This window comes from Triticum dicoccoides, chromosome 2B (assembly GCF_002162155.2).
Source record: "Triticum dicoccoides isolate Atlit2015 ecotype Zavitan chromosome 2B, WEW_v2.0, whole genome shotgun sequence".
Taxonomy (NCBI): Eukaryota; Viridiplantae; Streptophyta; class Magnoliopsida; order Poales; family Poaceae; genus Triticum; species Triticum dicoccoides.
The window spans coordinates 494,086,893-494,156,261 of NC_041383.1; the positions used below are offsets into that span (position 1 = coordinate 494,086,893).

At 51.5% G+C, this 69,369-nt stretch overlaps 4 protein-coding genes and 1 long non-coding RNA gene across 6 annotated transcripts; 3 read left to right on the forward strand and 2 right to left on the reverse strand.

Annotated features, from left to right (window-relative positions):
* Positions 1-18,622: 18,622 nt before the first annotated feature.
* Positions 18,623-19,488, reverse strand: LOC119364432. Its single transcript, XR_005174930.1, has 2 exons — positions 19,128-19,488; positions 18,623-19,025 (listed from the first exon to the last, which is right to left on the reverse strand). It is a non-coding gene; the product is annotated as an uncharacterized LOC119364432 (long non-coding RNA).
* A 669-nt stretch (positions 19,489-20,157) lies between these two features.
* On the forward strand, positions 20,158-25,098 carry LOC119364430 (mitochondrial phosphate carrier protein 3, mitochondrial-like). The gene is made up of 6 exons (XM_037629903.1): positions 20,158-20,617; positions 21,144-21,505; positions 21,595-21,638; positions 24,103-24,317; positions 24,413-24,537; positions 24,696-25,098. The coding sequence occupies exons 1-6, from the start codon at positions 20,312-20,314 to the stop codon at positions 24,751-24,753; spliced, it is 1,110 nt and encodes a 369-aa protein (XP_037485800.1). The 5' UTR covers positions 20,158-20,311; the 3' UTR covers positions 24,754-25,098.
* A 946-nt stretch (positions 25,099-26,044) lies between these two features.
* Positions 26,045-32,452, forward strand: LOC119364429 (zeaxanthin epoxidase, chloroplastic-like). Of its 2 annotated transcripts, XM_037629902.1 has the most exons (17): positions 26,046-26,316; positions 26,410-26,756; positions 28,809-28,971; positions 29,078-29,152; positions 29,251-29,351; positions 29,437-29,552; positions 29,708-29,919; positions 30,100-30,191; positions 30,364-30,478; positions 30,685-30,788; positions 31,007-31,052; positions 31,143-31,207; positions 31,314-31,403; positions 31,496-31,550; positions 31,683-31,771; positions 31,864-31,951; positions 32,080-32,452. In XM_037629902.1, exons 1-17 carry the CDS (start codon positions 26,185-26,187, stop codon positions 32,158-32,160), a joined length of 1,971 nt encoding a protein of 656 aa, XP_037485799.1. In that variant the 5' UTR covers positions 26,046-26,184; the 3' UTR covers positions 32,161-32,452. The 2 variants fall into 2 exon arrangements, with proteins under 2 accessions (XP_037485798.1, XP_037485799.1); XM_037629901.1 differs by having other exon boundaries at positions 26,045-26,756.
* A 799-nt stretch (positions 32,453-33,251) lies between these two features.
* Positions 33,252-35,633, forward strand: LOC119364434 (mitochondrial uncoupling protein 3-like). Its single transcript, XM_037629905.1, has 2 exons — positions 33,252-33,752; positions 34,828-35,633. The coding sequence occupies exons 1-2, from the start codon at positions 33,378-33,380 to the stop codon at positions 35,362-35,364; spliced, it is 912 nt and encodes a 303-aa protein (XP_037485802.1). The 5' UTR covers positions 33,252-33,377; the 3' UTR covers positions 35,365-35,633.
* Positions 35,634-36,464: 831 nt separating this feature from the next.
* Positions 36,465-41,180, reverse strand: LOC119364433 (probable protein phosphatase 2C 40). Its single transcript, XM_037629904.1, has 9 exons — positions 40,711-41,180; positions 40,434-40,605; positions 40,075-40,225; positions 39,914-39,977; positions 39,266-39,373; positions 38,594-38,719; positions 38,237-38,484; positions 37,126-37,328; positions 36,465-37,048 (listed from the first exon to the last, which is right to left on the reverse strand). The coding sequence occupies exons 1-9, from the start codon at positions 40,930-40,932 to the stop codon at positions 37,014-37,016; spliced, it is 1,329 nt and encodes a 442-aa protein (XP_037485801.1). The 5' UTR covers positions 40,933-41,180; the 3' UTR covers positions 36,465-37,013.
* Positions 41,181-69,369: the final 28,189 nt, after the last annotated feature.

The window sequence follows — 69,369 nt, forward strand, 5'->3', positions numbered from 1 at the left end:
CCATTATGGGCTCTGGCATAGTTGACTAAGTTGTGCGAACTCTTACGGGTAGACTAGTAGATGTAGGGGAAAGTAGGTGTACCGGTCTACCCACATGTAAGGTGCTAGTGCTTCCGAAAGACTATGTCTCAGTCATCCGTTTCTCAAACATCATGTAGTGCAAGGAATCAAACGGAGGCGATTGAGTCTTGTGGGGAAAAGTGCGCAAACCTTTGCAGAGTGTATAAACTAATCATGGTTAGTCGTGTCCCCGGTTATGGACGTTTTGAGTATCTAGTACCTGGATATCATGTGAATCTCATCATCTTACTCTAATTTAGTATTGTTGGGTTTAATGAGTACTTTTAATTGGGATTGAGAATGCTGTCAACCATTCTCAATGTTTAACAACCACCATGATAGTTAAATAAATTTATTCCTTTGCAGTAGGGAAAAATTGGCTTTATGCAAAACTGTAACCATAGAGCTTTTCCACCGGCCAAATATGCATGTAGTATAGCTTAATCCATTGTTATCCTCTATGTGTTACATTGCCAGCATATTCCATGTGCTGACCCATTTTCAGGCTGCAACGTTTCATGATGCAGACTTTTCAGACGACGAGTAAGGTGCTTTTAGGTCATGGTTCTATACTCAGTGATGCCGTTGGAGTTGATGGACTTGCTTATCTCCCAAGTCTTCCATTGTTATCGATTTTAGATGGCCTTAAGCCATATTTATTTCAATAAGTTCTCTTTTGAGACATTCGATGTAATAAGTGTGTGATTGCTACTCTGTTATAAATCCTCCAAGTACTGTGTGGTATCAGCATTACTGATCCAGGGATGACACTGAGCACAGAGATCAGACTGTTTGAGGTCTGGTCGCTACAAGGTGGTATCAGAGCACAGGCTGACTGTAGGACACGACCACTAAGCTTAAGCCTTAGATCACTACTCTTTCTTCCCTTTCTGACTCCTCATCTTTTCTATTCTTTAGGATGGCGGATGCAAGGATCAAGTTCGCACAACCAGATGAGAATTCACCTTTTGGATGTCACTTGAAGGAAGCCACTAGATACCTGAACATAGGAGTACCAAGCTTCACTAGGACTTTCAACGCCACTTTACCCGAAGAGGAGCGTTGGAGGATTCAAGTCTACATTCCAGGAAGGACATTTGCACCAGTCACGGAACCAATAGAATTTACCTTTGATGCACCAACATGGAGCCTAGGAAAGAGCATGGCAGCTCACATCGCCATGGGACGAATTGGAGAAGTTTACTACAACGATCTCAAGAATACTATCTACCAGATTTGTGGGCGCCGAGATGAGCATTGGGAGATGATCACTACCAGGAGGGACAGATCAATCGCAGCTTATATTCAGGAGTTAAACCAACACATCCGATGCCAGGAAAATCAGATGTGCACAGATATGGACGATCTGCAGAAGGCTATGACCAAGATCAAGGAGCTAGAAGAAGAACTCAAGGCTACACGTAAAGACTATATGGAAGAAATCGTCGCTCTAGTAAGACAGAACGGCGACCCTAAGGAGAAGATTGGAGTATTCATGGGAGGATCAGCACCCAGAGGAGAAGAGGATGAACCTACTTGCCTAGATAATTATATCATCATCGACGACACCGACTCGGATCCCGACGACAGCAATGATGACTATGTTGATGAAGCTGGAGCAGATATCATGGAATCTGCATCGGAGCAGTTTTAAGAGTTTGTTCTGAATATTGTCTATGTAATGCCAGGCCTTGTGTTTGATTGCAAAGTTGAGCTTGGAATGTTGTGGCATGCGGCATCACGAGCTGTTCACCGTGCCTCCTGAGAATAATGCTTCGTATTGTTTTGCATGTCGATCTAATGCCAGTGATTTGCTTGTTAAGAAGATCATCCTCTTCTGTTGTTTCTGTGCGTAAGAAGTTCATCGTCTGATGTTTCATTCATAGCCTATACGACATGTCGGGTAGGTTAGACGTGAAACCATATGATCTTTCGAGCAACTCATGATATTAGGCTATGATTGGATCGTCGTTTTCCAACCAAAACCGCTTGTAAAACTGACGCTTGTAAATTAAAGCAGATGGTCTCGGGCGAAGGCGCTTGGTTGGTCGATTTCAACTAGTAAAATATCGGAAGTACTTCACACACGATAAAAAGGCTGAACGATACTCGGACGATTGCTAATCTAGCCATTAGCTGTTGTTTCAGCCTTGCCCCTGGATGGCATGATACGCACGTTGTGCATGTATCATCTGGTAATGTCGTCCATATAGGGATGCTCGTAAAATATACACTGGTCTCTCAAATTACACGCGTAACCCACCGATTTTACTTACAGTCCTCGGGCCTTCCGATGATGAGTAAATTACACTTGTATGTTAATACAGGTTTGAATAAACCAGAGCTCCCAAGCGCGGCCTTACCGTTTCATGTCGTCTCAGTTTCTCGAAGGTGCTCATAGGTGTCCGATGATCCTGGCTTCCTGAATGAGCAGCGGGCGCTGTATCAGACCTCCGTAGGGCCCGCGAGGCCCTCTCCGTTGTCCTTTGAGTTGTTGCGCTCGCCATGGCGCCGAGCATTGTTAACATGGTCAACGAACATGAGGATTCAGGAGATGACTTTTTTTTGACTGGATGACACTAGGGACCCACTAGGGCCATAGCCGTACGTACACAAGTGCCTCCTTATTATGTACAACTATATTTTTTTGCTTTCTCCTGGTTTCCTGACATCACGGTCCCACACCATTGTCAACCTATGTAGTCAATATAAACGAGAGAATTGCACAAGGTGCGGCCGACAGCTGGGACCAAGCAGCTCGAGCAGTATTTGTGTTTTTGAGGCGTGAGCACTGCAGGGTTTTTCTTGGCGATGATTTCGTTGTTTTCAGAGGAGAGCAGGGTATTAACTGGGCGGGTTGTGGTCCGTCTAGCCCAGGCCAGATATCCAACCCAGATACTACTTTTTTCAAGATGAAAATGGCTAGCCCAGCTATACGTCTTTTTGAGGAATACCCACGCAAGGTCAACTTGTTATTCTCCGCCCCGCTGTGCTGCAAATCTTTCCTAGGAGGGATGCATTAGGCTTAACAGGAAAATGGGCTTTAAAAATAATAAATGGGATGTAATTATAAAAACTGGGCAGTAACTATAAAAAAATGCACCAAACACGAAATTAGTTTATAAAATATTATTTATGGATTTTGAAAATCTTAAATTTTCATTGTTGTGCGCGCAATGTTTCGTTGGATTTTTACGTAATACAAATTTATATTTAATCTGAATAGAAATTTCGGGATAAAAATATTTCGGATCCCATCAAAATGTGGGAAATTTTATTGAATTCTGTCTACAACAGTTGGTTGAAATTATTAATCGTTGTCCTAGCTAGAAAATGGGATGTATTTTTAACAAACTGTAAATGGGCTGTTGTAAATTCCATTAGAATTCAAAAAAGGGTTGTACATTCTTACAAGACGCAAATGGACTATAAGTTCTCTGCCACACACTTGTGGGCCTACTAAGTGACGCGTCCCCTAGAAAAAATAAGTTGACGCGTATGCAAGGCTTTGTCACTTATTATAGTCAACACACGGTTCTAGCAGCAGTGGCCGTTGGATGTCTATACAACGGATGTCGTGCTTCTTCTTCAATCTCGGATATTCTTAGCTTTGGCCGCCCAAAAAATGATTCCTCCCCCTGACATCTGGGGCACACCGTTTCGGAGGCTGACCTGTGGGCCTACTAAGTTGGAGCGTACCAAGGGCTTTGTCAACTTAGTCAATATAAACGATTCTAGCTTCAGTGACCGTATGATGTCCATCCAACGGCCATAGTGCTTCTTCAACCTCTGGTCTTCTTGGTCCAGCCGCCCAAAGCAGCGCCGGTCGTGCCGCCTGCTCCTGCCTCCCGTGGTCGGCTGTGCTACCACGGAGGCCTCACCGCCCCCATACTACTCCCACCGCTGGCCAGGCCATCCCTCCACTAACCCACACCCCCTGTTATTCTGCGGCGACGGCAGCCTCACACCGTAGCCGAACTAGTGAACCCTCGTATTCCTCTCCACGCGGGCTTCCACTGCTGCGTCTTCCCCGGCTCCGCGTCGTCCCCTTCCTAGGCGTCGTCGTCGTCCACCGCCTTGGTGCTCTCGGCGCGGCGTGGTCAACGTGGTTAACGACCGACTTCCATCGGAAGAGTACTATACGTGGAGAGGCTGACAGCTGGGTCCATGGCGGCCACAAGGAAGTGCCTCCTTATTACGTGCAAAATAATTATTCCTCCACCTGACAGCAAGGACCCACCGGACGGGCCACCTTATTTCGCGAAAAAAATGTTTCCCCCCTAACTGTTGGTACGGACCGGACGAGCCACCGTATTTCACGAAAAAAACGTCCCCCCCCCCCGCGCTGTTAGCTCAGACCCACCGGAAGTGCCTCTTTATTACACACAAAAAAATGAATACTTCCCCTGCTAGCTGGGACTCACCTTGGTGGGAAGCTGACTTGTGGGCCTACTAAGTTGACAGGGACGGAGGGCTTTGTTAACTTAGTCAATATGAACGATTCTAGCTCCAGTGACCGTACGATGTCCATCCAACGGCCGTAGTGCTTCTTCAACCTCTGGTCTTCTTGCTCCAGCCGCCCAAAGCAGCGCCGGTCGTGCCGCCTGCTCCTGCCTCCCGTGGCCGGTTGTGCTGCCGCGGAGGCCTCACCGCCTCCATACTACTCCCACCGCTGGCTAGGCCATCCCTCCACTCCACTCACCCACACCCCCTGTTATTCTGCAGCGACGGCAGCACAGCTGAACTAGTGAACCCTCGTACTCCTCTCCGCGTGAGCATCCACTGCCGCGTCTTCCCCAGCTCCGTTCGTCCCCTTCCTAGGCCTCGCCGTCATCCACCGCCGTGGTGCTCTCGGCGCGGCGTGGTCAATGTGGTCAACGACCGAATTCCATCGGAAGAATACTGTATGTGAAGAGGCTGACAGCTGGGTCCACGGCAGCCGCAATGAAGTGCCTCCATATTATGCGAAAAATAATTATTCCTCCACCTGACAGCAGGGACCCACCGGACGGGCCACAGTATTTCGCGAAAAAACGTTTGCCCCTGACTGTTTGGACCCACCCAACGGGCCACCGTATTTCGCGAAAAAAACGTTCCCCCTGTTGTCAACTCGGACCCACTGGAAGTGCCTCCTTATTACACACAAAAAAATGAATACCCCCTGCTAGCTGGGACCCACCTTGGTGGGAGGCTGACTTGTGGGCCTACTAAGTTGACGGGGACGAAGGGCTTTGTCAACTTAGTCAATATAAACGATTCTAGCTCCAGTGACCGTACGATGTCCATCCAACGGCCGTAGTGCTTCTTCAACCTCTGGTCTTCTTGCTCCAGCCGCCCAAAGTAGCGCCGGTCGTGCCGCATGCTCCTGCTTCCCGTGGCCGGATGTGGTGCCGCAGAGGCCTCACCGCCCCCTACTATCCCCACCGCTGGCCAGGCCCTACGGCGATGGTAGCCTCACACCGCAGCCGAACCAGTGAACCATCGTACTCCTCTCCGCGCGGGCTTCCACTGTCGCGTCTTCCCCGGCTCCCCGTCGTCCCCTTCCTAGGCCTCGTCGTCGTCCACCGCCCTAGTGCTCTTGGCGCGGCGTGGTCAACGTGGTCAAGGAACGACTTCCATCGAACGTGGACTGTATGTGGAGAGGCTGACAGTTGGGTCCACGGCCGCAGGAAGGATGTGCCTCCTTATTACGCGGAAAATAATTATTCCTCCACCTGACAGCGGGGACCCACCGGACGGGCCACAATATTTCCCGAAAAAAACATTTCCCACCTGACTGCTGGGACCCACCAACTGCACCTTCGCACGCAAGGAAGTGCGTCCGGGCAAAAAAAAACGATTCGCCCCCCTGACTGCTGGGACCCACCAGCTACATCTTCGTACACAAGGAAGTGCGTCCGGGAAAAAAAAACGATTCGCCCCCCTGACTGCTAGGACCCACCAGCTACATCCTCGCACGCAAGGAAGTGCGTCCGGGCAAAAAAACGATTCACCCCCCTGACTGCTGGGACCCACCAGCTACATCTTCGCAGGCAAGGAAGTGCCTGACAGTCAGGACCCACCTAGTCGAAGCGTATGTACCGTTGTCATTCTGGTCGCGAACGTGTACGTACATAGTAGTCAATGTAGAGGCGCGCACGTGTCGTAGTAGAGGCGCGCACGTAGCATGTACATGTACATACAACGGCGAGCGTGCAAGAAAGAAAATACGGCCACGTACGTACATACGGGCAGGGTCTCGAACGCCTACTCGCGCATACGTACATGGCTGGGTCGGAACGGAGAAACAGCGTCGTCGTCGTGTTCATGGGGAGGCAACGGAATGCGTCGTGTTCATGGGGAGGCAACGGAATGCGTCGTGTTCATGGGGAGGCAACGAAATGCGTCGTGTTCATTGGGAGGCAACAGAATGCGTCGTGTTCATGGGGAGGCAACGGAATGTGTCGTGTTCATCGGGAGGCAACAGAATGTGTCGTGTTCATGGGGAGGCAACAGAATGCGTCGTGTTCATCGGGAGGCAACGGAACGCGTGGGAGCCAACCGGCTTGGACGGAACAAGCGATGGAAACGAGGCCTGGCGTACCGCACAACAGAGGAAACAGCCTTGTGTTCGACCGGCCACGTTCGAAATGGGGTCCTGATGATTGGGAGGGGCCTGGCGTACCGCAAAACAGAGGAAACAGACCTCCTACGGTCGAAACAGGGGTCCTGTTGATCAGGAGGGGTGTGGCGTACCGCAAAACGGACGAAGCGGACTTGTGTTGGAGCGCTACAGTCGAAACGGGGGTCCTGTTCATCGGGAGGGGTGTGGCGTACCGCAAAACGGGACTCCACGGGATACTGTTCATCTCCACTGTCGACCTCCTCCAGCCTCCACGGGCTACCGTCGATCTCCTCCAGCCTCCACGGGCTACCATCGACCTCCTCCAGCCTCCACGGGCTCCTGTTCATCCAGCCTCCACCGCGCTCTACTCCACTGGCTACTGTTCAACCACCCCTCCACCGTCTACTGTTCATCCAGCCCTCCACACCACGGGATCCTGTTCCACCACCCCTCCACGGCCACCCCTCCATCGTCTACTGTTCATCCAGCCCTCCACACCACGGGGTCCTATTCAACCACCCCTCCACGGCCACCCCTCCACCGTCTACTGTTCATCCAGCCCTCCACACCACGAGTTCCTGTTCATCCAGAGGCAACGCCACCGCTCACTGTTCATCCACCCCCCCCGCAACGCTCACTGTTCATCCAATCGATCGGCTTCAGTTAGTAGCAGTAGCAAAGGAATCGCTCCATCGGGTTCAGTTAACAGCCATCGATCGATCGCTCGGGTTCAGTAACGCGTAGCCTGCAGTGAAATCGCTCGGGTTCAGTTAGAGCCCAACGCCTCGCTCGGGTTCGGTTAGAGCCAACGCCTCGCACACACGCGCGTACCTGTACGAGAGAAACGCGCATCGCTCCGCCCCCGACCTCCCACCATAACCGGAAACTCCCCAAAATTTTCCTCCCCCTCGCTTCTACCACGGTTTTTTCCGTCATGGACAGCCCAAAGAATGTCATGCAGCTGCATCTCCGGCCCGCCCAGGACGAAAAGCCCATTTTCTGTCATGATTTTTTGTCATAGAAGTAGGAGCCCACCACATCTATGATGATACCGGGTTTTGTCACAATTATCGTCATAGAAGTGTCATATGTATGATAGAAAAAATTTCATTCGGCCCAAAATGTCACGGATGTGTCTTTTTTTGTAGTGTAGGCGATCTCCTTGCCCTTACAAACTCCTTGGTTCAACTCCAGAATCTTGTCGGAGGCTCCCAAGTGACACCTAGCCAATCTAGGAGACACCACTCTCCAAGAAGTAACAAATGGTGCGTTGATGATGAACTCCTTGCTCTTGTGCTTCAAATGATAGTCTCCCCAACACTCAACTCTCTCTCACAGGATTTGAGTTTGGTGGAAAGAAGATTTGAGTGGAAAGCAACTTGGGGAAGGCTAGAGATCAAGATTTATATGGTAGGAATGGAATATCTTGGCCTCAACACATGAGTAGGTGGTTCTCTCTTAGAAATGGTAAGTTGGAAGTGTAGGTTTGTTCTAATGGCTCTCTCCACAAATGAAGAGGAGGTGGAGGGGTATATATAGCCTCCACACAAAATCTAACCATTACACACAATTTACCAATCTCGGTGGGACCGAATTGAGAAACTTGGTCTGACCGATTTAGTAAACCTAGTGACCGTTAGGGTTTTCGGTGGGACCGACATGCAACTCGGTAGGACCGATATGGTTAGGGTTAGGGCATAACGTAATCTCGGTGAGACCGATTACACAAACTCGGTGAGACCGACTTTGGTAATAAGCTAACCAGAGAGTTGGTCAGGTAAACTCGGTGGGACCGTTTCGCTCATTTCGGTGAGACCGAAATGTTACAAAAAGGAAACAGAGAGTTTACATTGCAATCTCGGTGGGACGGATAGCTCACTTCGGTTAGACCGAAACGTTACGAAGGGAAACAGAGAGATTACAATCCCATCTCGGTGAGACCGAGATCCCTATCGGTGAGACCGATTTGCCTAGGGTTTGTGGCAGTGGCTATGACATCTAAACTCGGTGGCGCCGGATAGAAAGAATCGGTGGGGCCGAGTTTGACTTTTGGTTTAGGTCATATATGGATATGAGAAAGTAGTTGAGGGTTTTTGGAGCATATCACTAAGCATTGTGGAGCAAGAAACTCATTAAGCAACACCTCATCCCTCCTTGATAGTATTGGCTTTTCCTATAGACTCAATGTGATCTTGGATCACTAAAATATAAAATGTAGAGTCTTGAGCTTTTGAGCTTGAGCCAATCCTATTTTCCTTAGTATTTTGAGGGATCCACTTTCCTCATCCATGCCATGCCATTCATTGAGCTTTCCTGAAATATTTGTCTTGAAATAGTATTAGCCCAATGAGCTATATATTGTTAGGAACTACCAAAACCACCTAGGGATAGTTGTACTTTCACTAACCTTTACACACATTATACCAAACTCGGTGGGACCGAATCAGAAAACTCAGTGGGACCGATTTAGTACATATGTGACTGTTAGGCAATTTTGGTGGGACCGACATGTCATCTCGGTGGGACCGATATCATTAGGGTTAGGGCATAACGTAATCTCGGTTGGACCGATTACTCAAACTCTGTTGGACCGACTTTGGTAATAAGCTAACAGAGAGTTGGTTAGGCAAAGTCAGCGGGAACGATTCGCTCGTCTCGGTTGGACCGAAGCGTTACAAAAAGGAAACAGAGTGTCGGTGTTTTGGGAATGGGGGTCCCCTGACTTGCCTGCCTACGGCCTGCGGCGTGGCTCAAGCAGAGGCCCGGTACGGCCCGTCCTCATCAACCTAAGCTCAAGACCCTCGCGAGGGGCCAAGCCTCGCGGGGCGGACAATGCAAGACTTCCTCGGGGGCGGACGACGCAAGACTTCCTCAGGGGCGGCCTCACCAGGCTGGCTCACGAGGAGGCGAAGAGGTCAAGGCAGGGGTACCTCGCGAGGTACTCATGACGCAAGCCATGACGATCGAGACCAGGCGGGCGCCAGCCTGCGCAGTGTCCTCATTTCCTCTTTGGTGCAAAGGGGGCAAGCGCAGGCGCGGAGTACCAAGGCATCAAGCAAAGGTTACCATATCGGTGCAACGAGACCAAGACCAGCAGAGCGGCAGGATGGAGGTCACGGTGGATCCCAAGATGGCGTCATGGCCAGTGCCTTTGGCAGTCGAAGACCAACTTTAGTCAGGATAACTTGTACCCGCTGTTCCCCTTCAAAATGGCCATTGTTGGCTCCCTTCCCGCTCAATATTTGGGAAGAGGACCAGGGCCTCTATAAGTAGAGATAGCCACCACCACAGTAGAGGGGATCGGATCGAGAGCTCATCTCATCGAGAGACGATCGAATCCACCCAAGTAGAACACCACACAAGCTCAAGAACACCCCTCGCGAGGTTGTTCTTCCTCTGTACTGTTCATCATCAGCCCCTGAGGCAATCCACTACACCACAAACTAGAGTAGGGTGTTACACCACAACGGTGGCCCGAACTAGTATAAACCTTGTGTCCCTTGTGTTGTTCATCGTGCAGCTTAGATTCACAGTGAGGCGTTGGGACGTGGATCGGTAGGGGGAAGATCTTCGCGCGCGCCCCAGAGTTCAAACCTTAAGGGTTTTGTCGGAACCTGATATCCGACATTTGGCGCGCCAGGTAGGGGTGCGCCGGAATCTTTCGTCTGCTGTTCCGCATTCCATCGTTCGTCGTATCCATGGCTGACGCTCGCCGAGCTCGCGTCGAGCATCGGGCTGCTCTCGCCGCCCGCATCGCCTAGACGGCTCTCTCCCCGTCGTTCTCTGCCGCCTGCTGCCAACGCTGCCACCGGCCCAGCGGGGAACGAGCAGCAAGCGTCGTTGCTGCATCCCTCGGTGCGGCGGGAAGGCCGCACCGCCACTCCGTAGCTAACTCCAGCTGGTTCATCGTCTCACGCTCATCGTGCTCCCACGGACGCGCAGGCCGCGTTGCTCCTGGCACGTGAGCTCCTGCACTACTGCCCCGTCGACGACCTCTACGAGGAGTGGCTCACTCGCATCACCGAGCTTGTCAGCGTCGCAGGGGGCTCTCCTGCGCCATCCCTCTCGCTGCCTCGCCCTCCGTCCTGCATGGGTGATGCAGCTCAGGAGGTGCCTCCGCCACCTCCTCCCCAAGAAGGTGCCCTGGCTCCAAGGCGCGCGGCCCCTGGACGGGACCCGCCGCGTCCAGCGCCCGCGCGACAAGAAAGGAGCTGCCAAGAGATCCCTTGTCCCCAAGAAGGTGCTCGCGTGCTGCCCGCTCCAGCACGTCAGGACCGCATCCCTGCGCCAGCACGTCAAGACCCCGCGCTGCCCCTGGCGGCGGCGTGCGGGAATTCCCAAGAGCAAGCCCCGCGTCTGCAAAGGGCTCCGGTGGCCACCGCAGGCTACCGCGCCTTCACCACCGAGCTACGCAGTGTCGCCTGGCCAGGCAAGTTCAAGCCGGATCTGCTTCCTCGCTATGACGGCACTGCCGACCCCACGGAGTTCCTGCAGCTCTACGAGCTGGGCATCGAAGCGGCCAACGGAGACAAAAAGGTCATGGCGAATTGGTTTCCCATGGCGCTCAAAGATGGTGCCCGCACCTGGCTCTTGAACCTGCCTCCCGGCACGATCTCCTCTTGGGACGAGATGCACACCCGCTTCATCGCCAACCTCCAGGGCACTCGCGACCATCCTCTAGTCGTGGGTGACCTGTGCCGCATCAAGCAGCAACCTGGAGAGACCTTGCAGAAGTACATCCAGCGCTTCAACAACGCTCGCCTCAAGATTCCCAAGGTGACTGAGGAGGCCGTCATCTCAGGGTTCTCTGACGGCGTCCGCGACGTCAAGATGAAGGAGGAGCTAGCTATCCACGAGGATCTGTGCACATCTCTGGAGTTGTTCAACCTAGCGACCAAGTGCGCAAGGGCTGAGGAGGGGCGTCTCTACCTTCTTGAGCTTCCAGCTGCTGACCCAAAAGAGAAGGAAGCCAAGGCCAAGGACGTGAAGCACAAAGGAGCAGCTGTGCTCGCAGCAGAACCAGACATGAAGCACGGCAGGGACCAGCCGGAGTCGTCCAAGGGCAACCGATATTGTGCCTACGACGACCTCCACACCCACAACACCAACGAATGCCAAGAGCTCAGGGCCATTCGAGAAGGACGCTTCGGTCGATGCCCCGAGCGCAACAACCGGGGCTACGTCCGAGGAGGAGGAAGAAGTGTAGGATGATGGGACGACCGAGGCCCTCGCTAGGAGTGGCGTGACCGACCTCGCGAGGATCGCTAGCAGGACCAGCCTCGCGAGGGGGCTTGGAGGGATCAGCCTCGTGAGGACCGCCCGCAGGGCAACGCATGCCTTCCTCCTCTGCCACCGCCACCAAGAAGGAATGGCGACCATCACCAGGACGAGGGGGCTAGGGGCTTCCAGGAGCCACGTGCTATCGCTTGCATCATGGGCGGTGCCCAGGCCCCAGCCTCTCAGCGCATCTTCAAGCAGTTTGCTCACGAGGTGAACGCAGTCCTCCCCAAGCTTGAGGCCACGTGCCCTCTCAGGTGGTCCACGTGCGCCATCATGTTCAGCTCAGCGGATCAGCTCAAGTGTGTGGCTACAGCTGGTGTCCTCCAATGCTTTGTTCCCCAGTCATCAGCAATGTGCAAGTTACCCGGACCTTCATCGATGGCGGCGCATGGCTCAATGTTCTGTCCGTCGAGACATTCAACAATCTCCAAGTGCCATATGATCAGCTTCAGCCAACCAAGCATTTCTCAGGAGTCACTGACGGCTCCACCACCTCGATAGGGCAGGTTCGCCTCCCTGTCACCTTCAGGCAATGCAAGAACTACCGTACCGAGCTCATCGACTTCGACGTTGCCCACATTCGCCTGCCATACAATGCCATCCTTGGGTATCCAGCCCTGGCCAAGTTCATGCCAGTGACTCACCATGGTTACAATGTCCTCAAGATGCCGGGAAGCGGTGGAGTCATCACAGTCCCCTGCAAAGAGAAGGATGTGGTATGCTCTCTCGAGCTTGCCTTCCAAGCTGCATCAGTTGAGGACCCAAACAGCAAGAGTGAGAACCCTCCCGAGGCAGTTCCCAAGAAGAAGAAGACATCACCCAGCTCAAGGCCTCAGGAGGTTGGCATTTCCGGAGGCGCCACGTCAGGATCTGTGCTCGTGCAAGGGGCGCCTCCCTCCATCGTATAGGAAGGCGCGCTCGGCGCCCTCCTCGGGCAAGGCTCGGGGGCTCTCTCTTAGAGGGCCTCAGACTCTGCCAAGGTCACGAGGGAGGCGCTCGGGCACCACTTGGAGGCGTGCTTCGTGGCACGTTTCCCTTAGGAAGGCATGAGGCAAGGAGGGCCCAACCCTCAGGAGTTCATCACCAAGGTCATTCACGAGCTGCAGGGATCAAGAGTCATGCGCAGCGATTGCCGCCTGCCTGGCGTAGCTCCCCGTCTAGGCGAGGATGGCGGGCTGCGTGTTTGCATCGACTACCCAGGGCTCAACCGAGTCGCGTCTCAGGAGCGTTTCTGGCCTTCGCACATGGGACGCTGCGAGGGTCCGCCACACAACTACGTTTGCATGCCTTTCGGCCTGCCAAACGCGGCTATTGCTCACCAGCGTCTTATGCGGAGCATGCTGGAAGCTCATGAGGCCAGGCACCACACGGTCCTGGCAGAGATGGAGATGGTCCTCGAGGAGCCACCTGGACCCCTAGAGCCTCCCGAGGCTCAGGGCTCCGGCGGCTCGTGAGGATCGGCCCCTTCACCGCGCATCATCAGCTACTTCAACACCAGCTCTGCAATGGTATCAGGTGACATCTTTCGAGTCTCATTTCAGCCGGGAGCGCCCTCGGGGCTGCATTATTCCCAAGTCACGTGGGCCTGTCCCTGCGGCATGTATCTCTTTTTCTTATGTCTTTAGTTCACCTTGCTGGGGGCGCCCCTCGGGCTGCATCATCCCCAAGCCGCTCGGGCCGGACCCAGTGGCATGTATCTTTCCTGCATTTATTTAAGTTGGTTTGCCTTCATGCTTAACCTATCCATGATTATCATTTTCCTCCTGTCGCGGCCCCCTTTTCTCCCTTATGCAAATAGCTTGCATGTTAAAAGGGGGGCGCCTGAGCATCGCGACTCAGGGGCTCTTACTGGCTCTCCAGCCCTCACCCACTGGCCTTGTCCACAGCATCGCGCACTGGCATACCAGCGGCGGCTGAGCTTGCTCAAGGGCCGGGACCTGAGGACGTAGAGCGTTTGCATCTAACCACCTTGCAGGAACACTCAGCCGCCCAAGGCTCAAGATTAGGCGCAACCCGCCTTGAGGTAGGGCCTCGTGAGTCCCGCGCTGGCTCACGGGTGTCCAGATACACCTCGTCTAGCCCTACCGTGCCGGCCACGTGTTAGGGCGGGGCTGTACACGCCCCGGGGGCTCCTCCCGGAGGGGCCCCCTCCCACGTACCAGTGGAAGCACCATGCTCCACGCTAGCTGACGACACTGCCGAGGAGCAGCTATGCCCGTACACATACAAAAGCGCTATGCTCCGCGCTGGTGATAAACAACTGAGGGTAGCCCACGGCTGTATCAACCTCAGGGAGCCCAGGCCTCAGTGTCTGGCCTCATCGCAACGCTTCCCCTCGGGAGCGCCACGTGAGGGGGCTAGACACGGGGGCTGCGCCCGGGTCACGCCCGAGCGCACGCCACCCAGCCAGGTCCCTCAGACCTGGTCGTTGCGCGCCCCTCCCCGAGCGGAGCCAAGGTATGAAAACCGTTTGAGCATCAAGGGGGACTCCTGAGCATCACGACTCAGGAGCCTAACTGGTCACGTAGCCTCTCACTCCTTAGTTCCGAAAGGCTAACGGCGGTTGAGGTATGCGCGGGGCCGGGCCCTGCCGACGTAGAACGACAGATCTACTCCTACACCCCCTTCCTATTTGTTGTTCGCGCGTCAAGGGGGACTCCTGAGCATCGCGACTCAGGAGCCTAACTTGCCACATAGCCCCTCACTCCTTGGTCCTGTCCTGGTGATCCGGTCGGGGCTAACGGCGGCTAAGGTATGCGCGGGGTCGGGCCCTGCCGACGTAGAACACAAAGCAAATAGGAAGGAAACCGCAAAATCTCGCAAATTCAAAAGCAAATATTACAAACCATGAATTGTCCTCACGATACCAGACACAAGTTTAAACATCTCCACGAGGCACGATCCATGTTGCAGGAGTTGAGAAAAGAAAAGAAGCCGCGAGGAGATCACCCTTGAGCAGAGCCGTCGTTCACCAGAAGCCCCGCCTCCATGGTGGAGTTGCGGCTGTCAGCTCCACCTCCCGAGGCCGCGAAACCAGCAACACCTACCTTGGGCGCAGAGGCGAAGGTGCGGAACTTCACCAGCAAGGCCTCAGCTCAGCCCTTCACGTCCTCAGCAGCAGCGGCGGAGTGCTCGGCATCCACAGGCTCCAGCAAATCGTCAAGGTTGGCATCGGGGTTGCAAAGGTAGATGTGGCTGAGGATCCGCGTCAACACTGCGGAGGAAAGGACGCAAGCTTCAACCTCGGCCATGGGCCCATGCCGGTCACGACCTCCTCAAGCGCTTCGACCAGGAAGGGAAGTAGCTTGGTGGGGCCGTCCGTGGCTCCGGCCAGCGGCTTCTCCAGACCATCATCGTAAAGCGACTTCAGCGCCCTGCGAGATCTCTCCTCGTAATCCGCAAAGGCCACGCGATCCTCGGCCAAGACCTTCGCCTTGGCGTCCAGCTCAGTCCTCTCCGCCTTCAGCTTCTGCTCCAGTGTCTTCAGTCGGCTGCAATCAGCGGACAGCTCGGTGTCACGGTCCCCGATGGCAGCCTCTCGAGCCTTCATCTCTTCCTCCTTCGCCTGACGGTCGCGAACCTCCTTGGTGAGTTCATCACACAGGCCTTGCAGTTCGTCCTCCAGCGCCTTGCAGCGGCCCTGGACAGTTGAAGCATCCTTCAACGCCGCGTCGCGAGCGGCTATGGCCTGGGTGGCGACTTGCTTCTCCTCCTCGAAAGCCGCCACAGCCTGGCTCAGTGTCGCTCAGACGGAGGCGTCAGAGCGAACCCAGCCAGAGATCAGCTCCAGGCGCCCGGCCACCAGGCGGGGGTTGGCGCCCTGGAGATCTTTCGCAGCCGGCCCAGCTCAGTAGCAACACGGTCCAAGGCAATGGAGGAGGCAGAGGAGTCAGGAACCAGAGAAGCAGAAGGAGGAGACGACAGCGTGATCACGACTTGGGAGGCTGGGAGCTCCTGAGCCTTGGCAACCTTGGCGATAGCATCAAGCACCGGCGCCTCCAGAGTCGGCGGGGCCACGGGGGCTGGCACCCCTCCAGAGCGTCCCTCCTGGCCTCGCAAGGAATACCGGGCAGGGGAGGTGCGAGCTCCGCTGCCTTCCCTTCCCACAGGCAAAGGCGCGGCCACGATAGACGAGCTTGCCCCAAGCAGGGCCACCATGTCCCCCTTCAGCCTCTTCGCCGCAGGCGACATCCTACCCAGGCGATGGAGGATGTCAAGCCCTGACAGTGAAAACAAGAGCAAAGCAGAGTTCGAGTACTTACTGGTCAATCGCGGCATGCTTCAACGGCCTCGTGCCGAGCTTAAAGCCCGAGAGCCTCTTGCGGGGCGCATCCTCGGGAGGTCCAGCAGCAGAGGGGGCGCACCAGAAGGGCTGGAGCTAGCTTCGGGCAGTACCGGAGCCGGAGTAGACCCTCGGGAGATCAGCCCCGACCTGACCTTCTTCGGGATCATGGACGGGTCCTCTCCCCCTCGCCTGGTGTCGGCCTCGTCGTCGTCCGGCATGGAGCGGAGGATGTTGGCCCTGCGCCAGGGGAAAGTCTCCCCCGTCTCCTTAGTGGTCGCCTCCGAGTTGCGCTCCTCCTCTTCCTCGTCTTCCTCCTCTCCTCCGTGCGAATCATTGGAGGACAACTCCACCGGCATCGTCGCCTCCTGGCCCTCAGGAGGCACCTTTGGCACCAGGCCGCTCCCACCGAAGGTGCGCATGGCGTTTACCACCTGTTCCTAGTCGTCGCGAAGGAACAAAGGGACAGGAGTGCCCTCCAGACCTTCCACATCCTCTCCAACCAGGAAGCGGAGAGCTGCGGTCAGATCTTCATCAGCCAGGGCCTCCGAGTTCAGGCGGAAATCGGCGTCCGCATCTCCGAGCCCCCACAACGGGTGCGAGTGCGCCTGAAGTGGAGCCACCCGATGCGCCAGGTACTCCCTCAGGAGCGTGGCCCCGGTCAGCTTCGTCGCCTTCATGTTGCTCGGCCTCAGGTCAGCGTTCATCTTCTCCAGCACCAGCTTCGCCCGTCGGTCAGCTTCACACGGGACCACGCCTCGTCAACCTGGGGCTGCTCCGTGGGTAGTGCCAGCCGAGAATTGATGCATCCGGCATCCAGCATGACCCACTTGCTCCGGAAGCCATCGGCCCTCTTCCCGGCCTTCGAGATCGCGTTGGCTTTGGAGTATGCAATGAAGCCTGCGCACGCTGAGGTATGGGCGCCGGTAACTCGGATGGAGAAGAAGTGGCGCAGCAAGGCCACGGAAGGTATCACCCCGACGTGCGCCTCGTAGTAGTAGGCAAAAATCGACAGAAGGAGAACAGAGTTGGGATGGAGATGCAGAGCCTGCAGCTGATAATGGCGGAGGACAACATAGAAGAACTCGGAGAAAGGAGGCACCAGACTGGCGATGACTGCTCATGGAGAAGGGATAGAAGGTGCTCCCCTTGTCCTCGGCTGGACGGAGCCGGCACGGAGCGCAGTCTCCCCCATCTCGCTGCCTTGCACCGCCGTCATCAGGCGCGTGAGGGCGAGATTCTTCTGTGTCATGTTGGGGGGATCCAGAGCCAGTGAGTACAAGGCCGGTGGAGCCTCGGTCACTGTCTTGCAGGGCGCCATTACTCGCTGGAGGAGAAAGGATGAGATGGATCTGAAGATTTCAGAAGCAGGAGGGCAAGAGCAAGAAAGGGGATCTGGGGCAAGGCGAGTGATAGCAATGAAGGTAAGCCTAACCCAGGTCAGCCTTTTGTCAGTCGGGCAGTTGCCGAGGCAGCGTGGGGAAGCGAGACGCCCATGTCCAATCAACCGCCACGCGGCAACCAAGGCCGGAGGCTGTTGGGGCCCGCAGCGCTCCGCACTTGCCCTTTCGCTTCGCTTCTAAGCCAAGTCCGAGCACACCTTGGGCCCGGGGGCTACTGTCGGCGTTCTGAGAACGGGGGTCCCCAGACTTGCCTGCCTGCGGGCAGCGGCGTGGCTCAAGCAGAGGCCTAGTACGACCCGTCTTCATCAACCCAAGCACAAGACCCTCGCGAGGGGCCAAGCCTCGCGGGGCGAACGACACAAGACTTTCTCAGGGGCGGCCTCACCAGGTTGGCTCACGAGGAGGCAGAGAGGTCAAGGCAGGGGTACCTCGCGAGGTGATCATGACGCAAGCCATGACGATCGAGACCAGGCGGGCGCCAGCCTGCGCAGTGTCCTCGTTTCCTCTTTGGTGCAAAGGGGGCAAGCGCAGGCGCGGAGTACCAAGGCATCAAGCAAAGGTTACCATATCGATGCAACGAGACCAAGACCAGCAGAGCGGCAGGATGGAGGTCACGGTGGAGCCCAAGATGGCGTCATCGCAAGTTCCTTTGGCAGTCGAAGACCAACTTTAATGAGGATAACTTGTACCAGCTGTTCCCCTTTTAAATGGCCGTTGTTGGCTCCCTTCCCGCTCAATATTTGGGAAGAGGACGAGGGCCTCTATAAGTAGAGATAGCCACCACCACAGTAGAGGGGATCGGACCGAGAGCTCATCTCATCGAGAGACGATCGAATCCACCCAAGTAGAACACCACACCAGCTTAAGAACACCCCTCACGAGGTTGTTCTTCCTCTGTACTGTTCATCATCAGCCCCTGAGGCAATCCACCACACCACAAACTAGAGTAGGGTTTTGTGCACAAGTACATACTACAGAGATGATTAAAACACATGAAAGAAAAGTAGTACCGATTAACACCGACAAGAAGTGTCCTTACATACATCGGTTCAGTTTTATGTACACGTACATAGATGATCAGTACAAGATAAGGGAAAAAAGAAATCGGCTGGGACATATATTTCTTTGGATTACCTCCTCTTGTAGCCAGAAAAGCCCGCTGAGCTGCTACCATCGTTCTGGTCCAACAACCTCACTGGTGTACCTCTCGTGCATCCTTGGCAGTCGGCACCACCGCTGAATTTGTCCGGCTCACCATCGAGCACCATGGGGTCTCGTCGGGCATCTGGGAGAGGGTGTTCACCAGGTTTTCTAGGTCCATCACTTCTCCTGCGTCAGATGGCATGGGGAATATATCTTCCGTCCATGCAACATCCTCCCACCCTTCCATCGCCTCCTGCGCACATGGCCAGCCACCGTGAATCAAAAAGTTGAATCAAGAAAAATGGTGGTGGGGAATGGCTGGGCAATATGGAATGAACAACAGTGGAAACCATACCTGTGGAACAACGACGACGCTCAGTCCAGAACGGCGGTGAACATGCCCAGGTATGTAGATGATTAACACCGGCGGCAGGAGGTGCAGGAGATACACATGATTGGAGGAGGCGTCCGGCGGTGGCGCTAGGGATTGGCAGCAGTGGGGAATTGGGGAACGACCAAATCGATTGATCTAGATCGATCGCTCCCGTCACTTTGCTCCATGAAGCACCTCGTCATGTATTGGGTTGGGCTACTACATCTAGATGGGCTCTGGCTCCTCCTGTGAAGGGCGCGCCACAGCGGGTTCGGGTCACAGATGGCAGGAGGAAGGGCGAGCGCCGCTGGGAACGGAAGAAGGAAGAGGCAGCGATAGTGATAGCGATGAAGAGAACCAACCATCCCAAAACCGGACCCACCTATCGCTACACAAACTTTTCCTAAAAGAAAAACTTATCGCCTAGTACATAGCCCCGATGCACCAGAGGTTCTCATTTCCTCGGAGCTTAGTATTTTTCTTTTGAGACAATCTCGCATGCTTTATTCATCGCCCATAATGTTTACAGGAATAAAATCAAGATCTTTTGGTTGTCCTAACCAAACATGACGACCATAATCTAAGGACAAAGCATATCTAGCGAGATTGTGAGCCTCGAAATTCAAGCTCCTAAACTCATGAACTACTTTACATGAATGGAAAGAGTTTGCACGAAGAATTATTTCATGCACTATAGCTCCATAGCCAGCCGCCGAGTTCTTCTGGACATCTTCAACCACCCTCTTGCAATCTGAAGCAATTTGAATGGAACTCTCATAAAGATCCTCAGCCAGAGATTGGCCTTCCCTTACTGCTATTGCCTCTATTGGAGCTTAGTATCTGTAGCTATAGAACGCCAATATTTTGTTACGGCTGAATGGGCTTTATTTTTGGCAGGCCTTCTTACTGGGTGCACGCTCATCATTAGACCCGGCCCACCATCTTACACGAAGAGAAAAGGTGCCCATCCGTGTCCTTCGTTATAAAACCACTTCTTCGGAGCGAGGTGCCCTAACAAATCGCGCAGCCACCGGTCTCCCTCCCCCGCGAGCAAGTGGCGGCGAGCCTCACGCTCGCCTCCCTCCCTTCGACCCACAAGACAACCCACCCCCGCCCCGCCCCCAGGGGAAGAAGCAAAGCACCCGCGTAGCAGCCCAACCGCAGCCATGGCCGTCTCCGATAGATCGCGCAACGCGCTGCTCCCCAGCTTCCTGTACGCGGCCCCCTCCGCCGCCGCCACCTCCACCCCTTTCTCTGCCGTCGCTGGCATTGGTGCCCGCGGGCTCGTCGCACCTTCCCATGCGTCGGCGACGAGGCCGGCGGCGTGGGCGCGGGCGCCTAGCGAGCCGTCCCGGAAGATCGAGATGTACTCGCCCGCGTTCTACGCGGCGTGCACGGCCGGTGGCATCACCAGCTGTGGGCTCACGCACATGACCGTCACGCCCCTCGACCTCGTCAAGTGCAACATGCAGGTGAGCTTCTATTAGAGCTTTCTTGTCTCCGCGGTGCGTCAATGTATCCCTGATATAAACAAATGATATACTGGAGGCTGGTTAGGTTCTGATTGCGTGCGTTTGTCTCCAAAAATGGATAAAGCGTCTGGAATATGCTACGTAGCATATTCTGTGCGTTATGCGGTTCAGTTGTCAATGGATTCGTACAGATCGCATATTATTACATCTGTTTGTCTTATGATTCCTGTACATGATGTGATCTGGGCTAAATGATCCTGCCAGCGTGTTTGTTAACTGCTTGTGGATATTTCTATTTGGTTGGACGGGATACTGCAAAGCTGCTTGTGCGTAGACCCAGGGTTGGTTTACGTAATTGTTTGCATTTGTTACATTTTCAACAATTAACTGTTCTTGTGGACCAACTGTGAATGATTTGTGTGTGCGTGCGTGTGTGTGGTTTGTAGGCGTAGTTGATCTCCCTGCTATGCTTTATCATTGTACGAAACCAGTTAGTAATGAAATATCACTTTGCCTGTTTTATTAGATTGATCCAGCCAAGTACAAGAGCATCTCCTCTGGATTTGGTGTTCTCTTGAAAGAGCAAGGGGCAAAGGGTTTCTTCAGAGGCTGGGTGCCTACTTTGATTGGTTACAGTGGTCAAGGCGCTTGCAAATTTGGTTTCTACGAGTTCTTCAAGAAGTATTACTCGGATATTGCTGGACCTGAGAATGCAGCCAAGTACAAGACTTTGATCTATCTTGCTGGCTCTGCTTCGGCTGAGGTTATTGCAGATGTTGCCCTCTGCCCCATGGAGGCTGTGAAGGTCCGTGTGCAGACACAACCTGGTTTTGCAAAAGGTTTATCTGATGGGTTCCCTAAGTTTGTGAAGGCTCAAGGATATGCTGGGTAAGTCCGAGGCAAGTGACTGAAATATTGAAATCTATTGTTCTCTGTAACCGCAGTCTCACTCTTCTGAAACAATGCTGGGTATGCAGATTGTACAAGGGAATTGTTCCGCTCTGGGGCCGTCAAATTCCATGTGAGTATTTACTCCCTACTCTGTTGTCACCATGAATCCAGATTGCTTTCCTTAGGAGACATTTGCTACTCTAAATCATATAATGTCTGGGCAGTGGGCACCCTAGGAGGCAATCGCTACTCTAAATCATATATAAATGTTTGAAAACTAAATTTATTTGAAGAATCTAATGACCAATTTACTCTGTTATTGACGGATAAGTTGTGCTCCCCTAGAGTACATATGGCGATAGGAACCTTACTTCTGCTACCAGGGATACAGTGGAGTGCATTAATGATGCCTTATTATATTTTTAATTTTTGAACATAAGACGAGCCTAACTATTTGCATTGACATCACAGTCATGAATTTACTTGCACACAGTTCCTCTTGAGATCATAGTATGATTTCCAAGATTTTATGTGTGCATATATTGATATTTCCACACTGCTTGAGCTATACTTATTATAACTGGGCATAGGCTCCAATGGAGTGGTGTACACTATTTATGGACAATGGTCTCATTTCTTGCCGGTGACAAATCTTATTGTCTTTAACATACAAGGATCATGCATTTTCATCATGGCTTTAAGTCTTTAAGTGTTACACTTCAATTTACTACCATCTTGTGCGTGTGCAACTCTAGTATATTTTTGCTAGAATTTTTTTGTTGCACATCGTTCCTGTTATTCATGAAATCATACTATGATTTCTAAGATTATATACGTGCATATATATATTTTCCATACTGGTTGAGTTCTCTCTGCTGTTCTGGAGTGAAACTCCAATTAAGTAGCATATACCCCCTCCGTCCCATAATGTAAGACGTTTTTTGACTCTAGTGTATCGTCAAAAAACGTCTTGCATTATGGGACGGAGGGAGTATTTATGTGTGGATAGCAACCTCCAAACTTTTTTTTTCATTTGTTAAGACATTCTTTCATGGCAACTCCAGTATGGTTTTTTCTAGAATATTAACTCTTTGTTGCACATAGTCATGTTCTTCTTGAAGTCACACAATGATTTTTGAGATATATTTGTGCATATACAGAATTTTCACACTGCTTGAGTTATCTCTGTTGTACTAGAGTGAAACTCCAATTACGTGGCGTACATGTTTGTTAAGATGTTACTTTTTGTTTATTAACACATCTTTCATTGGGACTTCAGTATAGTTTTTTCTAGAATATTAACTCTTCGTTGCACATAGTATTGTTCTTCTTGAGATCACACAATGACTTTCAAGATTTATTTGTGCATATTTCACACTGCTTGAGTTATCTCTGTTATACTAGAGCGAAACTCCAATTACGTGGCATACATGTTTGCTAAGATATTACTTTTTGTTTATTAACACATCTTTCATTGGGACTTCAGTATAGTTTTTTCTAGAATATTAACTCTTCGTTGCACATAGTATTGTTCTTCTTGAGATCACGCAATGACTTTCAAGATTTATTTGTGCATATATAGAATTTTCACACTGCTTGAGTTATCTCTGTTATACTAGAGCGAAACTCCAATTACGTGGCATACATGTTTGCTAAGATATTACTTTTTGTTTATTAACACATCTTTCATTGGGACTTCAGTATAGTTTTTTCTAGAATATTAACTCTTCGTTGCACATAGTATTGTTCTTCTTGAGATCACGCAATGACTTTCAAGATTTATTTGTGCATATACAGAATTTTCACACTGCTTGAGTTATCTCTGTTATACTAGAGCGAAACTCCAATTACGTGGCATACATGTTTGCTAAGATATTACTTTTTGTTTATTAACACATCTTTCATTGGAACTTCAGTATAGTTTTTTCTGAAATATTAACTCTTCGTTGCACATAGTATTTTTCTTCTTGAAATCACACAATGACTTTCAAGATTTATTTGTGCATACACAGAATTTTCACACTGCTTGAGCTCTCTCTGTTGTACTAGAGTGAAACTCCAATTACGTGGCATACATGTTTGTTAAGATAGATTACTTTGTTTATTAACACATCTTCCATTGGAACTTCAGTATAGTTTTTTCTGGAATATTAACTCATCATTGCACATAGTATTGTTCTTCTTGAAATCACGCAATGACATTCAAGATTTATTTGTGCATACACAGAATTTTCACACTGCTTGAGCTCTTTCTGTTGTACTAGAGTGAAACTCCAATTACGTGGCGTACATGTTTGTTAAAAAAACGCTTAATGTACCGCTTAGGGCCATAGCAAAGTGTTTTGCCATCACTCAGCGTGCTTAAGTCACTTCAAAACTCTTTCTTGAACACCGGGTTTTCTATTCTCCTTGTTTCTGGTATATCAAACGATCAACTCGTAGTGACGGAGAATTACTTGCGGTTTGGATTATTTTACCTTCCGGTAGATTGTTTATGTATATATTATTCTTTTGCTTTGACACTGAACACTGGAGATGTTGTATTCTGCAGCGATACCAGCTTTATCACCATCTGATCATTTTGTAAAATGCAGACACTATGATGAAATTTGCCTCCTTTGAGACTATTGTCGAGAATATCTACAAGTATGCAATTCCTGCCCCCAAGAGCGAGTGCAGCAAGTCTCTCCAGCTCGGGGTGAGCTTTGCAGGCGGTTACGTCGCTGGAGTGTTCTGCGCAATAGTTTCGCACCCAGCTGACAACCTTGTTTCATTCCTCAACAATGCTCAGGGAGCAACTGTGGGCGATGTGAGCTTCCTGCTTTGTAACTCAGTCATTGAGCACCTTTTAACGTTTTGTCTTGGTCTTGTTTCTTACAGTATGTTTACTTTTTGCATGTGCAGGCTGTGAAGAAACTTGGCCTGTGGGGTCTGTTTACGCGTGGACTCCCTCTGCGTATCGTGATGATTGGTACCCTCACTGGAGCTCAGTGGGGCATCTATGATGCTTTCAAAGTCATGGTTGGACTGTAAGTATTCCATTTTTGGTGGCCCTCGGCCGCATTGGCCCTAGAGGCCAGTTATTAGTCTTCTTCATGGAAACTTAATCGTGCTTTGTCTTGTTCATGGAAACTTAATCGTGCTTTGTCTTGCTCACGGAAACTTATTCGTGTTTTGTCTTGTCCAGGCCAACTAGTGGTGGAGTTGCTCCGCCTGCTGCCGCTGGAGAGCAGATCAAGGGCTGAAGGCTTTGATTCTATATATACTGAATATCTAACAAGATTTTTTTGGCGCCGAATTGGATGATGACGAAATAGCTCATCTTTCATCCTTTTAAGAGCAAAACGATTTTTTTCAGGACTGCCTAGTCGCAGCCCTGGTAATTACTAGAAGTCAAGGCAGTTTAGGAACAATTTTCGGCACATGATCGTCTGGTTTAGGACGATTGCCTGAACCATAGCATACTTGCCCATTTTTGAAGTGTTATTATATGTTTCAGCTCTGTCAATAAAAGCTGTAATTAAGCGCTTGCTGATGGTTATATTTTGCTGGTCTGGTTTCACCAGCTTGTTACATTGCTGTGTTTTGAATCTGCTGTGTCAGAAGGTGTTGTTGCGATCTCGCAGAAAATGCGCAGAGCACTACTGCAATTGACTTGATTGAGCCCTGTTTTGGCCATTTGTTGATTGTTCATCAACAAATGTAGGGTTGTTGGCAAAATGCGCAAGTCTGGGTACTGCGTACAGCTGTTGTACCGTCGACCAAGTAAAAACCAAGCGTAGGGTTGTTGTACAGTCGACCAAGTAAGAAAGGTTTCAAACAACGATCTATTTTCGTACGAGAAACTACGTAGTAGAATGGCAAGATATGTTGGACTGTCGCTCTCTGAAACAGACGCCCAGCAAGAGAAGGGATGAAGCCATACGCCAACCAGGAAAAAGATCTCCCAACTCGTATGAAATACCAAGCTGCCACGTCTCATCGCCTGCTTCTCTAGTTGATCTCCTGATCCCATGTGGCGGCTTACTGCTACACAGAGGCACGCAAACTCTGTATGCAGTATCTGCAAATACAAAATGAAATAAGTGTGTTGGCTCCATACTGCATGGTTAGCGTAGCCGAATGGAGGAAAGACGAACTCCAATTGCAAACACGTAACCTGGAATTAACGAAAATGAAACAACGAAATGCAACTTTTCAAAAGAATAATAACAAAGAAACAACGAAATACGACTCGGACGAACAAAAACGCAAGGGTGAATAAGTGACTCTTGCATGGATACAGCGGGTTGTGTGTCCAACTTGAAGCTATCAATAATCTACTGTAAAATAAAATGGGTAACAGTGAGTTGCTTGGGCACCCTGTGTTACGCGCGCAGAAGATGGGAGGATAAAATCCTGGGCCAGGATGATCAATCCGATCCGACCTTCCAAATGGAATCCAGCGATTGGCTGCCGTTCGTCCTCCTCTGAGCCCCTCACCACCACGAGTCAGTCCCCTCCCCTTCCCCTTCACAGCTTCACTCCCTCTCCCCCTTCCACAAACTCCAGTCCAGCCGAGAGTTCTAGAAGCCAACCTTAACATTTCCCCTCCGGCCACAGCCTCCACTTGCCCAACAACGCTCTTCTCATTCTGCAACCCCGCGGGAGCGAGCTCGATCGGAACACTGGGGTCCATGCCCATGGCGCTCCTCTCCGCCACCTCCCCCGCCAAGACGCTCTTCTGCCACGAGGAGCAGTACCCGGCGCAGAGCGGCCTCCTCCTCTCGGCCCCGCAGTCCAGGAAACAGAGGGCGCGCGCCAGGCTGGTGGCGGCAATGCGCCCGCCGGGCGCGGCCGCCACGGAGACGGCCCCGGCGGCTTCGTCGTCGGGGGCCACGAAGGGGAAGCCTCGCGTGCTGGTGGCGGCAATGCGCCCGCCGGGCGCGGCCGCCACGGAGACGGCCCCGGCGGCTTCGTCGTCGGGGGCCACGAAGGGGAAGCCTCGCGTGCTGGTGGCCGGCGGCGGTATAGGGGGCCTGGTGCTGGCGCTGGCGGCTCGGCGCAAGGGGTACGACGTGACGGTGTTCGAGCGGGACATCAGCGCGGTGCGCGGGGAGGGGCAGTACCGCGGGCCCATCCAGATCCAGAGCAACGCGCTGGCGGCCCTGGAGGCCATCGACATGTCCGTGGCCGAGGAGGTCATGCGCGAGGGCTGCGTCACCGGCGACCGCATCAACGGCCTCGTCGACGGCATCTCCGGCTCATGGTACGTCGGCTCAACTCAATCGGCCGTGGCTGCTTATCAACTGCTGCTCACCCGCTCTCTGTCGCCCGCTTGCTCGTCGTGCCTTTCCTGCGCTGCAGGGAGCTTGCACGCTTGACCGTTCCGCGGTCGCACTAGTATTAGTATTAGCGCGCAACGTGCGTTACCTGAGCAAGTGATTTCTCTGCTGATCCCACGACCACCACCACGCACGCACGCACGCACGCACGCACACACGGCGCCGCCCACGATGGCCCCGCCCTACCCGGCCGGGCAAGAGTGAAGCCTCCGCGCGGCGGCTTCCCATTCGCCCGTAGCCGCCACGTTCCCCGACCGCCCAAGCGCACCGAGGCACCAATCCTGGAGCGCACCGCACTCCGTTTTCCCACCACTACGGGACAGCGACCTACACATCCGACTCGGCTCACCTCCGCTACAAAGAGAAATTCATTCCTCCGTTTCCGTGCCCGGTCCCCCCTGCCTGTCGATCACAGGATTTGCAAAACAAAAGAATAGGAAAAATGGAAGATTTGATTGCCATGACATAGACAATCCTGTGAATTTTTTTCAGAGGTCAGACCTCATGTGTAAATTCCTTTGGAATCAGCACCTTGAAGACCCAATCCTGAGGAATTTTAATGGCCCAATCCTTTGATCCAAATGCGTTTCATAGGAAACAATCCTGAGGATTGATATCCCATGAAAATCCTGTGAAAATCCTCCAATCCAAAGAAGACCTAAAATTTCGTTATCCCGGCGCGTCGGCGCAAGATACCAATCATGGGTGTGTTCGCGAGTACCGGTGCCCGGCGCCGGCGGTCTCATCCCTCCCCTGCCACCCCCACGTGTCTGCTCTCACCCATCCCGATCGCCAGGCTAAATAGGTACTCCTACTAGAAGATGTTCTCCTTGTGTACAAAACAAAACCCAGCCTAACTGCCGAGAGCGTACATTTGGAGCTCCAGTCCAGGGCATGTCCACTCGGGCCGACTCGAATTTTTAGAGGAGAGTCACTACACACTGACCGGCAGCGAGCACTCTCTGCTCATCACAAGCTCAGCTTCCACGGGGACTTCCCGGCTGCTTGTCTACTGTCACAAATTCCTCCTCATGCCAAGCTCCAGCTGCGCCCGCGTCTCTCCCACGGGCACGGCGATCTCCGCCCCACCCGCCTCCTCCTCGTCGACAACACTCCGGCGCGTACTCGCCTTCCACCCACCGCGCGCGCCGCAGGGGCGCTGCGTCTGCCTTTCTGGTTCCGTAAGGTGCACTGCGGAGGTCGCTGACGCGGCAATGCACGCGCCCAGGCCGCCGGACCCCAAGCCGCGCGTCCTGGTCGCCGGCGGGGGGATCGGCGGCCTCACCTTCGCACTTGCAGCCAGGCGGAAGGGCTTCCAGGTGCTCGTGCTGGAGAGGGACATGAGCGCCGTCCGCGGGGAGGGCAAGTACCGGGGACCCATCCAGCTGCAGAGCAACGCGCTCGCCGTCCTCGAGGCCGTCGACATGCCCGCCGCCGACCAGATCATGGACGCCGGATGCATCACCGGCGACCGCGTCAACGGGATCGTCGACGGCATCTCCGGCTCCTGGTACTAATCACGTTTCACTCACACGAGTAGCCCACTGCTTGGTTGCTTGTTATACTACTACCAAGGATTTGTCCGCTTGCGCCTAAAAATGCTGGGATTTCTCTCTGGCATCAAGTTCTTGTGCAAGCTAGCCTAAGAAGACTCTGTTCACGTGCTACAGTGCACTATCGCCACTTGGTACAACCCGATTGGTAGCAGTTCTTGCTCACCTGCTTTAGTACGCCATACCATAGCAAGTAGTACAGCTCACACTTGATTGGTTAATCATAGTAGACCTGCAATTAGTCAATGATAGCAACACGAGCGAATGAATAATACAATGTAATTTGTTGCTTACTTATCGATGTTGATTTGTATAATTAAATTAAACATGTAGAGTACTTACTTGTGCTTATTCTACTGCATATTTGAATTTGCTAGTTGATCAGCTTCAAGATCCATTTGACCGAGCCATGTTGGTATGCAGGTACATCAAGTTTGATACCTTCACTCCTGCGGCTGACAGAGGGCTCCCGGTCACAAGGGTCATTAGCCGCATGACGCTGCAGCAGATTCTTGCCCGTGCCGTCGGCGACGACGCTATAATGAACGATTGCCACGTTGTCGACTTTACTGATGATGGCAACAAGGTGAACCATCAGTTCAGTTGTCTTTGAGTGGTCATCTCAGTGCAAAACTGGCTCACAATGCTATGGAAAAAGTCTAATGTTTGTAACATTCGGCGGATAACTGCAGGTCACCGCGATATTGGAGGATGGGCGGAAATTTGAAGGTGATCTCTTGGTTGGAGCAGATGGCATATGGTCAAAGGTAATGTAGTCAGTTGCCTTTTCAAAAATAGGATCAAAGATGACCTCAACACAGATTTATTTTGAGGGACCTGAATTAATATTAAGTTCATTGGATAGGTGAGGAAGTCGCTTTTTGGCGAAACGGATGCATCTTATTCAGAATACACTTGCTACACCGGAATTGCAGACTTTGTGCCTCCTGATATTGACACAGTCGGGTATGCGGCTCAGATCTTAGAATGAGCACTGTCATTTCCTCTAATTGGAAATACTAATGCGCCTCCTCTTCTTCCTCTGTTGAAGGTACCGAGTGTTTCTTGGTCACAAACAATATTTTGTCTCCTCAGACGTTGGTGGTGGTAAAATGCAGTGGTATGCATTTCACAAGGAACCTGCTGGTGGTACTGATCCTGAGAATGGTGAGTGCCCAGAGGGAAGCTTTTGCACTAAGTTAGTTAAATGCTACCTTCCTCGTATAGTCGTATAGTTTATGATGTGAATGGGGGAAATATATTTGATAGGCATTGCCTATGTGCTTGTCATCCATTCATCCACTAATGCTGTATATTGACAGGCAAAAAGAAAAGACTGCTCGAGATATTTAGCGGTTGGTGTGATAATGTCATAGATCTGCTAAATGCAACTGAGGAGGAAGCAATTCTTCGCCGGGATATATATGACCGGCCACCTACTATCAACTGGGGGAAAGGTCGTGTCACCTTGCTTGGTGACTCTGTCCATGCTATGCAGCCAAATCTGGGACAGGGTGGCTGCATGGCTATTGAGGTACATAATTACTTAGCCATGCCTATGATATCATTGTCACTATCAGAAATTCAGCACGGTGGATAGGTTTCTTGCCTTGGTGCTGTGAGACATAGTACTCGCTGATCAAATAACTTGTCACTTGTTATAGGATGGTTACCAGCTACTTGCTGCTCTAAAATAACTTGTCACTTGCTATAGGATGGTTACCAGCTGGCTGTAGAGCTTGAGAAGGCCTGGGAAGAGAGTGTCAAGTCTAGAACTCCTGTGGACGTTATTTCCTCCTTGAGGAGGTAACTATTTCTTTCCTTGTGTTGTACTCGTAGCATGTTAGTTTGTTCAGATGGTATTGCTTTTAGCATCCAGTAGAATACTAACAGAATCCAATTCCAAAGCTGCCCTATTATTATGTCCTTGGTAAGTCTGACTGATGGGCATGGTATTTGTTTGCATGTTTGTCTGCAGTTATGAGAAGGAGAGAAAGCTACGTGTTGCTATCATACATGGATTGGCAAGAATGGCGGCAATCATGGCTACCACTTACAGACCATATCTAGGTGTGGGTCTGGGACCTTTGTCGGTAAGTCAAGAACTACACAGCTTTGTACTTCTAAACACATTTAGTTGGTTTTTGTCTCTCGGCCTGATTAAAACTGCTTGTTGAGTTGGCCACCCGTGATTTTATTGGATATATGAAGCAAGGTTTAAAACTAGATTACCTGCTTCATAAGAGTATTATCAAACAATGTAGACTAAAATTACTATATGGATATTTGTCACATGTAGTTTTTGACAAAGTTGAGGATACCGCATCCTGGAAGAGTTGGCGGCAGATTTTTCATCAAGGTTGGAATGCCTTTGATGCTGAGCTGGATTTTAGGTGGCAACAGGTGATTCTTTTGAGCTATAAGTTTGTTTCCATTTCGAGCTCATAAGTAAATGGTGCTGTACTTTTTAATGGAATTTGTAAATACAGAACAATATTTTATTTTCATTAGGGTTAGATGCCTTCTCACCATGCACAGAAGGACTTCCCAATTGTCTCTTCTTACTCTCCATCTATTAATCATGATGGAAATACGATATGAATATTGTTTTTGATATGCAGTTCAAAGCTAGAAGGAAGACCGTTAAGTTGCCGGCTTTCTGACAAGGTATATTTCTAAAAGACATGTAAACACCTAATAACTGTACAAAACAAGATAACTATTTGAAAATCTCTGACATTTAGCATCCCACTGTAGGCAAGCAACCAGCTTGGTCGATGGTTTCAGGATGACGATGCATTGGAACAAGCTATGGGTGGAGAGTAAGTTCATTGCTTATCCTCTGGTTTCATTTTGAACCAGACATGTTCTGCATACTACTTTCAGCGCCTTTGAAAAGAGTAGTTATTTGAGTGACACTATTCACAGGTGGTACCTCTTCCCTATGAGCTCTGGAGGCGACTCTGCCTTGCAGCCCATTCGTTTGATCAGGGATGAACAGAGGACAATCTCTATTGGGTAGGTGTACATAGCAAAACTATTTATCTTTATACAACACTTTTTTCCTCAAGGCGTTGCAGAATAAAACAAATGTCTCTTTTTCTTGGCAGAAGCAAACCAGATCCGAGCAATTCTGATTCTTCGTTGTCGTTCCCCTTGCCACAAGTAAGTTATTAAAATGATATGTGGCAAATTTTTAGTGTTACCCGTTTAATCCTCAAAATTGCACCCATGGCTGCATTTTCCTTTGTCGATAAACTTCTTAACTTCCCTTTGATCTGTTGAACTTCCTTGTAGGTATCAGAGATCCATGCTACTATCACATGCAAGAATAAGGGTTTCTATTTGACCGATCTCGGAAGCGAGCATGGTACATGGTTTAACGAGTAAGTTCTGAGAGCAGCCTGATTCCACTCTCTTGCTCCAGAAGTCAAAACTTTACAATGTTAACCCGTTCTCTTCCGTGTGAAATCTCCAGCAACGAAGGCAGACGCTACCGGTTACCTCCAAACTTCCCAGTTCGTTTCCACCCTTCTGATGCCATCGAATTTGGTTCAGACAAGAAGGTAGCCGTATCCTGTTCTCCATATCTTACCTTTGCTTCCTATCTGCCCGATGACCCAGTCAATCATGATTCATCGTGAAATGCCCACTTCTGGATTCAGAACTCTGATCAACTTGAGCAAATTTGCAGGCCATGTTCCGGGTGAAGGTGCTGAGCACGCTTCCATACGACTCCGCGAGAGGTGGAGAAGAAGTTCTGCAGGCAGCATGAGTGGGGACTTCAGTGATCCCTTGTCACCAGCCACTGTACAGCATTCTTCAGTAAACAGCCGACACTGCATCACGGAAAGAAAAAGAATTGTAATTTTTGTACTCATCCAGATATCCAAAGCAGGATTTTGAATAGTTTCTGACAGAATTACTACGTTGCAGTTCTACGAAAAGAACTCAGGGTGTAAAATAGGGGTAGGCAATTTTAGCTGTTGCCACTGTAATACGTACATTGTTGTGCTATTAACACGTGTTCACATTGCAATACAGAAAACATGTTAATACACCATGAACACCATGCCGCAATGGATTCGTTCTAAGGTATATGCACCAGTAGCTTGTAGTTTGATATTTTCTCTTTGTAAGAGCGAGACTTAGGACCAAGGAACCAACAAAGGCCTTAAGGCCTCTGTCATGCCCGAGTGGTCATGCCGCTATGCTCTCATTGGGCTTTACTTCGGAAGGGGCTGTGGTGCTTGGGCTTGGCCCAACTACAGGAGTCGAGGTCGCTGGTTATAAACGAAGAGAGCAGCACATGGGAAAGGCATGGAACTGATTGAAAAGTCTGAACCTTCTCACCCCCCTGCTTCCGTTCCTCACCCTTCTGCTACCTGTATCTCATCCCTCTTCTGCTGGTCCTCACCCCAAATTCCCCTTGTATCCCTTGATTTGTACTCGATATTGGTACTGATCTGACTGTCCGTCCCATATCCATGTTTGGGTCGTGACAGCCTCCTTTGGTTCATAGGATATGATGAAAGAAAACCACATGAAGGGAGATGAAATGTATCTCAATTCGTATAAGAAAATATATGTCATTTGATGCATGTGATGATAATTTTTTTTTCATTCAAAATGTGAAGGATTGGTTCCAATGCTATATAGGAATGGGTAAGCCTACAAACCAAAAGATCCTAAAAAAAAATCTACAAAATTCCTATCCTTTGGCAGTACAAAATTCCCAAAGGAGGCCAGTAATCGTCAGCGGCTGAACCTTAGGATCATGACGGTGGATCCAAGACACGCGGTGGTGTGGTCTTCGCCGCCGCGACCGTGGCTCGCCGTCGAGGTGCGGGATCTGGGGCGGAACCACTTGATCGCAGCCCCGCACAGACCGATTCTACAGCCGTTGGATCATCCTTGTTCGGTCCAGATGCACGCGCGGTAGGCATGTATACTCCACCGGTACGCCGAGTGAGGTGTCTGTCCTCGTAAGCCATGTCACCCCGGGCCGCCGGCGACCGCCGCGGGAGCGAGACCCTAGCCAAGGTCTCCCTCTCGTCGGTCTCGGCCGCCGCGGCGGAGGTCTCCACCTTCCCCCTCGACGCCCTCAAGACGCGCCTCCAGCTCCACCGCAGCACCGGTGGTGGTGGTGGGGGTGGCGGCGGCGGCGTCTTACGCGTCGCGGGCGAGCTCGTCCGCGACGGGGGGCTCTACCGGGGCCTCTCCCCCGCCGTCCTCCGGCACCTCTTCTACACCCCGCTCCGCATCGTCGGCTACGAGCACCTCCGGTCCTCCCTTGCCAGCGGGGGCCGGGAGGTGGGCCTCCTCGAGAAGGCGGTTGCTGGGGGAGCCTCCGGCGTCGCCGCGCAGGTAAACATATCTCTGTGAATATCAGATCCGTAGAAGTGCGATGCTCTTGTGCCTGCAAGGCGTGTGCAATTCCGCTTGGCTAATCAGGGAGCTTTTGATCTGTGCTATGGTGGAGAAATGTGATCTCCTGAACTAGATTGAGAACTTGGTAATATTACGCTTTCAAAATAGTAAATCTGAAATCATGTCCGTTGGAGAACTAAGAGAATGTATATCTGAAAATAGCATGGCTTTTTGGATGCCGCAACACGTTATTCATTTTAAACACTGCTAAGCATCGCCATTCTTTTACATACGTATGAAGAAGTGTATTAGGGGTGTATCTTTTTCATTACATAACTTAAATTATAAATATTGCTGGCATTCCACCTTATCCTCATGTGATGACTATATTTGCTAATACCTCCGTGGTACATGAAGCCACAGTGGCGTCCATCTTGGCCGTGGCATCAACCTCAATCATGTCCGCTACATCGGCTAATAATGCTTCAATGAACTATAAGATTGTGATCAAAACTTTTAGTGGACACGGACACACGGTGCGTGTCACACACTCTACGTCAGTGTGATTAGGGACTAGGGATTGCAATTCACAGCGTAGGATTCGGGACTGAGGTCCAGGGTACTCAGTGATGCCCCATCAGGGTTGTGAACTTGCTGGATACAATATGGTTTGACTAGCACTATCATCCAGGCCTCAATCATATTGCTCGCTGTTAGGCTTCACAATGGGCAAATAGGTGTGAGGTGCGGTGTTTCTGATGGCCAGATGAGAAATTATGTACAGATTTGAATCAGTATCATCTAACTGAACTAGTCAACATAACCCCCTCCCCCTCCCCTGGATGGTTGGCAATTCATCACTACACCCCTTGCGTGATATAAATGGTACTTGCATGGTTGTATCCCTGGAGAAATATGTGATTTGAAGAAGGAAAGAAACAGCCAGTGATCAGCATGTTATAGTTATGTGCTAGATTTAGAATCATGGTCTCTTAACAAATGTAAGTATTTCCTTGCCCTATATATTGCTATCTAACGCAATAGTTAATGTGCCTCCTACTTTGCAGTGCAGGTGGTGGCAAGTCCAGCTGATCTCATAAAGGTAAGGATGCAAGCAGACAGCAGATTGTTGACCCAAGGCATTCAATCTCGGTACACAGGAATCTTAGATGCCTTCACAAAAATCATCCGTGCAGAAGGTTTGTTGGGACTTTGGAAGGGGGTTGGTCCTAATGCACAGCGAGCATTTCTTGTCAACATGGGCGAGTTGACCTGCTATGACCAGGCAAAGCATTTCATCATCCGCAAGCAGATCTGCGACGATAATCTGTATGCTCACACACTGGCCTCTGTTGCCTCTGGTCTGTCTGCGACTACATTGAGCTGCCCAGCGGATGTGATCAAAACCAGGATGATGAACCAGGGCCTGGAGGCGAAAGCTCTATACAGGAATTCTTATGATTGTTTGGTCAAGACCGTCAAACATGAGGGCCTGACAGCATTGTGGAAGGGTTTCTTACCTACATGGGCCAGGCTTGGCCCATGGCAGTTTGTGTTCTGGGTTTCCTACGAAAAACTCCGACAGGCATCAGGTATTTCTTCGTTCTGATAGTGCTGGCTGAGTTTTCATGCAAGAGGCATACATATCAAAGATACTGTTATTTCTGAACCTTTAGTCTGTGGCCACGTATTACTGTGCCCATGTGCATTTACGTTTAATTTGGGTCTGAACTCTGAAGTCTATATCTGATGGTGCAGCAGCAAGCTCATAGATTTGTCACTCCTTACAAATCACATTTCCTCATACTCTTCATTTTGGGTGCTATTCATGTACTCCCTGTTCAGACAAGAATTCGAAAGCTCGCCCTTTTGTGTTCATGTGCGCACAAGCAGTCATCTTGCACTGCAGACCTGTTGCAGGTGCTCGGTATCTCTTGCACCACAATATGTGTATGTGCGCAGACCAGGTCGCTTCTGGCTTCTGTCCAGCTCTTTTGAGGAGCTCAAGTGGATCCCCGGAGTCATGTGCTTCTTTTGGGGAGCCAGGGCGACTCATGTGCGGACTACCTGCTCTATCATATTCATTGCACAGCGACTCATGGGCATTGGAATCAGGTGCAAGGTGGTAGTATCTAAGTCTGTTGCGGGAATCTGATAAGTAAGCGTGAAAGTTGGATGAGCGTGTTCTGCAAAGATTTCAGTTGCTGCTAAAGTTAGAATCTGGTCAAAACGCCACCGCAGAGAGCAGGAACTGAAGATAACCTGAAGAATGATTGCACTTGAATACAAGCGTGCAGAGACGGTTGTGCAAAGCCTGCGTATTTTCAGGGGTTTTCATTTAGCATCTGCGTGTTTTCAGGTCAATGCTTCGATTGAGGCGCTAGTGTTTTTTTTAGAGAGACAGAAAGAAGAGGCGCCAAGGGCTTGCTTGGCACGGTAAATCCCGGTAGGCACATAAAAATTAGAACCAATTCAAACACCCCTACAAGTGTAACACAGGCTGAACTGTAGTGCTGAGCAATCCGGCGACCGGGTAGAGGAATTATCAGCAGTTGCTATGGCCATCTAAATTAAGCACCGTGTACTGGGCAAACAAGCCATGCTTTTATCATCCTCTTGCCCATATTGTCAAATCTAGAGACAGTGAAAACCATAAATTTTGCCAGCCGGAAGGGTGAGCCGTCACGTCATTCACAAGGAATACAGGGGTACAAAGAAAAGGTGAACATGTCTTGTTTACTCACAGCTAATCCTTAGGTGTTAATTACAGTATTGAACCATGGAAGATACGGGCATGATTCCGATAGGGGACGGGCCAAGTGACCTTAATTCAGATCTGCCCAAAATGAAATTCAGGATCTCACAGCTAATCCTACTTGGCAAATTCAACGCGGCGGCTATGTGTCACGCTTCTATACGATGGATAATTTACATGGTGGCTGACCTTAGGAGAGGTAGCCGTTAACACGCCTTCGTCCTGTTTATGCGCCGCCACTGAGAGAAAGCCCACTGAACATGTTGGTATCAACAGGCAATTCCCTTGCTCCATAGCATCACAAGACGAGGAGTATCTTTTGATTTGGCGCTTCAACACAAGTCCCTCCCTCCCTCTTAATCCAGCTGTTCATCTTAGATCCTAACTCCATGATAATACATCTAACAGATCAACCATTGCAAGAGTGCCAAGTGTCAGCTATGCGTCGGTCTTTCGGAATATCGTTAGATGGTTGCTCCCGAGATGACTCTTGCCCTTGGTTACTACTCGCTTGACCCACTGTTTCTTGAGGAGGAATCTGCAAGTATAGGAAGATTTATTCCAAATGTGGCTTTCAGGCTGAAAAATAGGTCAGAAGAGTGGAAGATATAATACCGCGTGAGGGCCGCTTTCCCTCCATTGCTTCTTTCTTCTCCTGGCAACTGTGGCAAAGGAACGGACCATCCCAGGGACACACCTTTCCTGGCTTTGACAAACCTTCGTGTATCGATATCCCCTGACCAGACTCTAACTCTACTTGACAAATTGCACATACAAAGAGCTTGAACATATTTCGGACTGGATACTCAGAGTCTAGCCTGCATTCACCAGAAATAAAATGACAGCAATTAATAGATAATAACAATAAAAAAGTTTGGATGAACCCAACTGGTAAGCCATTCAGCTTCATAAGGTGTTTACACATGAGGTAAAACTGAAGCATTTCAATAGTTCAAGGTAGTATTTTAAATGGTTTTAAAGTTCAGTGTCGAAAATTGAACTTTCGCCATAAGTTTAGGATTGGATGGCTGACATTTCTTTCTCTTTTGATGTTTGTGTCAAGTTCTGGATGAACACTATGGTGGGGGAGTTTGAGTTGTCCTATTGTTGTCAATCTATGGTGGAACCCAACAAGGCGTATGGCAAAATATGGTGTTTTCACGAGACACGACAATTGTTGCCAATCAAACATCGAATCATATTTTTTGACAAAATAATCTTGAAGGACTGAATCCAAATATTTAGCAATGCTACAAAGGAAGTATAGCGCCCTAAAATAATAATTGTCGAAAGAAGACTTATTGCCTGGTTGGTAAAATGTAATGCTAGCCAAATGTACTAAATAAAACACAAATCTAACATGTGATAGCCTAAACACAGAAACACCTGTACCAACCTGACTTCAGTCGAAAGGGCTATGCCCAGTTTCGTTGGATGTTAAGGTGTTATATAGTAGAAAACCCGTACCCAATGCTCAATCAAAATGATATTTTCTATTAGATGTATGGCATCAACCGTTGTCACAGAATCTAACAGAACCTGTGTTCCAGGCTTCCAGCATATACAAATTATCAGAAAGCTAAACCACTACTATTAGTTTAGCACGAGTAGCGAGGAAGTGTTTCCCAAGTACGAGTTATTGTTTAGTCAGGAAGCTTTGGGTTCACCTTATAATTGTGTGTGAACTAGTATGGATCCATCGACGCGATGGAGAAAGGGAACATACCATCTTAGTAGAGATGGGCACCCATCCTCAAAGACTTCCTCCACCAAGTCGGGCTCAGAAGTACGTTCCGTATCAGCATGCGATAATGTGTCTGATGTTCTTTTTCTGATGAATATATTTTTCAAAAGACTAAAACCATTCCGTGCCTTCTTTCGAGAATGTATAGTGGATTTCGGTTTTTCTGGTGGTATTATGTCAATAACAATACAAGTTGTATCATCCCTTAATCCTTTTGAATCCACTGCTTCCTGCAAAAGATCAACAGTAAAGGACAATTTTATTCTAATGCACAAAGACATGGTACAAACTGAGGATTTCAGGTTGTATGCTAAGAAATGAGTGGTTAAGTGGCTGTACTTTGACAATTTGATCCGCTGCAGCATCTGGAGGAAGCCCTCGTGCGCAACTAAAAGCCATTTCGGCAGTCAAGGCATCCCAAACACCGTCACTTGAAATAATAAGACGACCTCCAGTACTAGATAGCTGTAGCAAGCATTAGAAGACATTAATATTTCCAAAATATGATTAAAAATCTTCATAAAACACTTTATTACAAGAATGCAGATTTTTCACACATGGGTACAGGCAAAACTTTTTGCAAAATGCACCTTGTATATTTCAAGAGGCAATATGGATTTTGTGTGGATGTGCCACATACATGTGCACTTGAGAAACATCATGCAAAAATATGAACTATTTGTGAACCACAAAAATCTTTACTGCTACAAGACTCTTGCTATGTTTGCAAATATATCGTATCTTTTCCGTACAATACACAAAATAGAACTAGGATTTTTTTTCAGATGGTGTTGAATTTTACAGGTTGTGCTTCTGCAATAGGTTGCAGAACACCAATGTCTATCAAATTTACACAAAATAGATATTTCACAAAGTGACAAGAAAATAAAGATGACGAAGACAACGAGAATATTCAGAGAGTAGAACTTCTGGTACCTATCACTTTTATTGTGACGTTTTGAATTTGGTTCTGTACAGAACAGACGTGAAGAAAACTTTAGGACAATGTACCTTGATCTGCTTCACAAAAGGAACAGGAATGATAAATTCACCAACATCCTGATCACCAATTGATCTTGATAGGCATAAACCTCCTGGCCAACATCTAAGGGGGCCAATCTGGGTGGGCAATGAAGGAAAGAAGGGTCAAGCTAAAGGTGTGCATCAGACCTATTAACACAATTATGGTTCAGGGAAACATGAGAAGATTTATATACTATATATGTAATCATGATAATGTGCAAGCGCAAAGTTTTGAAATGAACTACCGAACGGTGAACACTCGACAGCATGTAGAGTAGGCACTTATTAAAATTCCTAGGTACACAAAAAAAAGGTAAGTGTGGTTCTAAACAAAAATTAGTACTTGTATAGTAAGTTGATTCATTAGTCCCTGCAGATTAAAATAACAAAGAAACAATCAAACAATTAAAAAGGGGCGAATTTGAAGTAAACAGCAAGCCCTAGTCACCAAATGAAAATTCTACGCGTAGTAACTTGGTACAAGTCAAATCAGTCGCTAACGGATAGCAACACTTTCATAGCTACATCTTTTCAAAGTCATGAAAATATAAAGATCCAACTTTAGAAAGTTCCTTGGCTGCCAACACGCAAAATAGAGGGAAAACTTGAGGAGAAGCAAAAGATGAAGAGCAAAACCTCAGCTCCACCAACAATATTTAGCCTGCCAACTTCACCTCCACATTCTGTTACACGTCCAACTCTACAAATGGAGACCAGAAAGTGATAAGAAGCAGCGACATATACTCATGAAGAGAGCAACGGAATTAATGCTTTCGTGATATATAAACAAATCTTACTCCTCCCCGCTAGCATCAAAACGATGATCAGCCGACAGGTAGTAAATTGAACCCTCTGCTTCAAGAACACATCGAGAATCGCCGACAGATGCGGCAGTCACAACGGAGCCGTCGATTATGACGAGCGTCACGGTTGTCCCCGAAGAGTGTGCTGAAAGACAGGAGAGGACAAACAAGGTTCAGCACTGGTACTGTAGGAGCGTACTAGCAGCACGAGAGCATGGCCATGCCCAATTTGAGTTGATGACCACCCAAGCTGTGTGTACTTGTAGACATGGCAGTAATTGGTACTAGTAGTAGTACTAGGAATGGAGGGTCTTAATTAGCTCCATGTATAAATGGGAGCTGGGAATTTTGACCTCTTGTCTGGAAATCCTTGTCGGTCTTGACGAAGCCGGCGACGAGCGCCCTGGGCAGCGCGGCGAGCCACTCGTCCCTGGTGAGGTGGGCGGGGACGCAGCCAAGCACATTGGCGAGGAGCCTCTCCTTGGCGTACACCGCGGCGGCGGCCCCGTTGTGGCCGTCGAACATCTGCAACCAGCGGGAGCCAGACAGACACCTCTCAGAGTCACAGCAGATCGCCGGGCGAGATGAAGTGTGTAAAATGCAGCGGACGCGTGGGGACGGGGAGCTTACGGCGAATGCGGAGAAGGATGCGCCCGGGTGGCGCTCGCAGCCCTGCTTGAGCAGCGCGTAGTCCTCGCCCTTCCTGGCCCGCGCGGCCTGGCCCGCGGCGACCCCGGGCCGCTCGCCCCCCGCCGCGTCGGCCCGCTCCGCCGACGCCTCCCGCAGCAGCAGGTCGGCGAGCGCCATGCTCCCGTGGCGCCGCCTGGGCGTCCTCACCTCCGCCACCGCCATCGTCGCTCAGATCCCAGCCGCGGATCCGGCGCGCATGGCAGGCGGGCTAGCTAGCTGGCTGGGCGAGAGAGAGCACGCGCGCGGGACGGGTCTCTGGCTCGCGCTGGCAGGCAGGCAGGCAGGCAGGCAGGAGGGTTGGCCTGGCGGTGGTGGTGTGGTCGGGTAGCGCGAGCGAGCAAGCGGCCCCAAAACTTTCCGCTGCCTTTTTTGCCTGGGCGCGCGAGGCGAGGGCGAGCTGTTGCTTTGCGGGATCGGCGAGGGTGGTGGGGGGCCCGGCACTCACATGGGGCGCGCCGCTCCCAGAGAGAGAGAGAGGAAGACGACGCGCAAATCCAGCCCGCTCCCACGCGCGCCGTCCCCGGCCGGACAAATTTATTGCGCGCCACCAATCAAATCGCCCAGCGTTGCGTTTTTAACGGACGCGCCGCGCCACAAAGGTGGGCTGGGTCGGGTCTGGGTCTGCCGTTGTCACACGACGAGGTCGGTTTTTTCTTTTAGAGAATAGTAGAAGGCGTAGTCTACCCGATCGTAGTCCCAAGTGAGTCCCGTGAGTATCTACAAAAACGAGTTTGGACTGTAACGACGATTCCTTTTCTATGCATGGCTGGGTCGACATAGGGGAAGACGACATGGAAAAGTAGCAGCAACAGGTGGCTGCGCCTTGAGATATTTTGAAACTGGCTTCACAAAAGTTATGTCATCTTTAAGGCTGGTCATAGTGGGAGTAACATAGGTAGTAACATAGATGCCACGTAAGCAAAAATGGTGATGTGGCAAGTAGTTAATAAGGAGAGAGGCAAATAGAGTAACATAATATGTTACCATCACATAGCGCTTCCCAATGCATAATGAGTCTAAAAAGTAATAAATGAAAGCATCTATGTTACCACACCTATGACACTACCCACTATGAAGGTAGTAATATACTCCCTCCGTCCGCGAATAAGTGTACTTCTAACTTTTGTTCTAAGTCAAAGTTTTAAAACTTTGACCAACTATATACAAAAAAGTAGTAACATATATGATATCAAATTGATATATTATGAAAATACATTTCAAAACAGATCTAGTGATACTAATTTAGTGTCATAAGTGCTACTACTTTTTTTCATAAAGTTGGTCAAAGTTTTAAAACTTTGACTTAAGACAAAAGCTAGAAGTACACTTATTCGCGGACGGAGAGAGTAGACTAGTAACATATGTATGCGTATGTTACTACTCTAAGTTACTCCCCACTATGACTAGCCTAAAGGTAACTAGCTCCATGCCCGCGCGTTGCCATGGAGAAACAAATTTAGAGATGAAAATATCTATGTCAAATATTATTGTAATTTATAATGTGCATGTTGTACGTGGTACTTGAATATGTTGAGATATCATCTTGAAATGTCTGCTCACGACCGCCTCTCGTCTATCGCTTGTTGTTAACGCCAGACATGTCTCCGTTCTATCATGTTGTTCCTACCACTCTAAGCGTAATAATGGTGAGCTCTTCCCCGCAATAAAATAAAATAATGGTGAGCTCTCGCCTTTCTTTTCATATTTAGCCTTCTCTGTCGCGCCTTCCTATCCGATCTTCTATAGCACCACCTACAGTGGATGTCATATTTCTCGGTCACTTGGAGCACTCACACCACCCCAGAACATTGCGGTCTCGCTCCCATTTACTTTCTCGCCCAGGTCCGCGTCCTCCTAACCTCCCAAGTGCGTTTTTTTTGTTGTGCCATCGTGTCACACTTGCTATTAGTGTTTAACAATGACCCCATTGTGATATATAGATAGATTAGCAATGCTACTGCCCACATTAAATTTCCAACTGCAACTTAACAACCACCAAGCTTATAATATCTTCTCCCTTGATGCGCAATAACCTCAGTATGTGTGCATCACTTATTCTATTTGTCAAATCCATCCAAACATAACATATGTTCAGTTTTTCACCATTTAGCTATAAACATAAACATTTTCTTTCATTACCTCCCTCTCGGCCCCCATGTGCACTCTTTCTCCATTGCTAGCCCTTGTCTTCAACTGCACAAACGACATGAAAATTGACACATGCATAGTGACATACGATGTCCTTTCTATGTCAAATATTCGGTAAATTGGATGTTGGATGATCCATCAGATATATTTCAGCCATCATGACTGTTTTTGCATTTTCTCAACATCTTTTGAGCGAGAGATTATAGTGCCAGCTACATCGGTCGGTAGATAAGTCTTCTCAACTGACAAAGAACAACTTAAATCAAAACTCTACATAACCGGATTGTTTACACTAAGCATTGCACAGTTTTGAATTTCAGTATGTGGTGTCTGCTTGCACCTGTAGTTCTGCATCTCTGCTACATAGATACAACATATCCACCATGGTTGTTGAGCTCGCAGTTAACAAGGTGCTAAGTAAGTAAGCATTTTTTTTTGCGGGTAAAGTAAGCATTTTCTGCTGATTGCAAGCATGCCATCGATCAGATGACTGACGTGACTACGTGAGCAAGCACATTCTGGTTCTTTTGGCATATGCAAATGAGCACTATCACAAATAGAAAGCTGAAATAAATTGCAAAAACAGAAGAACTTACACAAGCATGTTATTATATGTGTGATATGTAATCCAAGAGATCAAGCAAAAAGAATGCAAACAAACTCTTTGCCTGTCCTTCCACTGAATATTAGGAGTGCATTAGTAACAGTATTAGTAATAGATTAGAGTTGTCTGTTCTGAACTTATGATAGTATAAGCCGCCTCTTGTGTTTTCGTCACACAAGGGGAAACAAACAGAATTGGAAAACACACGTAGCTAGCAACGAGAAAAAAAGGCTGGGTCATTACCGCTTGCATCGCCCACCCCTTTTGGACCATAGGACCATAGGACCATGCCTGTGCTGCCCGTACTCCCGGCCGGCCGTCTGGTTCCTCCATCCCACGCGACAACAACGTGTATGTGCGCCCTAAGAGCAACTTCAATGGGGCGACCCAAACAGACGGCGCATTTGTCCGCTTTTTGTCTGTTTGGGTCGGTCGCCCGTCCACCGTCCGCCCAGTTTTGCATTTGGGTCGGCAATGCGCCCAATGCGTCGACCCATTTCATGTCCGCATTCAACTTTTAAATAAAAAAGGCCCGCGGCCGATCATGCCAGCGTTCATGTCTCATGCCGACACCATGCCATCGCCGGCATACAATGCCGGTCTCAGAAAGCACCACAGTTCATGCTGGCGCACTCGTCAGCCGGGCGGCACACATGCCAGCACACAAAAAATGGTGGGACTTGAGTTCGACCACGCCATCGCGGCTCCCGTGGTCATGCCGGCACACCTGCTGGCATACAAAAAAGATGGCCCCTCAACGCCATAGATCACTCGTCGTTGAATTTGAGCATGTCGGCCTGCATCTTCTCGAACCATGGTCTCTTCCTTGGCGACAAGGCGTTGAGATCCACCTTCATGATCTCCACCCCGGTCATCATGCTTGCAAGAGCCACTTCTTTCGCCTTTGTTTCGGCGTTGGCGGCCTCGATCTCTAGCATCTTGGCTTGCTTCTCCGCCTCGAACTCGAACATCTTGGCTTGCTTCTCGGCATCAAGATCAAGCCCCCTCCTTTGGATCTCCATGAAAGCATCCATTTGCTCCGCCTTGAAACGCCGGCGCTCCTCCTCTCTTAAGTCCTTCTTATTCATCATGCCGTCCACGCTTGCGATCAAGGCGTTGGTGGCCGCATCTCGCTTGTCCTCCTCCTTGGAGTTGGTCTTCCCCCGCGGCCGTGCCGGATCGCCCTCCCCAACATCCTCCACGGCGCCCTTCCCCCCACGTGCCTTGAGCGCGGTATATTGTGCCTTGAACTTCTCTTCGTCCTTGATGACCCGATAGCAATGGGAGAGGTTGAAGCACTTGCCATTGTGTTGAACCTTGAATGCCTCCAAAGCTTGAAATGCCTACAAAATGTTCCATGCAAAATGAAGACGTAAAAGGATGATCTTGATGGCACAAAAGAGGGCGACTTGCTTGCTGAAAGAACATGCGGTGCCCCATGTTTGGTTTTGATAATTGATGACAATCTCTGTGGACTAATGGTTGTCTTGAGTTATATTTGAAGGATCTGTCCATAGGCTTTTCTTGAATTCCATGTGTTGGTTTCAAGGAGTTTATGAGTTGACCAAGGTGCTATTAAGGAATTATCCAAAGATTGGTCATGTGAGTGTTGAGCTTATTGCAAGCATGTCTTGAAGAAGAAGATTGTGTGATCATTCATGTTTACCTTCAAGACATCATCCAAATGAAGAGAGTTGGAAAGATTCAAGGTTGATCAAGACTAAGTCAAAGAATGAATCAAGTTGATCAACACACAAAGCATAGAAGATGTACCGAGAGGGATCAAGCGATCCCATGGTATGGTAAACATGGTTAATCACGCTTTGTGTACTAACCCATGGTCTTCGTGAGAGTTCTTTGTGGGGTTAGGTTGCGGTGTGCAAGTTCAAGTAGGATCATCACGAAGAGATCATATGCTTGAAGCTTGCCGTCCATTGTGGCGACAATGGACTTGTGAAGATGTGCAGAAGAGTGGCTCACCCATAGTGGAGTATGGGGGAGCAATCTCTAGTCTTCATCGAGCCAAAGCAATCAAGAAAGATGGTCCATCTTGAGGAGGAGAAGATCATCATCATCTAGCTCAAGTGGATCATGTGCAAGGCAAAGGTTTGCCCTTGATAGGTTTTCTATTTTACCGGTCTCACGGTAGTTGTGGGAGACCGGGTTATAGGATTGATTGCCGTACCATCAAGGGGGGCTCTCGATGAGTTGCTTGATCGTATCGTTCGTAGAGAGCTCAAACCATTGCATCCTTGCATCATCTTTTTGGTTCTTGTTTGGTTCTTCTCCTTGTGAGATTTGGAGCTCATGGTCTTTTTTATGACAAGCTCGAGTTCATCGAAAACGGAGTTCTCATGCATCTTCTATGATGTTTTCGATGTTGGAGGGTATGCCGGTTCTTCTCGGTTGGAGGTTTCACTCCTTTGTTTGCTAAGCATACCTCCCCTGCCTCTTCTTACTATAACCAGTCGCTGTTTTGATGCTACTCGTCTTGCTCTATCCAACAAGCTTGAGTTTGCTCAATTCGGAGCTCATATGAAGAAGTTATGGCAGTTCTGGTTTTCCTTGGAGTATTCTTTGTTTTCGTGGTTGAGGCATAAGGTTGGCCCCAGCGGTAGTACCGCGACCACAGCGGTAGTACCGCCGAAGCTCCCCAGCGGTAGTACCGCTCTCAGAGCGGTAGTACCACTCCAAGCGGTAGTACCGCTCTCCGAACAGTAGTACCGCTTGGGATTTTCGGCCGTAGTACCGCTGTGTGTCTGGGCTACTTCCGCCTCGATTCTCGAACGAAGTTTTTCGTGTCGGGTTTTGCGGCACTAAGGGAGATAGTAGGAGCGGTAGTACCGCCCTAAGCGGTAGTACCGCTCTTCCCTAGCGGTAGTACCGCCCTGGGGTTAGGGCCCTGGCAGCGCGGCAGTACCGCTGGGTTGAGCGGTAGTACCGCCCTTCCCTAGCGGTAGTACCGCTCTGTGCGGGGATGTTCAGTGGGGTAACGGTTGGATTTTCCCCCTCCTATAAAAGGGGGTCTTCTTCCCCATTGAACCTTATCCTTTCGAGCTCGTGTTCTTCCCCCATTGTTGACCTTCCCCATTGAACTCCGAGCTTGCTATCTCTCAATCCCTCCATGGATTCTTGCTAGTTTTGGGGGGAAAAGAGAGAGGAGATTTAGATCCACATTTCCACCAATCACTTTCTCCTCTATGTGAGGGGAACCCCTTGGATCTAGTTCTTGGAGTTCTTGGTGTTCTCCTTCTTGTTCTTCCTCTCATTTTCCTCCCTAGCATTAGTTGCTTTGGTGGGATTTGAGAGAGAAGGACTTGGGCACTCTGTGTGCCCTTGCCATTGCATTTGTGCATCGATTTGAGTTCTCCATGGTGATATGTGGAAGTTACAAGTTGAGAAGCTTATTACTCTTGGGTGCTTGGTACCCTTGAGCTTGTTCCTCTTGGGTGCTTGGGCGCCCTAGACGGTTGGTGGTGTTCGGAGCTCAATCATTGTGGTGTAAAGCTCCGGGCAAGCGTCGGGGTCTTCAATTAGGTTGTGGAGATCGCCCCGAGCAATTTGACGGGTACCGGTGACCGCCCCCAAGGGTTGCCAAAGTGTACGGGTTCGGTGACCGCCCCCAAGGGTTGCCATTTGTACGGGTTCGGTGACCGCCCTCAAGGGTCCCTTAGTGGAATCACGGCATCTTGCATTGTGCGAGGGCGTGAGGAGATTACGGTGGCCCTAGTGGCTTCTTGGGGAGCATTGTGCCTCCACACCGCTCCAAACGGAGATTAGCATCCACAAGGGTGTGAACTTTGGGATACATCGTCGTCTTTGCTTGCCTTGGTTATCTCTTACCCGAGCCCCTTTACTTATGCACTTTACTTTGTGATAGCCATATTGTTCTTTGTCATATATCTTGCTATCACATAGTTGCTTATCTTGCTTAGCATTAGTTGTTGGTGCACATAGGTGATCCTAGTTATTGTAGGTTTTGTGCTTGACAAATTAACCGCTAGGTTTATTCTGCATTTGTTCAAGCCTAAACCGTAATTATTTTAAAGCGCCTATTCACCCCCCCCCTCTAGGCGACATCCTCGATCTTCACTTGCTATCATACCATGGCTTGCACGCCGATGCCGCTCACGGGGCAGGCCTTGACACTCTCAAGAGTGGCGCAAAACTTGTTGCATTCTTGTTGGATCACCCTCCACCGCTTGGAAATGGAGACTCACCCGCGCGTGCTCACAAATTGGTAAGGTGAAAACTTCTTGCGCTCATGAAACTCGCGGTGCACACGAGTCCAAAAGGTTGAATGCTTTTGCTCGTCGCCCGTCTTTGGGTCTTGTCAATTGTCTCGCCAACACTCGCAAAGAACCTTGTCCTCGGCAGCTGTGTACGCCTTCTTGCGCTTGCGCTTGCTCTTGCGCTTCGGCTTAGGACCGACGGTTTGGTTGGCGAGCTCGTCCTCGAACAAAGGCTCCACTTCGATGTCGCACTCGTCCTCTTCCTCTAGCCCATAGTCGTCCGGGAACTCGTGGTCGAGGGGGAAGCCGTCCAGGTCGATGTCGACCTGATCACGCATGAAGGCCGCCTGATCGGGATCATAGCCAGCGGCCGGCGTGAACGCCCCGCGGCCGTCCTAGCTTTGCGTCTCCTCGGGATCGTAGCCAGCACCCGGTGCACCACCCTCGAAGATGAGGTGTTGCATGTAGTCCTCGTCGACGGCGGACATCATTTCCTCGAACAGGTTACGGGCGCCCGGGAGACCGCCGGCCGGCGCCTGTCGCGCTCGTTTCCTCGTGCCGCCGGACGACAAGCCACCAACCACCGGGGTGGCGTTGAGGTCGATGGGCACGGGCGCGGGCGTGGAAGGTGCGACCGGGTTGCAAGCCGTTGCGCGGGGTGAGCACTCCCCGGAGAGGCGGGAGGCCCGCGGGTAGACGTGGAAGCCGGGGACCGGGTTGCAAGCCGATGCGCGGGGTGAGTCGGGCATCACCATCCGAGGAAACACCGACGAGCCGGTGCTGGCCGCGGCGACGGCGGCTTGGACGAGGCCGTGCTGGCTAGGGTTTACCCCAAGCATGTAGAGAGCCTCCCTCGTTGTCGCGGCGACGCGGGCGTTGGTGAACTCTTGTTGCGTGGCGGCGACAGCGGCGGCCTGCGCAGCAGCCTCATCCCTCGCGTCCTCAGCGTGCTTCCGGCCCTTCCTCTTGGCCGACTCCCTTGCCCGCTATTCGGGTGTTAGCGCCTTCTTCGGCTTGACCATCACGGCGGTCTTGCGCGGGGCACGAGGCTTGCCTTTCCCGGAGGGGGCGACGGCGTCGGACGAGGCGAGGGAGGCGAGGCCGGCGGCGGCATCGAGATCGAGGTCGAGGTCGATGGCGTCCTCCATGGCTGGTTGGGGGCGGGGGCGCGCGCGGGCGGGAGCCTTTTTGGGGAAAATGGGGGAAAATAGTGGTGGCTGCCACCGATAGGCGGGCCCGGGGAGAGGAGTAGGCACGTGCGCGCGCGTCCGTCTCGTGTCCACGCCGACGCAAATCATGCTCAAAATTGGGCCTGGAATGGGTCGCTCGCGGACGAAAAACGGACGCGCGTCCGTTTGGGTCGGGGCATTGGGCCGTCACTTTTGTCCGCGCCGACCCAAACAGACGCGGGCGGACGAAATGGGTCGCCTCATTAAAGTTGCTCTAAGAACCCCAACATCACTATCCTCGATTTCTCCCTCTCCCCATTCCATCCATCGGCTACCCGCCCCGTGGGCCGTGGCTACTGTTGCCACTTGCATGACGTGTGTTGGAGGCTCGAAAACCTGCTTGCACATGAAGCCTGGCTGCCTGCACTGTCAGGACCGAGTTCGTGGCCGACGACGGCCACCGCGCAGTTAGCGTCATTCGCTAGGAGGACATGCATTCGCGAGGTGGTGGTGCCGGTGCAAGAGGTCAGACACCATGGAGCTGCCGTCGTACGCGACCCACCTGTTCGGGTGCAGCTAGCGGGAAGAACCCTGTCTACGGGAGCGCGACGTCGATTTCATGGAGGAAGCAAACCGAAGACGTCGATGGCCGGGTAGAACGGTGAGTAGCGGAGGTAGCAGATGACGACGATTTCCTCCTTGATGAGCGCGATGACCAAGCCTGTTGTCTTCTTTGGCTGCTCCACTACGGGCTGTTGCGCCTGCCCCGTGTCGTCCGATGTCGACGGGTAGCGGGGCGAGATTCTGGGGCGCTGTGGCGGGAGGAGCCAACACCATCGCCCTCCGACGACGACAGTGGTTTGCCATGTGTTGGTGCTTGGACGGAGACGACAATGGGGAGGTAGCCATGGGGGCTCCGTCCTTGGAGCATCGGAGGGCGACAGAGAGTTGTGAAGTGCAGCACGACGTGGGCAGACAAGGGAGAGAAGTGAAGGGAAGTGAAGGTTAGGGATCAGATGGCGGATGTGCACGATACTGAGAGGCGGCAATTGTCATTTGCAGGAAAGGGGTCATGAGGGGAAAAGAGAGCGAGCGATTTTCGCGTGGGAAGTGCTGCGATGGGAATCGTGTAGCGTGTGCGTGGAGTTTCGTTGACCCAAATCTTTTTTTTAGTCATGCGTGGTTTTGATCCCGGCTATTTTTCTGGCGATAGCAGGGAGGGGGTGCTGGTTGAACCATCACGACGACGACAAATTCCCCTTTAGTAGTAGAGATACTTAAAGTTGTATGTGCGACCATTTGTTTGGAATTTCATCGGTGTGAGTTCTTCGGTTGGCTGACTGTGAAAAGAGAGGTGGTTGCTTCAGCACATTGATATCATTGCAGGATCCACACATTTCAAATTAGTCATGGAAAATCCACGTCTCCTGATCGGCCACAGCCTCATCAAAAATGAAAATGGTGGCGGCATTCTTGTTGCGTCCTTTGAATTGTCCAGGTCATTCAACAGGGTAGTTCTTTTACTTCCAGTGCATGTAATCAATGGAGCCAAGGATACCCGAAAACCCACGAGGCTTGTTCATCTCCAAAAGTCTTGTTGTGTCCTGACCATTGGGTGCTGTCAAATACTCCAGACCAAACGCATTGACTACCGTCTTCGCAAAATTGTCCGACGAAGAAGACTGAAGTGCTCTCCCATTGCCAAGCTATCATCGCTGGAATCTTCCGGAATACCATAGGCCATCATGCACAATGTGGTATGTTGCTTCACAGCATTGCAAATGTGAATAAACAAGGACGTGGACATTCTAAATCAGCGTCGAAAGTACCTCTCTAGATAACGAAGATTTGAGCCAAAATAGTTGCGCATCAATCGGTCGCCCGCCTCTTTCAGTTCTCTCCATATAAACTCACGACCGAAAATTGAACCGCCATGCTTCTGTCTCTTGTTCTTGTGCATCATCATCATGATCGTATCAATATCTTCCTCCTCGGTCAAGTCAAAATCCTCATCCGACGAGGAATCTTTGCAATAGTTGGAGTCACACAAACTCATCCATAACACGAAACTATCTATCAAGCTAAAATTCTACAAGTGCTTACAAAAAACGCAAAAGATGTTTTTGACCTTTGTAAGAATTTCATCGAACACCTTGTGGGCGAGGAGGGGATATCCGATTGGCGGGGCCTCGGTGGCTAGTTGTTGTTGGGAGGAGATGAAAAAGGCCACGTGATGTCCTCCGTCGGCGTGGGGAAGGCGACGACATCGTGCTGTCGCCGCCCCAGGCTCGTCATTGATCCGTTCGGCCGCGGCGGTCGGGCAGCAAGCTACGGTGCTCCAGCGGCCGCTAGGCCACCTCGGAAGGGACACGGTTGAGCTTGTATGGCCATTACGGGAGGCAGAGCGCCGACCATCATGGGCGGATGCAAAATTGGAGCGGCAACGACCGTCGAGGTAGCGGAGGGGGCGGTGGGGTCGGGGTGGCGGAGCGACGACAGTGGCCTTCAGCGGGATGGAGATCTGTCCAGACACATGAGTGAAACGACCATGGGCGATCATCCCGGGGCAGTCACTTGTTAGAGTCAGCGTCTTGGTTGGGGTTGTGTGGCGACGGCGATGTCCCTTAGCAGGAACAATGTCTCCCACGTTCTATCCCCGTCCTAATGGTGCGTCTAGCATCGTTGGAGGGTGTGTGGAGATTTGTCTCCGTCGGATCTTGTGGAATTCGGTCGGTGCTGGTCTTTGATGGATCTATTTGGATCCGATCTTCGTCTGTCTTCGTTTAGGTGTTTACAGGCTTGATTCTTCTGATCTACGACTTTCTTCATTGGCGATAGTTGCTACTCTAGTGCGCTGGTCCTATGGGGTCTTAGCATGACGACTTCCCAGCTGTCTACTACAACAAGGTTTGTCCGGCTCCAGTGAGGGAGAGGCGATGATGGCGGTGCGCCTTCGGCTCGCTCCAGTGCGAGTAGTCATCGCTAGGTGGCCATCGGACATGGTTGTAATTTTATTATCTCTATTGTTCTTTGTACTGCCATGATTGAAGTTGAATAGATTGAAAGTTTTTCGAAAAAAAGAAAGTGTTGTACATTTACGACCCTTTGTGTTGTATTTTAGGCTGTTGAAAGTAACTATAATTGTTTGTGGTTGGGTAATTGTTGGAGGACGTTGTTTGCCTCTTCGTGTCAAGAAAACGTCTCATGCTACATTAAGAAAAACGCCTCGTGCTTAAAAATAAGGCAGCTGTTGGAGATGCTGTAATCGATGCCCAGTGGCCTAGAGCGGATGTAATCAAGGAGAGCTTTCCTTTTCGGTTCCTCGTTTTTCCTTTTAAGTTAATATGTTCACATGGATGGATGCAAGCAAGGAAGTGGTTGGTTGCCTTGCTTTGCATTGCAGTTTCAGCCAGCTGTGCACTTGTGCTCCTTCGGGCCTTGTCGGCTCTTTTCTTGTTTGAGTTAATACCATAATTGGTACATAAACTTGTAGGGGTGGGAACGGATTCATACAAAAACTAAAAAAAACCACAAAACTACCCATCCAACTTGTTTGCTATAACAAAATCATACAAAACAGTTTTGGAGGCGACATTTGGCATGCCACGCTGGATTTTGGCACACACACCTTATTTAAAAAAGCCCCTCGCACTCTCTGTATTTGTGTTGCACGGTCGAATCCCTGACTACATCGCCCACTCTGCATCGATTCCCCATTCCTAAATCCCTAGATCCTCCCCCTTGTCGTCGCCCTCTCGGCCGCCCTCTTCGCCGGCAACTGTCTCTGCCGCCCTCTCGAGATGAAGGGGTGCACATCATTGAGCGGGAAGCAGCAGGCAGGACGCCGTGGAGCAGGGGTGTCGTCGTCATCAAGCCACCCTCTCCCGCTCAATGGATGTGACCTCGCCGGTGCCGACATGACGAAGGACGGCGAGCCTTGGGCGAAAATCACCGGAGAGGTGCGCTACATGGATGTCGATTTCTGCAAGGTGCGTGTCCCCCTTCCCCTCGCCGATTTGCTTCAGATGCCCATGAACTTGGGCTTTCCTGATGCTAACATTTGATTTGATATGATGGTAGGGGACTGAAAACCTACCAGAATATGACTAGGGTATACCTCTATCCTCTCCTGATGCTGCTTTCAATGGCACTGACAAAAGTGACCCTTGTTGCCACTTACTGAACCATGCGAGAAGAGTTTGCTCTGATGGATATGACTATGGTCGTAGATTTCTTGTTTCTCCTCGTGAGGTTAGTCAAGTGCCCAACTTTTGTTAAAAATGGCATGTCAGAATGTGGAAAAAGGTGTGATGTTTATCTTCAGGGTTTATAGGTTGCACTGAACAAATTGTTGTACTGAACAAATTGGTATTATGTGTTTTGCAGGGTTATGATACATGTGCTTATCTGAAGTGGGTGGACAAAGAATGGCAAGGGAGGCCTAGGCAGGTGATTGGCAAACTTGCTGAAGAGAATGTGGCTCTTCAGAAATTTGTCTTTGACAAGGATGCTGGAATTATGAGGCTGAAGGAAGAGAGGAAGGCCATGATCATGAAGCACAAGAGGGAGATCAGGACTAGGGATAGGAGGGAAATTTGGTTAGCATGTTTGGTCTGCTTCTCTACACTATTGTATGGTGTTGTAGCCTGTAATTATGAACAACACATCAATATTATCTCTGCAATTTTCCTTTGTAAGGCAGCAGCCACAAAAATCACATCAGCACATGGTAGTAGTCCAAACTACAACCTTCCCCTGTAAGGCAGCAGTCAGAATCACATCTAGAACTCCCCTAACACTAGCCATAATCTTTCCCATACCACACCACCCAAAACCCCATCAGCATCACAGAAACCCTCTTGGCCAAATATTGTACGGACGCGCGCAGAAACCCTACTGACCTAATCGATCCCGAAATTGAGACCAAGTAGCACAAGAAACCCTACTGATCTTGGCCGCCATGTGATATGCACAAGAAAACCTAACCATGGGACGAACATAGGAACAGGGGAAGCAGACGAACAGGGGAACGTAGGAACAGGGGAAGCTTACCATATTCAGGAGGGAACTCGTCGGGTTCCCTTCGCCGCGGCTCCATGGCGCCCTCTCTCGTCGGCGATGAGCTCCACGACCGCGTCGCCGCCTCGCCTTGAAAACGTCGAGGAGGAGGAACAAAGGAAAGGAAAGGAGGAGGAACAGGGGAAAGGCAAGGTTTTGGTAGGGGTTTGCATCGGGGGCGTCGACTGGGGGTTACTATAAAACAGAAGCAACGACTCATGTGCAAATGTGGAAGAAGGCGAGGGGGTTTGTGCAAAAACGCGGTCCGGGCCCAACAGAGCCTACCTGGCGCGCCACGTGTGCAGCTCAGGGTGTTTTTGTATGATTTTGTTACAGCAGACAAGTTGGAGGAGCAGTTTTGTGGGGTTTTTTAGTTTTTGTATGAATCTATTCCCACCCCTACAAGTTTATGTACCAATTGTGGTATTAACTCTTCTTGTTTCACCTTCGGCATGCTGTTTTCTTTCGACGACTTCGGTTCCATCGTTTTCTGTTCTAGACTGGATGGCGATTGGGCCCGTGAATTGTGGAGGGCCGGCCGCTGACTGGCATGCATGCATGGCGGAGAACGCTTCTTTGGTTCGCCGGCCGTGGCTCTTGGTCGTCGGTGGATCATGGATGATGGATGTGATCACACATTCACACGGGTCAGTCCTCAACTCTATCGTCAGAAAATTCACCACTTGTTTGAGAATGCAGCAATCCGCATTGAGATGCATTACTTTGAACGCTGGGGCATGGGTGTACTATTCCAGTACCGTGTTCAGCTATGACGAGGTCGGCTTCCAAGTTTCGGTGACATTGACAGAGTCCGGTTTCTAGTTCCCACATACCAACCGGTTTATACCCGTTAAGGGCACCCGTAACCGTCTGGACTGCACAATTCAGGCATGTTTAGCCATCCAACACAGGGCTGTATCGACCTGCCGAACGGTCCGGACATACTTTCTTTGGCAAATCCGAGACAAACTGCAGGAAGGGGGGAGGCTTCGCGTGAGTCTGAACAATAGCCACATAGGATTCAGCCACCTGGGCCCACGCCTCCATCCTCCCGTCTTCTTTCCTTCAGTTTTTTCTCTTTTGCCTTCGTTACCGCTCCATCACCTTGACCGCCTCACCACACCCCTGTCGAAACTTGACGAGTCCGTCACCTCCAATGGTACACCCGGGCTCCATGCCTTTTCACACCTCTCCTCCGACCGCCGCGCAGGTACCATCCGTCCTACGTTCTCACCATGCCCGACAACTGTTCGGTGAATTGCTCGAGCTAAATTTTTTGTCCCTTCTTCTTTGAAGCAATGTATTCAGATAAGGAGTACATACGAGCACTATGTTGAGTCGTCCGACTAGTCCGACGAGGAGGACTACGCGGATGAGACGATGATGATGCAAACGGTGCTTGCAAACGCGGGGTGTGCACAGGAGCATGTTCTCAGTTTCAAGGGATCGATCAAGGGTCACCGAGTGCTCATCCGCAACCAGGTGCGCGGCCATTTGACGTTGATGGACGACTACTTTGTCCATGATGCCCTCTTCACTAACAAATTTGCCGACGCTTTTGTATGCGCAAAAGTATCTTCGCTCGTCTCTACCATGACATCCGGTCTTTTGATGACTAATTCATTAAAGAAGGACGGCGTGGTAAGGATTGGGTTTGTCTGGTTACCAGAAGTGCACGGCCGCACTGCAGATGCTTGCATATAGCACGACCGCTGATTCGTGGGACGAGTACCTACGGATGTCTGAGAGCACATGCGGAGATGCCATGGTCAGGTTTGCAACTGTCATGGTCGAGGTGTTTGGACCTCAGTACCCGACAAAACCAATTATGGCAGACATCGAGAGGATCTTGACAATCTCGGAAGCAAGAGTGTGGCTAGGTTTGCTCGAATCCCTTGACTGTATGCATTAAAAATGTAAGAATTGCCCGAAAGCTTTACATGGGCAATATCAAGGTCGTGTTAAGACGACAGTTGCATCACATGATATTTGATTATGTTTTCAAAATTAGAACTACTACTACATTTAAACATTTGAACTATTTTAGACTATATATGCGGCTATTTGAACGTGCGGACTTCAAAAATATTGAGATCGAATGTATGGGTATAGTGTTGGATGGTTGGCTCACGTATGTGTGCCCGCGGGTTGGTCCTATGTCCGCAGACGGATACGGGAGGGTCAAAGTTGAAGATGCCCTAATAAACCACCATTCGAGCCTTACTCGAAGCAATACGTTTTCATTGCCTGATTTAGTTACTCCCTCCGTCCCATAATATAAGAGCATTTTGACAAGTGGGACAGAGGTAGTAGTGAAGGCCGAAACACATTCACTCGCTGGGGGAAGTATGTGTTGCCTGATTTACTAGTACTAGTTAGAGCATCTCCAGCCGCGCCCCCAACAGGCCCCCAGGACATTTTTAGCGCCAACGCTAAAAGATGGCTCAGTCGCGTCCCCAGGAGCACAATTTTCGCCGGTTAGGGCCGTAACTGGCGCCGACAGACCCAGGTCGAACCCAGGCCGAACTAGGCGCGTTGGGGGCGCCCGGGGGTGTGATGACCCACAAGTATAGGAGATCAATTGTAGTTCTTTCAATAAGTTAGAGTGTCGAACCCAACGAGGAGCAGAAGAAAATGACAAGCGGTTTTCAGCAAGAAAATGTCTGCAAGCACTGAAATTATAAGTAACAAGAGTTTGATAGCAAGATAATTTGTAACGAGCTAGTAACGGTAATGGTAACAAAAGTGCAGCAAGGTAGCCCAATCCTTTTGTGGCAAAGGACAAGCCAAAACAGTCTCTTATGATAAGCAAAGTGTTCTTGAGGGTACACGCGAATTTCATCTAGTCACTTTCATCATGTTGGTTTGATTTGTGTTCGCTACTTTGATAACTTGATATGTGGGTGGATCGGTGCTTAGGTGTTGTTCTTACTTGAACAAACCTCCTACTTATGATTAACCCCCTCGCAAGCATCTGCAACTACGAGAAAAGTATTAAGAAAAAAAATTCTAACCATAGCATTAAACCTTTGGATCCAAATCAGTGTCTTACGGAATAGCGCATAAATTAGGGTTTAAGCTTCTGTCACTCTCGTAACCCATCATCTAATAACTACTCCACAATGCATCCCCTTAGGCCCAAATATGGTGAAGTGTCATGTAGTCGACGTTCACATGACACCACTAAGGGAGTCACAACATACATACCATCAGAATATCGAACACATATAAAGTTCACATGATTACTTGCAACAAGATTTCTCCGGTGACATCGAGAACAAAAGTAACTACTCATAAATGATAATCATGCTCAAGATTAGAAGGATATTAAATAGCATAATGGATCTGAACATATAATCTTCCACCAAATAAACCATCTATCGAACGGTCTGGACATACTTTCTCCAGCAAACCCGAGACAAACTGGGGGAAGGGCGGAGGATTTGCATGAGTCCGAACAGTAGCCACATAGGATTCAGACACCCGGGTCAATGCCTCCATCCTCCCGTCTTCTCTCCTTCAGTTTTTCTCTTTTACCCTAGCTGCCACTCCATCACCTTGACCGCCTCACCACACCCCTGCCAGAGCTCGACGAGTCCATCACCTCCAATGGTAAACCCGGGCTCCACACCATTCGCTCCTCCGATTCTCACCATGCCCGACAACTGCTCGGTGAATTAACCGAGCTAAAAAAAATGTGTCCCTTCTTCTTTAAAGCAATGGATTCAGATAAGGAGTACATATAAAAGCACTATGTTGACTCATCCGACTAGTCCGATGAGGAGGACTACATGGATGAGACTGTGATGATGTAGACGGTGCTTGCAGACACGGGATGTGCACAGGAGCATGTTCTCAGTTTCAAGGCATCGATCAAGGGTCACCGAGAGCTCACCCGCAACCAGGCGCGCGGCCATTTGATGCTGATGGATGAATACTTTGTCCCTGATGCCCTCTTCACTAACAATTTTGCCGACGCTCTCTTATGCGCAAAAATGTCTTCAATCGTCTCTAACATGGCGTCCGGCCTTTTGATGACTACTTCATTAAAGAAGGACGGTGTGGTAAGGATTGGGTTGTCTGGTTACCAAAAGTGCACAGCCGCACTGCAGATGCTTGCATATGGCACGACCGCTCATTCGTGGGATGAGTACCTACGGATGTCTGAGAGCACATGCAGGGATGCCATGGTCAGGTTTGCAACTGCCATGGCCGAGGTGTTTGGACCTCAGTACCCGACAAAACCAATTATGGTAGACACTGAGAGGATCTTGACAATCTCGGAAGCAAGAGCGTGGCTAGGTTCGCTCGAATCTCTTGACTATATGCATTGAAAATGGAAGAATTGCCCGAAAGCTTTACACGGGCAATATCAAGGTCATGTTAAGACGCACACCATCAGTCTTGTAGCAATTGCATCAATGATGTTCGATTTCTTAAGAAATAGAACTACTACTACATTTGAACACCTAAACTATTTTAGACTATGTATGTGGCTATTTGAACGTGTGGACTTCAAAGAAATTGAAATCGAATGTATGCGTGTAGTGTTGGATGGTTGGCTCCCGTATGTGTGCCTGCGGATTGGTCCTATGTCCGCAAACGGATACGGGAGGGTCAAAGTTGAAGATGCCCTAATAAACCACCATTTGAGCCTTACTCGAAGCAATATGTTTTCTTTGCCTGATTTAGTTACTCGCTCCTCCCATAATATAGAAGTGTTTCTTATATTATGGGACAGAGGTAGTAGTAGTGAAGGCCGAAACACATTCACTCGGTGGGGGGTAGTATGTGTTACCTGATTTACTAGTACTAGTTAGTACCCAAGGACTTTAAGTAGGTGTTGTGCCAATGTTTGTGTGGTGGTGTAACATTGCAACTTTTCAATTTGGATGTTAATAGAAGCATATCGTTATTTTCATGCATATATGGATTTTCTATTTTCATTTGAAGTACAAAAGCTATTTGGGGGATTTATGTAAATCGAAAAAACAATTTAGGGAGTTATTTAAAATCCCAAAATTCATTTATAAAAAAATTTAAATGCATCTTGGGCTGGAAATATTTTCTGAGCTCATAATAATATTTAAAAAATTCAATTTGTGTGCTTTAATAAAAAGGAAAGGAATGAAAATTTAAAGGCTAAACGGGTCATAGCCCGATAGCTTTTTTTAGAACACCATATAGTTTTATTTAAACGATGTTTGTAGGGATATGGATTTTCGTATGTCGAATAGGGCATTTCGGTGCCTAGGCTCATCTCCACCCGGTTAGAAAAAAATCATAAAAAATAAAATAAAATAAAATTCCGATTTTTTTGTGCGGTAGAAAATTTGATGCGCGTGGCCCGCTCCAAATTTCAAGTCATTTGGACATCTGAGGGGCTCTCAGCAAAAAAGACAAATCGTGCCAAAATAGTACATGAACTGTAAACATTTTTACAGACCCCCAATTTGTCTTTTTTGTTGAGAGCTCCTCAGATGTCCAAATGATGTGAAAATTGGAGCGGACCTCACGCATCAAATTGTCTACCACGCAAAAAAATTTGGAATTTTTTGATTTTTTCTAGTATTTGTTTTGATTATTTTTGTCAATACGAGTGCAGAGATGGTGTCGGTGTACTAAATTAGGGGTCCCTTAGTACCCCACACTTGTGCACAAGCAGTTGTAGCCCTCTGAACAACAAGGCCTTGCCGGGGGATAACGCGACCCAAGCCTCAACTCTTGGACACCAAGACCATGCAGAAGGCCTCCAGGCAGGTGATCGAGAAGTACTAAGTTAGTGCTGAAGATCAAGACTCCAGTTGTCGGTAAGCTTCGCTCCGGCAAGCGAAGACCCGCCAAGCTCCGTGCCGGAAAGTTCTCCCTCTCTCCCTTCGGCTGCTCCACCTCATCGACCAGCTGATGGCTTGTCAAGATTAGGTGTCGAACGGGCAGGCAGCCTGAAGGGAGTCAACAGGACGCGTGTCGGCACGAGCATGTAGATCAACTTTATTGACACCCGTCTGGTGGACGTGTCAATGAGATAGGCTAATCCACGTCGATGACAAAGAAGGAAAGACATCTTTTGCCAAAGGATGGCCGCCATCTTACGGTGCATTAAATGCCCTTATCCTACTCCGACAGGATTAGCTTGGATAGCATCAAGACCACTATTCACATGCATGTAATGACCATGTTGCCACTATGGTGACCCCTTTTTGTCTATAAAAGGAGGCCCATGGCTACCTTGGCACGGGTCGACACCCTGCTCACGCTTACACAATAGTTGCACCTTGCTCACATTTTTCGGCAAGCCGCGCTTGTAACTTGAGCCGTAAGTCAAACCACCCAAACACAGGAGTAGGGTTTTACGCCTCCATGATGACCCGAACTTGAGAAATCCTCGTGCGTGTACCACTGGATTCGCTCTCTGTGCTCATCGACCACCCCAGCCGAACTGCAAAGGGATCTTGGCCAGTCCCATAGATCATCATACTCTGACATCTTTGGCGCACCAGGCAGGGGGGTCACTTGTGCGTATCCACTTCAGCAGTTCTCGTGCAAGTTTAGCCATCTTCTTCATCCGTGGCGCCGAAGAAGACGCGGTGGTGGGTGCACCATTGGGCTCCAAGCTATCGGTCCAAACGCCTCTTGTGGGTGGGATTGGTAGTGAGCCCTCTCCACACCCTTCCAGCTAAAAGAGTCGTACTCACTCTGGCGGAAGCCAAGATCCGCACGTCGCTACGTCAAGAGGCGGCTCTGCGGTCCCCAAGGTCGCTGTGGCTGGCGGCCTCTCGCACCAAGGCCTCGACACCTCCCGCCGGGCGCCCTCACCTCGACAGCATAGGGCTAGCCGTTTCTTCGGCGGAAGCGGGTGGGGACCCTCTCGGGGAGCCTTTCCCTTTTCTTCCGCGGAGAACCGGCGGATCGGAGCCATTGCGGCAAGGTGGAGCAAGGATAGAGAAGAAGAAGAAGCAAGAAGAGATGGACTAGAAGGGCACGCGCCGTTCCATACTTATAGCCGGTGGAGGCCAACCGCCGGCCTCCACGATCGCAAGTAATCATGACCCGCTTTGCATGCAGGGACTTGTCAATTCGCGCCGAGGCGTCGTGGGGAAGCAGGGCCGCCCACGACCAACCAACCGCCATGCGGCGCCTGAGGCCGCAGGCTGTTAGGGCCCGCGGCGCTTTGCACTTGCCCCTTCGCTTCTCTGCTCAGCCAAGTCCGGGCGCGCCTTGGGCCCGGGGGCTACTGTTGGCGTTCTGGGAACGGGGGTCCCCAGACTTGCCTGCCTGCGGCCTGCGGCGTGGCTCAAGGGGCGGCCCAGCACGGCCCATCTTCATCAGCACGAGCTCAAGACCCTCGCGAGGGGCCAAGCCTCGCGGGGTGGACGACAGGGAGCTTCCTCAGGCATGGCCTCATCAGGATGGCTCGCGAGGAGGCGGAGAGATCAAGGTGGGGTACCTCACGAGGTGCCCATGACGCAAGCCATGACGACCGAGGGCGCCAGGCGGGCGCCAGCCCGCGCAGTGTCCTCCTTTCCTCTTTGGTGCAAAGGGGGCAAGTGCAGGCGAGAGCATCAAGCAAAGGCATCCGTTTCGGTGTAACAAGACCAAGACCGTCGCAACGGCAGGAAGGAAGTCATTGTGGAGCCCAAGCCGGCGTCACCACCAGAGCCTTTGACATGCGAGGACCAACTTTAGTCAGGATAAGTGTACTAGATGTTCCCCTTCAAAATGGCCAATTGTTGGCGCCCTTCCCGCTCAATATTTGGGAAGAGGCCCAGGGCCTTTGCCTATAAATAGGACTAGCCACCCACAAGGTGGAGGAGAGGGGGATCATCATCTGGAAACCAGTAGGAAGAGCGACTGAACTCCCCTAGCAGTTCACCACACCAACCAAGAACAGACCCTCGCGAGGCTGTTCTTCCTTGTATTGTTCATCATCAGCCCAAGAGGCAATCCATCACACCACAAACTAGAGTAGGGTATTACACCACAATGGTAGCCCGAACTAGTATAAACCCTGTGTCTCTTGTGTTGTTCCTTTCATAGCTTAGATCCTAGCGAGGCGGCGAGGTGCAGGTAGGTAGAGGGCGAGATCTTTGCGCGTCCCCCAGTGTTCGAACCTAGAGGGTCTGCCGGAACTCGAAATCCGACATTTGGCGTGCCAGGTAGGGGTGCGCCGGAATTCGTCTTCCGCCGCCCTATTCTTCACCGACCATCGCATCCATGGCAAACGCCTGTCGAGCCCGCGCCGAGCGCCGAGCCGCTCTCGCTTCCCGCGTCGCCCAGACAGCCCCTATCGGCGGCCGCCACCGCCGTTCCCCGTCGCCTGCCATCAACGCCGCCACCGGCCCGACGGGGAACGAGCAGCAAGCATCGTCCCAGCATCCGTCCGTGAGGCGAGACGGCCGCACTGCTACTCCCTCACTCACCCCAGCTGGTTCTTCGTCCCGTGCACTCCGCGCGCCCATGGAGGCACGAGCTGCGCCCATCGCAGCAAACGAGCTCCTGCGCTACCGCCCAGTCGACGACGTCTACGAAGAGTGGCTTGACCACGTCACCGAGCTTGTCCGCGCCGCAGGGGGCTCCCCCGCACTGTCCATCTCGCTGCACCGCGCTCCACCCTGCGCGGGCAATGAAGCTCCGGGGGCGCCTCAGCCACCTCCCCCTCAAGAAGGTGCCCTGGCCCCAAGGGGCGTGGCCCCTGGGCGGAACCCAGTCCGTCCGGCGCCAGCGTGGCAAGAGCTGAGTTGCCAAGAGGTCCCTCGTCCCCAAGAAGCTGCCCGAGTGCTCCCTGCTTCGGCCCGTCGCGACCACGCTCCTGTTCCAGCACGCCAAGACCCTGCGCTGCTCCTAGCTGCAGCGCATGGGGACCCGCAAGACCAAGCTCTTCGTCACCAAAGGCCTCCCGTGGCCATAGCAGGCTGCCGCGCCTTCACCACCGAGCTGCGCAGCGTCGCGTGGCCCAGCAAGTTCATGCCAGATCCGCCTCCTTGCTACGACGGCATGGCCGACCCTGCTGAGTTCCTCTAGCTCTATGAGCTAGGCATTGAAGCCGCCAACAGGGTCGAGAAGGTCATGGCAAACTGGTTTCCCATGGCACTCAAGGACGGGGCCTGCACCTGGCTCCTGAACCTGGCTCCTGGCATGATCTCCTCCTGGGACGAGATGCGCACCCGTTTCATCGCCAACTTCCAAGGTACTCGTGACTGGCCACCTGCCGTGAGCGACATGCGCCGCATCAAGCAGCAACCATGGAGACCCTGCAGAAGTACATCCAGCGCTTCAACAACGCATGCCTCAAGATTCCCAAGGTGACCGAGGAGGCCATCATCTCAGCCTTCTCCGACGGTGTGCGCGACGTCAAGATGAAGGAGAAGCTGGCGATGCATGAAGATCTGTGCACTTCCTTGGAGCTGTTCAACTTGGCGAACAAGTGCGCCAGGGCTGAGGAAGGGCGCCTTTCCCTCCTCGAGCTGCCAGCCGCAGACCCAGAAGAGAAGAAATCCAAGGCCAAGGACGTGAAGCGCAAGGGGGCTGCCGTGCTCGCGGCAGAACCAGACACCAAGCGGGGCAGAGACCAGCCCGAGTCTTTCAAGGGCAGCTGGTACTGTGTGTACCACGACCTCCACACCCACAACACCAACGAATGTCAAGAGCTCTGAGCCATGCGAGAAGGGAGGATCGGCCGACGCCCAGACCGCAACGATCGAGGCTACGACTGAGGAGGAGGAAGGAACACAGGACGCTGGGAGGACCGCGGCCCTCGCCAAGGGTGGCATGACCGACCTCACAAGGATCGCTGGCAGGATCAGCCTCGCGAGGGAGACTGGAGGGATCAACCTCGCGAGGATCGTCCGCAAGGAAACGCAGGCCTCCCTCCACTGCCGCCACAGCCAAGGAGAAACGAGGACCATCATCAGGACGAGGGGGCTGGGGGCTTCCAGGAGCCGCGCGCGGTCGCCTGCATCCTGGGCGGAGCTCAAGCCCCAGCCTCTCAACGCATCTTCAAGCAGTTCGCCCGCGAAGTGAATGCAGTCCTCCCCAAGCTCGAAGCCACGCACCCCCTCAGGTGGTCGGCGTGTGCCATCACGTTCAGCTCAGCGGATCAGCTCAAGTGTGCGGCCACAGCCGGAGTCCTCCCGATGCTTTGCTCCCCAGTCATTAGCAACGTGCAAGTCACCAGGACCCTCATCGACGGCGGGGCAGGGCTCAACGTCCTGTCTGTAGAGACATTCAACAATCTCCAAGTGCCTTACAATCAGCTTCAGCCAACCAAGCCCTTCTCCGGAGTCACCGATGGCTCCACGGTTCCGATTGGGCAGGTCCGCCTCCCTGTCACCTTCGGGGCGCGCGACAACTACCGCACCGAGCTCATCGACTTCGACGTCGCCCACATTCGCCTGCCATACAACACCATCCTCGGGTACCCAGCTCTCGCCAAGTTCATGGCCGTGACTCATCACGGCTACAACGTCCTCAAGATGCCAGGAAGCGGTGGAGTCATCACGGTGCCTTGTGAAGAAAGAGACGCAGTGTGCTCCCTGGAGCGAGCTTTTCAGGCCGCATCACTTGAAGACCCAGACCACGGGAGTGGGAGGCTCCCTGAAACCGCTCCCAAGAAGAAGAAGACATCGCCAGGCCCGACCCCTCAGGAGGCAGGCCGCTCAGGGTCTGTGCCTGCTCAGGGGCACCTCCTTCTATCGCATAGGAAGGCGCGCCCGGCGCCCTCCTCAAGCAAGGCTCGGGGGCTCCATCCTGGAGGGCCACCGACCTTGCTAAGGTCACGAGGGAGGCGCTTGGGCACCACTTGGAGGCGTGTTTCAAAGCACGTTTCCCTCAGGAAGGAGCAAGGCAAGGAGGGCCAAACCCTCAGGAGTTCATCAGTCAAATCACACAGGAGTTGCAGGAGTCAAGAGTCATGAGTGGCAGCCGCCGCTTACTCGCCGCAGCTCCCCATCCAGGCGAGGATGGTGGGCTGCGCATCTGCATCAACATCCCAGGGCTCAACCGAGCCGCGTCTCAGGAGCGCTTCTGGCCCTCACGCGTGGGGCGCTGCGAAGGCCCACCCCACAGCTATGTTCGCATGCCCTACGGCTTGCCGAACGTGGCCGCACGTACCAGCGCCTCATGAGGAGCATCCTGGAGGCTCAGGAGGCCAGGCGTTCCTCAGTCCTGGCGGAGATGGAGATGGTCCACGAGGAGCCACCAGCGCCTCCGGAACCTTCCGAGGCTCCTGGGCCTGGGGGCTCGTGAAGATCGGCTTCCGCAGCCCACGACGTCCGCTACTTCAACACCCCTTCGTCTTCAACGCTATCATGTGACATCCTTCAAGTTTCGTTTCCAGCTGGGAGCGCCCCCAGGGCTGCATTATTTCCAGGCCGCGTGGGTCCGTCCTTGCGGCATGTATCCCCTTTTTTACTTTATGTTCCTAGCTTACTTTGTTGGGGGCGCCCCTCGGGCTGCATCATCCCCAAGTCGCTCGGGCTAGACCCAACGATGTCTGCCTTACCTGCATCTATCTAAATGAACTCGCTTCTTCGTGATTAACGTGCTTGACCTAGTTGCCCGCTCAACTGACACCAACCGATGGAGCTTCTCCCCAACGGCACGACGCTTGCGCATGGGTCCGTCCCTGCAACGCCGGAAAACCTGAATGGCTGAGCTCTGGCCGCGGCAGCCTCGCACATCGCCACCTCGTCAGGCCTTCAGTGCCTCGTCACCTCTCCAAAGCAACCAACGGCTGACCGCCGCTTGTCATAGCGGACTCTTGTTCTTCTTGTGGTGGGCCTGCAGGATCCCTTCAAGGAGCAGCGCCAGGCGAGGCCCTCACGGCGTCTTCTTCACCCTCGTCCGCGCGAACCGCTTGCACGTTAAAGGGGGGGGGGGGTACCTGAGCATCGCGACTCACGGGCTCCTACTGGCTCTCCAGCCCTCACCCTCCGGCCTTGTCCACGGCATCGTGACCTAGCATACCAGCGACGGCTGAGACCCGCTCGAGGGCCGGGACCCGAGGATGTAGAGCAGAAAGGGGAGCAAAGGCGAGAGGGAAGAGGCACGCGGGGACCTCGTCGGGCAACCCCTTGCCGGCTGATGCACGGACCTAGCGCCGCACCAGGAAGCGGTTCCTGACTCTCGAGATAAGTCACCCTCTGAAACATTAGTTATCGCAGCACCGTCCCCGCATCCAATGCAATCCCGTGTTAGCAATGTTGCGCTCCTTTCTCACCGAACGATGGCTGCTTGAGCGCTAAAGGGGACCTCCTGAGCATCGCGACTCAGGGGCTCTTACTGGACCCCGGGCCGCTCACCTCCTGGCCTTGACCACGGCATCGCGACCTGGCATACCAGCGACGGCTGAAGCCTGCCTTGGGACCGGGACCTGTCGGCGCAGAGCACCAAGCCCTCGTGAGGTTTGAAGGGAAGAACTAAGCTAAGACGGAATAAGCATCTCGCACTACTTCATGGCAAGGACTATATTAACAAATAGAACCACAGACATCTTACAAGCCCCCACGGGGCGCGCTTTCCGATTCCTTGCAGGGAACAGAGGGAACAAGTCCTAGAGAACGCTAACTACACGTGCCTCCGCAAGAGACGCCATCATCAACAGTGGGCTGTCGGGCACCAACGCCAACCTCATCCAGATCAGAGGCGGCGGCGGCCTAACGAGCCCGTCCTGCTCCGAGAGCGGCGCGGGTTCGGGGGCTCGTATCTGTCGTCGCTCGTCTCCGGAGTCGCGAAGAGCTCGGCGGAGTCGCTGGATCCTCCGACGCCCCGGCCGCCTGAGGAGCCGCTGAGGGAGTGAACGACGAGCCTGGTCCTCGCCACGACAGGGGCCTGACCACCTCTCTCAGGGCAGCACTCCAGCCGACGTCCGTCCGCGTCGAAGACCTTGAAGAGCATCACGGAAGCGCCGTCGTACTCCAGGTGGATCACAAGGGCGCCCCTCGTCCTGCAGACCCGGGCGATCTCGCCCCAGCCTCGAGTCATGAAGACTTTGCCCGGGGCGACGACCGCGACCTCCGCTTCAGTCGCGAGGGTGTTGCAGCCAGCGTGCTGCAACCAGAGCTCCAAGTATCCCCCCTGCGGCATCACGAAGGCGAAGGAGGGAGGAAGGTGAATCCAAGACTGAGGAGGCATGGCGGCGTGGAGCACAAACTCTCGGGAGGAGCCCTCGGCGTGAACCCCAGGAGGGACAACGCGCACCGCCGTGACCCGCCAGCGCCGAAGGCGGCGTCGTCCATGGCGCTCGACATCAACTCCTACAGGGCCCTCAAGGTGGGCGTACAAGGGCAGCGGGAACCCTGGCGGCTGCCGCTCGCACCAAGGCCTCGACACCTCCTGCCGGGCGCCCTCACCTCGATAGCATAGGGCTAGCCGTTTCTTCGGCGGAAGCGGGTGGGGACCCTCTCGGGGAGCCTTTCCCTTCTCTTCCGCGGAGAACCGGCGGATCGGAGCCATTGCGGCAAGGTGGAGCAAGGACGGAGAAGAAGAAGAAGCAAGAAGAGATGGACTGGAAGGGCACGCGCCGTTCCCTACTTATAGCTGGTGGAGGCCAACCGCCGGCCTCCACGATTGCAGGTAATCATGACCCGCTTTGCATGCAGGGACTTGTCAATTCGCGCCGAGGCATCATGGGGAAGCAGGGCCGCCCATGACCAACCAACCGCCACGCGGTGCCCGAGGCCGTAGGCTGTTAGGGCCCGTGGTGCTTCGCACTTGCCCCTTCGCTTCTCTACTCAGCCAAGTCCGGGCGCGCCTTGGGCCCGGGGGCTACTGTCGGCGTTCTGGGAACGGGGGTCCCCAGACTTGCTTGCCTGCGGCCTGTGGCGTGGCTCAAGGGGCGGCCCAGCATGGCCCATCTTCATCAGCACGAGCTCAAGACCCTCGCGAGGGGCCAAGCCTCGCGGGGTGGACGACAAGGAGCTTCCTCAGGCACGGCCTCGTCAGGCTGGCTCGCGAGGAGGCGGAGAGATCAAGGCGGGGTACCTCACGAGGTGCCCATGACGCAAGCCATGACGACCGAGGGCGCCAGGCGGGCGCCCGCCCGCGAAGTGTCCTCCTTTCCTCTTTCGTGCAAAGGGGGCAAGCGCAGGCGAGAGCATCAAGCAAAGGCATCCGTTTCGGTGCAACAAGACCAAGACCGTCGCAACGGCAGGAAGGAAGTCATTGTGGAGCCCAAGCCGGCGTCACCACCAGAGCCATTGACAGGCGAGGACCAACTTTAGTCAGGATAAGTGTACTAGATGTTCCCCTTCAAAATGGCCAATTGTTGGCGCCCTTCCCGCTCAATATTTGGGAAGAGCCCAGGGCCTTTGCCTATAAATAGGACTAGCCACCCACAAGGTGGAGGAGAGGGGGATCATCATCTGGAAACCAGTAGGAAGAGCAACTGAACTCCCCTAGCAGTTCCCCACACCAGCCAAGAACAGACTCTCGTGAGGCTGTTCTTCCTTGTATTGTTCATCATCAGCCCAAGAGGCAATCAACCACACCACAAACTAGAGTAGGGTATTACACCACAATGGTGGCCCGAACTAGTATAAACCCTATGTCTCTTGTGTTGTTCCTTTCATATCTTAGATCCTAGCGAGGCGGCGAGGTGCAGGTAGGTAGAGGGAGAGATCTCCGCACGCACCCCAGTGTTCGAACCTAGAGGGTCTGCCGGAACCCGAAATCCGACACAAATCACTAGCGATCATCGACTGCGACAACAGAACAGGGATGGAGCTCGTTCTGACTCACGCAGAAGTTGAGCCACTTCTCAGTCCTTGCGCCCAGGCATGCTCACGATGCCGGTGGAGGCGCTAGTGCAGGTGGAGGTGCTGCTGATATTTCCTCCAGCCCCGGAGAACATGGATGAGTGGCGTGCTACCATCCAGACTCCAAATCCTCGTCAGCTTCGCCAACAATGATAGGTTGTGTCCGGTGGGGCCCTCTCACTAGCGGCTAATGGCGCCAGAGGGGGGGATGACAGGCGAACCATGGGTGTTGCACCAACGGTGCAACCCTCTCCCCGACAAGTATGGCAGAGCTAGCGGGTCGATGCCCATGACAACATGTCCATGGCGTTGTCTGATCCGTAGGGCCTCCGAAATCGCCACCACGACCAGCGCTAGGTCATCAACGACCGCCACACTGAGGATGCTCGAATCTCCATCGAGCATCGCCAGGAAGCACACCATCAGTCAGACGCACGAGAAGGGCCAGTTGTGAATGAGCCTGCGCCAGGGTTCCCTGGGTGTCTGTCCTATGATGTGGACTACCCAGCGTTTACCCACGAGATGCGGCAAGTTCTGTGGCCCCACTCCAAAAATTTCAAGCCTGACTTGCCAGAGAAGTACGATGGCAAGCTCAATCTGTCTGGGTTTCTTGGAATCTACACCATCACGGTGAA

What these genes read in the sequence shown, in the direction of transcription:
- LOC119364430 (XM_037629903.1), top strand. Translation starts at nt 20,312, where the DNA reads ATGGCCGTCTCCGATAGATCGCGCAACGCGCTGCTCCCCAGCTTCCTG. An exon ending in AGGGAGCAACTGTGGGCGAT is followed by an intron (nt 24,318 to 24,412) that starts GTGAGCTTCCTG and finishes TTGCATGTGCAG; the next exon opens with GCTGTGAAGAAACTTGGCCT. An exon ending in TTCAAAGTCATGGTTGGACT is followed by an intron (nt 24,538 to 24,695) that starts GTAAGTATTCCA and finishes TGTCTTGTCCAG; the next exon opens with GCCAACTAGTGGTGGAGTTG.
- LOC119364429 (XM_037629901.1), top strand. Translation starts at nt 26,185, where the DNA reads ATGCCCATGGCGCTCCTCTCCGCCACCTCCCCCGCCAAGACGCTCTTC. An exon ending in TTACTGATGATGGCAACAAG is followed by an intron (nt 28,972 to 29,077) that starts GTGAACCATCAG and finishes GGATAACTGCAG; the next exon opens with GTCACCGCGATATTGGAGGA. An exon ending in GTTATTTCCTCCTTGAGGAG is followed by an intron (nt 30,192 to 30,363) that starts GTAACTATTTCT and finishes GTTTGTCTGCAG; the next exon opens with TTATGAGAAGGAGAGAAAGC.
- LOC119364434 (XM_037629905.1), top strand. Translation starts at nt 33,378, where the DNA reads ATGTCACCCCGGGCCGCCGGCGACCGCCGCGGGAGCGAGACCCTAGCC. An exon ending in CCTCCGGCGTCGCCGCGCAG is followed by an intron (nt 33,753 to 34,827) that starts GTAAACATATCT and finishes TTTGCAGTGCAG; the next exon opens with GTGGTGGCAAGTCCAGCTGA.
- LOC119364433 (XM_037629904.1), bottom strand. Translation starts at nt 40,932, where the DNA reads ATGGCGGTGGCGGAGGTGAGGACGCCCAGGCGGCGCCACGGGAGCATG. An exon ending in CATCCTTCTCCGCATTCGCC is followed by an intron (nt 40,606 to 40,710) that starts GTAAGCTCCCCG and finishes CGCTGGTTGCAG; the next exon opens with ATGTTCGACGGCCACAACGG. An exon ending in CAGCGGATCAAATTGTCAAA is followed by an intron (nt 38,485 to 38,593) that starts GTACAGCCACTT and finishes GATCTTTTGCAG; the next exon opens with GAAGCAGTGGATTCAAAAGG.